We start from the raw sequence: 72,089 nt of genomic DNA, 5'->3' as shown, positions 1-72,089 counted from the left end.
CAGATGTTATGTAACTTGTCTGAATTGCCAGTTTGAAAAGTCAGTATTTGAGTTCATTATGTAGGGGCCCAAGGCAAGAGGTCTTTCTGCCAAGCACTATCTTTCAATGAAGGCTTAGCAATGAATATCCTCAATCATGGGGCATTTATGGATCTTTAAGGTTATCCACATTTTTAATAAGACTCACTGCTAAGCGCAGACTAGTGTACTTACCCCTGAGCACCCCATGGACATCCTTTCTTCCTGCCTTTCCTCAAACATCTCTGGATGCTCTGCTTTTCAATCCAAATCCCATTCCTATTTTAACTGTCATATTAAACTCTTTTTTAGATCTTCCTTGGTTTTTTCCTTCTCCAAACTTACCATAATATGTAATAGACCAAATATTGTTTAGTGAGAAACTGATGAATTCTAGGCTTTGGTTCTTAATTGTGAGAAAAAACTGGGCAAATCATTATGTCCAGATTTTTGAAATGAGGAAAGTGTTTGGATATTTCCCCAAAAATCATCAGCATGAGTACAACTCTGATCTGTATTTTAAAAAGGGAGGTTTTCTGTTCTATCCCTTCCTTCTGAAGTATTTTTTGGATTTCCTTCTAAATATGACATAATATTTCCCCGCAATATGATACAATTCATCAGCTCACATTAAGTAACTCTTCCCTAAATGCTATCACATGAATCACTCTCTTGATCTGTTAGTTTGTGTTAATATATATCTCATGTATTCCTTTCTTTACACCTCCAATGCCATCAGAATGTCTTCAGAACAGTGGCCATACCATTTAATATTTTGTACCCAGAACATCTGGCACAGTGACCGGAAATGCACATGAGTGTTTATTCATCTTGCTCAATGAAGAAAGAAAATAGTGGTGTGCATTGTACAGACTGTGTAGTTAATGTTTTTTGGAGAAGAGCTCAAGCCCATAAAGCTTGATAAATATTTAGGACTAAGATGAAGTGCAAGGGAAAAGGGGAAAAGAGGTGTGTGTGTGTGTGTGTGAGTGTGTGTCTACCTGACGCATGCATCTGAGGAGGTACTCCACCCCCAAATTTTGACCATACTAGAAAAACTGTTAACCCGTGACACTTAAAAATGGTTAAAATGGTAAGTTCTCTGTCATGTATATTTACAACAATAATACTAGAAAACCTTGATATTCAACCTATAACCTCCCACCCACCCACCCACCCATCCACCCATCCGTCCATCCTCCACTTATCCTTGTCCATTGCCTAGTCATCCATTCCTTTGTAATTCAAAGATTCAATTTCACAATCCCTCTTTCCATTTCTATAGAACTATCTTGTATGATTTCTGCATAAACCCACTTTTCAGATGCCAAATTGTCACATATCTGCCTGTATATGCCAGGCTATGCTAGATATAGAGAGGACACAACCTCTCTGTTCCTCTGTTCAACTGTTATAAGAATAATCTTTTTTTCCCTCAAATTTTTTGCCACTCTTGCCCTGCATTCAGGGGTTTATTCTCTCAGCCTTTCCAGTGTGCAGTTTCATGCCTGATAAGTGTCTATACACGTAGGCTCTGCCTATTCATGAAAACTATTATCTGGATTGGCAGCATCACACAGTCTACTGACCGGTCGCTTTATAGCTCTAGTCTGCCCTGTATTCTCAGGATTTGCCCTGATTCCACAGAGTGTGACCTTGGTTTTGCCTGACATACTCAAAACAAGTTAAATCCCATAGAGCAGCCACCTTCCAAGTCCATGTTCTCTCTCATCATTTATCCTATGTTAATACTGTATATTCAACAGTTTCCTAGACTGTGGGAACTTCTTAGATTTCATTTACATTGCAAGTCTTCTTACAAGGCTAATAATGCAGCATATATGGTTCAAACCAACTCAAGTTCACCATGAGGGGAGCAGCTTGTTGGACAAAATAAGAAATAAGGAGCCCTTCATCTCCTTATTTGTCAAATCCTGTTGGAAGAAAACATCTTCTCTGGTACTTATACTAGCAAAAAAAAAAATGAAGCATAAATGAAACTGAGGTCACTTACAAAAGAACATGAACCTTTCTGTGTTTGGAATTTTCTGTGTGAATTAGCTGATAGTTGTTTTAATTCATCCACATATACTCCTTCAGCCCCTGGTGCTCACTTACCACTGCTGAGAGAGATCACAGTGTTTTCAATTCATACTGAAGTTTGGGTGACTGAGCCCAGATCCAAAGAGGCAGAAAGGTTTTACTTCATCTTTACAAAGAGGAAAGTGAGAGCAACATAGAAGTTAGAGTGCCGCTCCTGATGGAAAGCTGGGTTTACAAATCTGCATAAGTTGCAGTATGAGACCACATCTGTCCAAAAACACTCTACAGATCAGCAGGATGTTGAATTTTGGGGGTTATTTTGTCAGGTCATTTGTCCTACTATTTTCTCCACTAGAATGAGTATACGTTTAAACACGGGTTAGCACTTGAAGCTCAGCTCAGTTTTAACACCTCTGTATCTAATGAGTAATGGATATGATGGGGCTGATGATGTGAAGATGATGCCGGACACCCTGCAAGCACCTTACATGTATTAACCTACTTATTTCTCAATTAAGTTTTACCTGATGTAGGTCATTGTCTTCCTTTATCCTTTTACTTTGTAAAAAACAGGTGAGGAACTGACGAAAGGCAGTTAAGCAACTTGCCCAAGGTCACAAAGGCTCCAAGTGCTGGAGATGAATTTGAGCTCCGGGTTTGACATGTGCTGACCACACCCTTTCTAATGGGATGGGTAGAGGGAAATATGCCTTGAAAGTGAGACCTAGAGCAAGAGATTCCTATCACTTTGCTGGGCTCCAATCTATTTCAAGTAAAACTGTTAGTTAATTTCACAAGTTCCCATCACACTGGGACCGATGTGATAATAAGAGGGAACCAGAGAGATCTGGGGTTTCCTCTATTCACTAATCATGGTAGAAGGCGCTGCATGACCCGGGAGGGGATAAGTTGGTGGTCAGAGGCAGGATAAATCCCACGGGTGTCAGGGAGGCTCCTGAACTAGATGAAGGGATGGAAGTAGACAAGTATGTAATAATAACAGCACTTCATTAAATTTTTTTCTTAAATTTTCATTGGTTTCTGCCTGTTTCCTGTATGCTACAGCACCTACATCAGTTTGGTCAGTTTTGAAGGAGAGAGTTGGTGATAGCAGAGAAGAGAACTTTCTATATATATGTGAATGGACCGTAAACAGGAGCAAATATCCATCTATTCTCATGTCCTCTCACCATCTCTCCCCTTACTGTCAGCCTAGCTGATGTACCCTGCATTCATTGTATTCCTAGGACTAATGCAGAGTTTCAACCCACAATGCATGAAATCTCCATTCCCACGGCCTGACATAAGTTACTGAGGCCGGACAGGATGTCTCATGTAGCTGCTTAGAGAAGTGAGCACACAGACCCACTGCATGGAGTGTGTGGAAATCTGCCCCAAATTGGGGAACAGTCTCCAGTACCTAGAATGTCTATGGAAAGTCCCCGGTGGTCTCAGAGATCCAGAAAGATTTCATATGAGGAGAGGGAAGGAAGAGAGTGAGTGAAACCAGAGAATCTGGACATTACCAAGCTCTGACATTTTGTGGCTCAGAAGACTTCCTGCTGCTCTGATATTGAACCTGAGGCTGAGAGGTGTCTGTGTTCATGAGGAATAGTAGTTTGATAACTAAATTACAGGACTTCAGATGGTTGATTTCTCTTGCTAGGTCCCCATGAGAGCAGTGCAAACTATTCCCCAAGAAGCTTCAGTTTGGTCATCCTATGAGCTTTGGCTTGGTGCTGCTTTTCGGTCCCTCTGGCCACCAGGATTCCCAAACCCTCCGCAAAAGGTGTGGGGAGCTTCTCTCTGACAGCCTTAAGCCCAACCACTTGAGCATCCTTTGTTTTAGTTTCCTGTCTGATTCTAAATACTATGCTAGGAGAATCTGTAGGTGACTTGTTCCCAGATATAATCCTTCAGAAGGGCAGATATAGACTGGGCAGCCGTGACTGGCTGCCTGAGCCTGGCAGTTAGGAAATGGAGAAGCCTATGTCCTTAATTCTCTGGAGTCATAAATTGAAGGCTAATTTTAGACTCATACACGAACACATTTTTAAAAACTCAAGGGATTCTGCTTAGTGTGTCCTTTACAACTTTTGTGTTGAAGCTTTGACTTTGATGAAACTCTCAGGTGTCACGTGAGCTTTGAAAGGAGACAGGTGGGTGGCAACCTCCTTGTGCACTTTGTCCCAAGATATTACACTTGGGGAAGCAAAGGAAATCTTGCCATTGACCTTTAACTGACCTTCAGGTTATTTCCCTTTACCCACATGGTTTGAATTCATACACATCACTCAGATGAATATTTTAGTGATCACTGTGTCAACAGAAAGGTTTTCAGGGAAAGCGCTGAATGTGGGTCATGAAAGCCAAGGTGAGAGATGGTGTTAAACTGAGCCATCAGCAGCGACACCCACAGCAGTTTGATTCTGAGGGATTAGAAATGCAAAATACCTGTTATGTTAGACTTACACTATATTGTCTATAGAGAACGGCAAGCATTAGTCAGACTGAATATGACCTAGATGTGCATTAATGCTAAAAACTGGTGTTTACAAAATTTTGGAAGTGAATGAGACCAGAGCAACAGTAAAGTAATAGTCAATCTTATTAATTTCTTAACAAATTCCAGGCACTGTCTTCCATGTTTTAGACATGGTAATTCCCCACAACAGTGTTAGGAGCTGGAACATTTCATTACCGCCATTTCAAAGGAGAGGAGACTGAGGTGCAGTGGAATAGTTAGTCTAGTTTACAAAGTTATTCAGTGGTGGAGTCAGCGTTCAAATTTATATCATAAGATTTCAAAATTTGCTGCTTGTAACTAAGCTAAACAGTCTCAGAAGGAAATTGAGTTTAAGGTTTATGATATACATGTTTACAGTACAAAAGAAGGTGCAGATTCAAGAAAGAAGGGGAGACCGATACAGCAAAGTCAAGCGCTATGATAGAAGGCTGGGCTCCTGCTGTGGGTCTGTCTGTTTGTTCCAATAACAACACTGACTTTTTTAATTTGATAGACTCTAAAAGAGTAATATGAATTAATGGTAAATGGATACTTAAGAACAATACCAAGACACACATGAAGCAAAGACCTCTGTTTCAAGAAAAGTCTGCCCATTATGAACCAGCAGAGAGGATGTCATTAATCCCAGAAGTTGAATAATCATTCATCAAAGCACAGATTTTACAAATGATTGTCTTAGGGATCTTTGCTGATTTCATACCTGACCTTTTGGGCCAAGTGTCTTTTCATTGAGTTGTAAATTCCTGCTCTTATGCTCCAAGATCAGCAATATCATTTGAGCCTCAAAACCCTAGGCCACATCCTGAACCCCAGTAACACCAGAAACCCAGTGCATGTTCTCTTTCTTCCCCTTGAACTTGCTGTGTGACCCCAGGAGTGCTGTGTTATTTCTAGGTATGTTAATTAATAAACTTCTATTTTTCCAAAAGAGGTGTGTGTTGCTGAAGGGTGTCTTGCAATCATAAGAACCACAAGGGCTGGTCCAACCACAACATTGGTTATCGATAAGCTGGGACCAGCACAAAACAGTAGTATATATGCACTGATGGGTAGCACATTATGAACAAGGAATTCAATCTATCCTCCTGAAATCCTAAATCAGGAAAATATAAAAAAGTGTGAAGGAAAGAAAGGAGAAACCAATGAAAAGGGGAGGAGATGGAGGGGAAAACTCTTTGGAACAACTGCTAGATAAATGAGTGAATGGAATAGGGAAACATTGGTGATATTCAATAGTAGGGAAATTGTTAAATAAATGATGACTGCCGTTCTTTGTTCTTGATAAAATACAGTAGAGACTAAATATTTTAAAAATAGGAATGGTTGTTTATGATAAACAAAATTGTTTATGAATTATAATCATAGTTATCTATAAGCAGGTAGCCTAGAGACATTTCTTAATGTAAAATTGGACTGATATAAACTTAAATGTTAACAGTGGTTTTTACTGTGCAGTAGACACATTTTCCTGTGTTTTTTATTGATTTTATTATCATTAATCTACAATTACATGAAGAACATTATGGTTACTAGACTCCCCTCTTCACCAAGTCCCCCCCACCACAAACCCCATTACAGTCACTGTCCATCAGCGTAGTAAGGTGCTGTAGACTCACTACTTGTCTTCTCTGTGTTGCATATCCCTCCCTATGCACCCGCCCCACATTATACATGCTAATAGCAAGTACCCCTTTCTTTTTCACTGCCCTGATCCCTCCCTTCTCACCCCTCCTACCCAGTCCCTTTCCCTTTGGTAACCGTTGGTCCATTCTTGGGTTCTGTGATTCTGCTGCTGTTTTGTTCCTTCAGTTTTTGTTTGTTCTTATACTACACATATGAGTGAAATCATTTGGTATTTGTCTATCTCCACCTGGCTTATTTCACTGAGCATAATACCCTCTAGCTCCATCCATGTTGTTGCAAATGGTAGGGTTTGTTTTCTTCTTATGGCTGAATAATATGCGATTATGTATATGTACCACATCTTCTTTATCCATTCATCTATTGATGGACATTTAGGTTGCTTCCATTTCTTGGCTATTGTAAATAGTGCTGTGATAAACATAGGGGTGCATCTGTCTTTTTCCAACTGGGCTGCTGCATTCTTAGGGTAAATTCCTAGAAGTGGAATTCCTGGGTCAAATGGCATTTCTATTTTGAGCTTTTAGAGGAACCTCCATACTGCTTTCCACAATGGTTGAACTAATTTGCATTTCCACCAGCAGTGTAGGAGGGTTCCCCTTTCCCTGCCACCTTGCCAACATTTGTTGTTTGTCTTTTGTATGGTGGCGATCCTTGCTGGTGTGAGGTGATATCTCATTGTGGTTTTAATTTGCATTTCTCTGATGACTAGCGATGTGGATCATCTTTTCATGTGTGTGTTGGCCATCTGAATTTCTTCTTTGGACACTGCCTGTTCAGCTCCTCTGCCCATTTTTTAATTGGATTATTTGCTTTTTCTTTGTTGAGATTTTGGATATCAACCCTTTAACAGATCTGTCTTTTATGAATATATTCTCCCATACTGTAGGGTACCTTTTTGTTCTATTGATGGTTTCCTTTGCTGTACAGAAGCTTTTCAGCTTGATATAGTCTCACTTGTTCATTTTTGCTTTTGTTTCCCTTACCTGGGCAAATATGTTCATGAAGAAGTCACAAATGTTTATGTCCAAGATATTTTTGCCTATGTTTTTTTCTAAGAGTTTTATGGTTTCATGACTTACATTCAGGTCTTTGATCCATTTTGAATTTACTTTTGTGTATGGGGTTAGACAGTGATCCAGTTTCATTCTCTTACATGTAGCTGTCCAGTTTTGCCAGCACCATTTGTTGAAGAGACTGTCATTTCCCCATTGTATGTCCATGGCTCCTTTATCAAATATTAATTGACCATAAATGTTTGGGTTAATATTTGGCGTCTCTATTCCGTTCCACTGGTCTGTGGCTCTGTTCTTGTACCAATACCAAATGGTCTTGAATACCGTGGCTTTGTAGTAGAGCTTGAAGTTGGGAAGTGAGATCCTCCCCACTTTATTCTTCCTTCTCAGGATTGCTTTGGCTGTTCAGGGTCTTTGGTGTTTTCATATGAATTTTTGAATTATTTGTTCTAGTTCATTGAAGAATGTTGTTGGTAATTTGATAGGGATTGCATCAAATCTGTATATTGCTTTGGGCAGGATGGCCATTTTGACGATATTAATTCTTCCTAGCCAAGAACATGTGGTGAGTTTCCATTTGTTAGTGTTCTCTTTAATTTCTCTTAAGAGTGTCTTATAGTTTTCAGGGCATAGGTCTTTCACTTACTTGGTTAGGTTTATTCCTAGGAATTTTATTCTTTTTAATGCAATTATGAATGGAATTGTTTTCCTGATTTCTCTTTGTATTAGTTCATTGTTAGTGTATAGGAAAGCCACAGATTTCTGTGTGTTAATTTTGAACGCTGCAACTTTGCTCTATTCCAATATTAGTTCTAGTAGTTTTCGAGTAGAGACTTTAGGGTTTTTTATGTACAATATCATGTCATCGGCAAATAGTGACAGTTTAACTTCTTCTTTACCAATCTGGATTCCTTGTATATCTTTGTTTTGTCTAATTGTTGTGGCTAGGACCGCCAGTACAATGTTGAATAACAGTGGGGAGAGTGGGCATCCCTGTCTTGTTCCCAATCTCGGAGGAAAAGCTTTCAGCTTCTCACTGTTCAGTATGATGTTGGCTGTGGGTTTATCATATATGGCCTTTATTATGTTGAGGTATCTGCCTACTATACCCATTCTGTTGACAGTTTTTATAATGAATAGATGTTGAATTTTGTTGAATGATTTTTCAGCGTCTATGGAGATGATCATTTTGTTTTTGTCCCTCTTTTTGTTAATGCGGTGGATGATGTTGATGAATTTTCAGATGTTCTACCATCCTTGCATCCCTGGGATGAATCCTACTTGGTCATGGTGTATGATCCTTTTGAAGTATTTTTGAATTCGGTTTGCTAATATTTTGTTGAATATTTTTTCATCTACGTTCATCAGTTATATTGGTCTGTAATTTTCTTTTTTGGTGGGGTCTTTGCCTGGTTTTGGTATTAGGGTGATGTTGGCTTTATAGAATGAGTTTGGTAGTATTTCCTTCTCTTCTATTTTTTGAAAAACTTTGTGGAGTATGGGTATTATTTCTTCTCTGTATGTTGTCTGATAAAATTAGAAGGTATAGCCATCTGGCCCGGGTTTTTTTTTCTTGGGTAGTTTTTTAATTACCGCTTCAATTTCTTTGCTGATAATTGGTTTGTTTAGATTTTGTGTTTCTTCCTTGGTCAGTCTTGGAAGGTTGTATTTTTCTAGGAAGTTGTCCATTTCTTGTATGTTTTCCAGCTTCTTAGCATGTAGATTTTCAAAGTATTCTCTAATAATTCTTTGTATTTCTGTTGGGTCTGTCATGATATTTCCTTTCCCGTTTCTGATTCTGTTGATATGTGTTGCTTCTCTTTTTCTCTTAGTAAGTCTGGCTAGAGGCTATCTATTTTGTTTATTTCCTCAAAGATCTGGCTCTTGGTTTCATTGATTTTTTTCTATTGTTTTATTCTTCTCAATTTCATTTATTTCCTCTCTGAGCTTTATTATGTCCCTCCTTCTGCTGACTTTAGGCCTCATTTGTTCTTCTTTTTCCAGTTTTGATAATGTGACATTACATTATTCATTTGGGTTTATTCTTCTTTCTTTAAACATGACTGGATTGCTATATAGTTTCCTCTTAAGACTGCTTTCAGTGCGTCCCACAGAATTTGGGGCTTGTGTTTTTGTTGTCATTTATTTCCACATATTGCTGGATCTCCATTTTAATTTGGTCATTGATCCATTGACTACTGAGAAGTGTGTTGTTAAGCCTCCATGTTTTTGTGAGCGTTTTTGCTTTCTTTGCACAATTTATTTCTAGTTTCATACCTTTGTGGACTGAAAAGTTGGTTGGTAGAGTTTCAATCTTTTTGAATTTACTGTGGCTCTTTTTGTGACCTAGTGTGTGGTCTATTCTGGAGAATGTTCCATGTGCACTTGAGAAGAATGTGTATCTTGTTGTTTTTGGATGTAGAGTTCTATAGATGTCTATTAGGTCCAACTGTTCTAGTGTGTTTTTCAGTGCCTCTGTGTCCTTACTTATTTTCTGTCTGGTGGATCTGTCCTTTGGAATGAATGGTGTGCTGAAGTCTCCTAAAATGAATGCATTGCAATCTATTTCCTCCTTTAGTTCTGTTAGTATTTGTTTCACATATGCTGGTGCTCCTGTGTTGGTGCATATATATTTATAATGGTTATATCCTCTTGTTGGCTGACCCCTTTATCATTATGTAATGTCTTTGTTTATCTCTTGTTACTTTCTTTGTGTTGAAGTCTATTTTGTCTGATACTAGTACTGCAACACCTGCTTTTTTCTCCCTATTGTTTGCATGAAATACTTTTTCCATCCCTTGACTTTTAGTCTGTGCATGTCTTTGGGTTTGAGTTGAGTCTGTTGTAAGCAGCATATAGATGGGTCTTGTTTTTTTATCCAGTCAGTGACTCTTATGTATTTTGATTGGTGCCTTCAGTCCATTTACATTTAGGGTGATTATCGATAGGTATGTACTTATTGCCTTTTCAGGCTTTAGATTCATGTTTACCAGGGTTCCAGGTTGCTTTCATTACTGCCTGAGAGTCTAACTTAACTCACTTAGTATGCTGTTACAAAGATATTCTAAAGGTTCTTTTCTATTTCTTCTCCTTTTTCTTTCACCTTCATTCTTTATATATTAGGTATCACATTCTGTCCTTTTTGTCTATCCCTTGATTGACTTTGAGGATACTTAATTTTATTTTGTATTTGCTTCGTAATTAGCAATTCTACTTTCTTTACTGGTTTTATTACCCCCGGTGACAGCTATTTGACCTTAGAAACACTTCCTTCTATAGCAGTCCCTCCATAATAGACTGTAGAGATGGTTTGTGGGAGGTAAATTCTCTCAGCTTTTGCTTATCTGGAAATTGTTTGATCCCTCCTTCAAATTTAAATGATAATCTTGCCAGATAAAGTAATCTTGATTCCAGGCCCTTGTGCTTCATGGCATTAAATACATCATGCCACTCCCTTCTGGCTTGTAAGGTTTCTGCTGAGAAGTCTGATGTTAGCCTGATGGGCTCTCCTTTGTATGTTATCTTATTTCTGTTTCTGGCTGCTTTTAGCAGTCTGTCCTTATCCTTGATCTTTCCCAGTTTAATTACTATGTATCTTGCTGGGAGATCTGTGGATCTCCATGTCCTGAGAGACTATGTACTTCCCCAGATTGGGGAAGTTTTCAGCAACTACCTCCTCAAAGACACTTTCTATCCCTTTTTCTCTCTCTTCTTCTTCTGGTGTCCCTATAATGGGAATATTGTTACGCTTGGATTGGTCACACAGTTTTCTAAATATTCTTTCATTCATAGAGATCCATTTTGCTCTCTGTGCCTCAGCTTCTTTGTATTCCTCTTCTCTAGTTTCCATTTCATTTACTGTCTCCTCCATCATATCCGACTTCCTTTAATACCCTCCATCGTGCTCTTCAATGATTGGATGTCCAACCTGAATTCATTCCTGAGTTCTTGGATGTCTTTCCGTACCTCCATTAGAATGTTGATGATTTTTATTTTGAACTCCCTTTCAAGAAGAGTCCCATGGTTCATATCATTTAAATCTTTCTCAGGAGTTGTATTAGTAATTTTACTCTGGACCAGGTTCCTTTGGTGTTTCATGTTTGTATATGGTGCCCTCTTGTGTCCAGAAACTGTACTCTCTGGAGCTGCTCAGCCCCTGAAGCAATGTTGGGGGTCTCAGGGAAGCGGTACTGGTGCCTGGGGGGAGGAAAGAGCCGTTTCCTCCCTCCCGGCTGCTGTGCCTGTCTCCACGGACTGAGCCAGTGGCCCGGGCACACAGGTATAAGTTTTTGTCCCAGAGCAGCCAGATATGGATCCGTTCTTTCCACAAGTGGCCAGTTTCCCAATCTCCCCAGGATCTCTGCCTGTATTAACTTTCCAACCCAATAGTCATGAGAGTCTCATGAAAGCACCATGAAATGTAGGTTTGGGTTCCCAGAGCAGTTCTCCGGAGCTAGGTATTCAGCAGTCCCAAGTCTTCCACTCCCTCCCTGCTCCATTTCTCTTCCTCCTGCCAGTGAGCTGGGGTGGGGGAAGGGCTTGGGTACTGCGGAGCCACAGCTCTGGTACATTACCCCGTTCGGTGGTGTCTGCTCTTTTCCCCAAGTGTGTGCAGTCTGACGCCGTCCTCTTTGCTGTTGCTCTCTCGGAATTAGTTGTGCCAACTATATTTTCTAATTGGATCCAGTTTTAGGAGGAAGCTTCTGTCTTTCTTCTCATGCCACCATCTTTAATCCAGTCCCAGGTTTCTTATATCTTTATGATGCATGAAGTCCTTTATACCTGCCATATATCCCTGTTGATCACTGATAACATATCTTTTTCTGAAGCTGAATTTGTCTAGTATTAATATAAGCATTCCAACATTTTTAGTTTGAGTTTGCAATGTTAATTCTTCTACATCCTTTACTTTTCATCTATATGATAGCATATTTTTTAACTTAAGACTTTAAATAGAAAAGGTTTAGGTTCACAACAAAATTGAGATGAAGGTACAGAGATTTCCCCTATACACCCTGCTCTACACACAGAGGCGGCCTCCCCCATTATCCATAACCCCCCAACAGACAGGTACATTTGATACATAATGAATCTACAAGGACACATTGTGATCACCCAGAGTCCATACTTTTTAACAAATTTTTAAAACCTTTTGTAATGACAAAATTTAAAAATAAAAATTCTTCAAATATAGGGCAGATAGTTCTTGTGCACTGTTCACTTAGCTTTCCTAAATGATATTATTCTATACAGTCAGAGCACAGTTATGAAATGCAGGAGAGTGATGGTGCTGCAAAACTACTAAGCTTATTACGATTTCACCATTTTTCACATGTACTATATTTTTGGAGTATAGTTGATTTCTAACTACAACCACTATGCTCTTAGTAAGAATGGCTAAAACTAATAAAAAATACAACGCTAGTATGGACAAGTTGCAGAGTTACTGAATCCCTCATACTTTTCTGATGGGAATGTAAATGGTAGAGCCATTCTGAAAAACAGCTCAGAAATGTTTTTATTTAGTTAAACCTGCATTTACCACATGCCACAGCTAATCCCCTTTTGGGTATGAATGCTCATAAAGTGAAAACTTAAGTTCACACAAAAACCTGTACATGAATGTTCATAGCTGTTTTAATTGTAATAGCCAGTAAAGTAAATAACCCAAATGTTCTTGGCCTGGAATAGATAAATGGACCATGGAAGGGCCTTATGATGGAATACTACTCAGCAAGGAAAAGAAACAGTCCCCTCTCTTCCTTGTTATTGCTCTCATGGTCGTCTGGCTACATTATGAGTGTCTAAGATTCCTTTTTGCATTTAATATTAAGTTACTGTCTTACTGTCAAGTTGCCAGACAATCTTCCTGCATTAAACAAATTCTCCACCATCCTCTGACTATGGCAGGCTACTGGAATATTGGAGATATTTTCCAAAGGTCCTTCTCAAAGCTGCTTTCACCCCCTTGTTCTTCAAGCTGTAGATGAGGGGATTCACTAAGGAATGACTACACTGTACTGTACAGAGAACACTAACTCCAGGGGTGAACCTGAGGTTGGTGTGTAATAGTGAAGGAAAACTGAGCCATAAAACAGGAGGACAGCAGTGAGGTGGGAGGAGCAGGTGGAGAAGGCCTTGCTTCTACCTGAGGAGGAGCTGATGCTCAGGATGGTGGAAAAAATAGGAGTATAGGGAAAGAGAGTTAGGACACAGGTTTCAAGCCCTTGCAGGAGGCTGGAGCAGAGCAGAATAGTAAAGTTGGTGGAGACATCAGAGCAGGACAGAAGGAAGAGAGAGGGCAGCTCACAGCTGTAGTGGGGGATGGACTGATCCTTACAGAAGTCTGAGCTCATCACTGGAAGGATGTTGATAAATGTGTCCAGAAATCCCAGGCCCCAGGATCTCCATACTGGCCCATTACAGAGCTTATTGGTTATCTTCTGGCCATAGAGCAGAGGGTGGCAGATGGCAACGTAGCGGTCATAGGCCATCACTGAGAGCAGGCAGGCTTCATTACCCCCTGAGTCAAACACAAAGAAGACTTGAGCCAGGCAGCCCTGGACAGAGATTGTTTTCCCCTGAGACAGGAGGTTCTCCAGCAGCTTGGGCACTGTGGCCAAAAAGAAACAAAGGTCCAGGGAAGAGAGGTGACTCAGGAAGAAGTACATGGGGGTGTGGAGGCGGGAATCAGTCCTGATCACCAGCAGCAGCGTCAGGATCCCCAGCATGGTCTGGAGGTAAATCATTAGGAACAGCGTAAAGTGCAGAGGCTGTACACGGGGGTCTGAGACAGCCCCAGGAGGATGAACTCTGTGATGGCGCTGTGTTTTCCCAGAGCCCTTCAGTTCCTTTGGTCCTTTGGAATAAGAATAGGAAGTGGGCAGAACCTTCAGTGTCCCTGCCAAAGTCTCAAGATGACTCCATCTTCTCCCTATACAATGTTTCATTTTATCAACATTTTAAAGCTCCTACCTGGTTTCGTCCAGGCATTTTTCTCCCCCACCCCACCCACCATCCACCTCACATTTCCTAAACCTGTATAATCGGTTGTAGTAAATTTGACTTCTTGTCCTTATTCTGCTCTAAAAGACATGTCAGTCTACTCCACCGTCTTCCTCTGGGCCTGCTGCTGTCAGCTCCAGCATCTCTCATGCACTCCAGTGTGCTTCTGAGAGTGACTGCCCCTCACCCCTTCTCTGTTCCCGTTATTCCTCATTCTTCGGTTACTTATTCAACACCCCTCCATAATTAATTAATGCTTACTAAGAGATAATTGTGTTTGCTTAGATTCTATCCTTACTTGGCAATTATAGATACTGCCTATTTACCTTCTAGGAATCAGATTGAGTGGCCAGTATGTGCTAATTATGTGTGTGGAGAGGTGGACAGGAATTCAGTAACAATGAAAGAGAATGTCTGTTTTACAGGTGAGAATATTGGAGGTCCATAAAAAATATGCAATTTCCCATGTTAGTTTGGATTGTATTTGTGAGATGTCTCAATGCTCTGAGTCTCTGCCCAAGGAATAAATTGAGACGTTCCTGCTGGATATTCGAGTGGCCCCATCATCTAAGATTAACTTCTCTTTCCTGTCAGATTGCCCACCGCTCTCCGAATGGCCTCACTGCCATCCCAAATGGGGTTCATCCAGAATAACTGCCGTTGACAATGGCTAAAGTTCTGCCACTGGAGGTTTATCCTATTACTGTAAGTGTGTAGGTACAGAAAAGTTGGAACAACTCTGGGAGACACAGTACATGAATCTGGGTTCACAGGTAACTGCTTCATGTGCAGAAGACGTATACCTTCCCAAGACATCAGTCACGTTATGTTTCCTTTTTGGAAAATAAGAAATATGACAAGTGATTGCTCCTTGGTCCACTCCACTCAGTAAGTGCTAATGTGTGCTTAAGTGAGTGTAATGATAGCTGAGGAAAGTCTGAAGGCTAAGGAGGATGAGAACACCACAGCTCCCAGGAAGGACTGGACAGATTGACCAGAATGGGGGCTTCCAGAGAGACAGTGTGCATATCTCTGTTCATAGGGGCAGGGATTCATAAAGAGGAGAAATAGGAGGGAGCTGGTGCTAATACAGCAGGGAAGAGAAAGTTTCATGCAGTATATTTCCCACCTCCCAAAACTGCTGTGGCTCTTACCCACTCTCCTGGTCCCTCACCTCCTCCCTCAGCAGATTCCATAGTTGAAGTTGGCAGTGGTGGTTTTCAAAAACAATAAATTTTGGGTCTTACAAAAGAGTATAAGCATGTGCCACCAAGAATCCATTATCTGCTCTGGCATGTTCTCCCCTCTTCTACTATGAACGGAAGTTGAGGTGAGGGATTTCACTCTCCCTAATCCTCCAGTGCCTCAGACCAGGCAGCTTTTGTGCACAGAAAGCAAAGTGTCTCTTTTGCCAATGGTCAGTGTCACTCAGGAAGGGACATGCTCTTCTTGGGCAGCTGAGCACAGAATCCCGCCAAGTGGAAAGGCAGCCATGTGCTGAGGCAGAGAGAGATGGGCATCAGGAGGCAGGGAGGGAAGGAGGTTCCAGGGGAAAGGACATACCTTAGAGAGCCAGGAGGAGACCTGAAGAGGAGGGAGGAACAGAGCCGGAAGAAGCTGGGAACAAGGGAGAAAAACCTTCAGAGAAATATCTGACCCACCGAGTTGCCTGTTTTATATGGTACAGAACACATGTTTCTTTCTCCTGCCCCGAATGGACTTGTCTCAGGCCAGTAATTCTTCACAAATAAGAGACCCATTCTTCTGAGAAGAGTACAGAGTATTTTCTTCCTCACAGAAAGCTACAAACTCTGGGTATACTCAGCGGAAAAACTCCCTCATGCTCATCCTCGCAATACCTCTCCACAGGCCAGTCTCCACCCTGGAAGTGCAGAATTCCTCTCACCTGATCCTAGGCCCTGCCTTGCAGACGTCTCTGCATTTAATTCTCACTGTGAATCTAAACACAGTACTACAGCTCTCTGCAAATGGGTGACTTGGGATCTGGTCTTCTGGGATGGCATCTCTATTTAGGATGCCATGTGTTGGCCAGGGGAGCCTGGCAGTTTCAGAAACACCTGGCCAGTGACCTCTATTCCCTGAAGTCACAGCCTGAAGCCATATTTTAACTCATTGCCTGAGTAAAGTTAACTTTCTAAGCCACAGGGAATTCTTTGGCCTGGGCATCTTATGGAGCTTCTGGGTTGACAAACAGTTGTAACCCCGGTAAGTGCTCCGGAGGGCCTGTGCCCTCAGGAGAGGAGGACGGGTCGGGAGAATTTCCCTGTGATACAATTTCATAGTTAGTAGCCAGACGCCACATGTGTGAATTCCCTAGGAGCTGGCTGTGCACCCTCCTCGCATCCATATTATTGTCCTGTGCTCACACAAGCTGCAGTTCTGAATATAAACAGCCTGATGATGAAATGATGGGAGTAACTGAAAACACAAAGGTTTGTGTATAGATATGTTATGGGAGACATCTGTGAACCCCCAACCTATAGTCCGGTGCTTCAAAGGGCTTGTGTGAAGACCACCCTTAAAGCTAACACAACTTTTCAGGAAACAGCTTCATCTCCAGGAATGAATTATCAACTAAAAATTGCATCTACATGGGCAGCATAAATTATATTTTTAGATTTTTTTTTTGACTTAACTGTTTTGGCCAAAATGTCAAAACGTATTTTATATGATCCAAATATGATAATTAACATAGATAGGACTAGGTGGTTGCATTGCTTAGGATAGCAATGGAAGATTAATTTTAAGAATTTTATCTAAAGAAGCATATATTTCCTTCCCAATATATTCTTAGTACTGAGAAATATGTTAGAGATTCTCAGTAAAATAGGGTATCCTTGCACCTGGGAAATTTACATCTAGGCAGGGGCTTTCCCACATCACTAAAACATTATTCTTCAGGAGAATAAATTCTGTCCCATTAATCTGTTTTAATTTCTGACTTTATTACACAGTATTGACTGAATGGATTAGTTCAAAAATTTTTCTATAGGTGATCTTTTAAAAACTGCTACCTTGCTATCAATTTATATTATATGGTGAATATTAAGCTTTGAAAATGGGTACCACCACTGTATTCTACAATGCAAATGGGCTCTTCGGTCTAATGACTTTGAAAACTATTAAATGATGGAACTTGGTGATAGGATTGGCCTAGTTGGGCTGAGCCTGGTGAGTGAAGCACTGGTTCATAAGGACCTGTGAATGATGTTCTGGAAAACTGATCCAATCACCTTCTGAGATGAGCCCGTCCCACCTCCTGTTCAGGTCATTCAAGTAAATATTGTGGACTAAGACGAAAGGAATGACTGTACTAACTTACATATTGATTTAGGACAGAGCTAGGAATGCAGTTTCATAGATGATTTTTCTAATTCTCATTATGCTCCTTATAAGCAAGGAGGCAGATACAATATCGAGGTGACTCTAAGTATTTTGATTTATAAATTTCTAATACATTTACATTATAAAGCTAGTTGTAAAAAATGTGTGATGCTTTATTGTTACTGGCAAATACCATATTGATTGACAATAGAGGAAAGAGGGAAATAGTAAATATTTGAAACAGAGTAAAGAGACATTTATAAGATATATATAGATCAATACAGAAACACTTTTTCAGTATATATGTATTTCCTTCCTCACACAAAAGATTATCTTCATCACAATTAACATTAAATTTTTACTGGAGCAAAAAGATTAAGAATCTGAACTTGTGATATCTCCCTTAGATAGTAGGTTTTTTTACAAAACTGTTTGATTCAGGGATTTGAGTTAACTCCCAGTTGGAACAGAGTCTTCAAGTATGCTAATGAGAATTTAGTTGGGTGTCATAAGTAAGTATTTGGGACTAAAGGTTTTATATTATAATAAAATGTTAAAATACTGCATTAAGAGAAGTGAATCTGAACTATACATGGTGTAACATTTTGCTCTAATGGCACTTCTTTTTAAATGCATTTATTAATTGTTATGCAATTGGTTTTAAAATTAGAGAATTTAACTTTAATTTAGAAACATAAAGATGTTTTTTATGGTTCATATATGTGAAAGCAATTTTCTCTCTCCTGTGATACCAGGATATTGTCCCGGGCATCTACATAGCAAAGGGCATTTTAAGTGCCCTAAATGAACTCTACAAACATAATTATGACAATGATTATGGCAGAGTCCCTGGCCTACAGAGGTTTTGACAGCTCAGTGAGGATCATGTGTGTGACAGGGCAGGAGTGGAGAAGCGTGCTCTGTACTGAAATGGCAGTGTGCCAAAGGCAGTGCTGATGTAGACAGAGACACTGCTTATCCAGCCTGTTGAACATGAATGGCCACGTGGGCAAGTTTAACAAAGTTTAAATAGATGATGAATAGCATGATTCATGAGTTTAGTGATTTAAAACTGAAATCAACTAGGGATGAGACTCTAGGTAGATAGAAGTTGATTGTCTGTGGTTTTATATGTCATGCTAAATAAAGTAACTTGGAATTTTATTTCTCCAGCACAGGGCATAAGGTTTTAAACTTTGAAGAACATGGCCGTGTAAAAACTTTTCTAGGTAACATTGTACTACAGGCATAGAAAATGAATTTGAGGGGAGCAGAACTGTGGGAGGAGATCAATTAGGAGGATGCCTGTAATTTAACTCTGAAATAATGAAGGTCTGAGTTAGGGCTGTGTAAAAGGAAAAGAAGACTAAGGAGCCGAGTTCTACACATTTTTGGATGCTTATGGTAAATGACAGACGGGAGTCAGCGTTCTATCCCAGTTTTAAACTGCAGGAATCTGATGGATTCCTAGAGCCACTGTGTGTTACAAAATTGTTTCCAGTAAAGTGGTGACTTGAAATCAGGACCCTACTGCTACATAATTTCCAAATCTGCTCAATCAAATACAAAACTGAAAAAGAAGATCTTAAAGGAATTGTGTTAAAAACAAAGTTCAACCAAGTACATTTAAAGATCTAATTGGCTTTATTGTGTTCTTCATGAATGGACCAGCATTCCATCCACCAAACAGAGATAAGCTCTGAGGAGCTGAACAAAATGGAAGATTTTTATAGGAAGGTGGATGGGGCGAGACATTATTTGCAAAATAAAAGGTTCCAGGCAAGGTGTCCTTCCCTTAGAGGAAATCATGTAGAGAGAGATTTCCTCGACTTTGTGGGACTGGGGAATGGAGAGGCTCATGTGACACATTACCTCTTTGGTGCCAACCAGAAATTTTCTGAGAAAAAATCAAAGCTCTTAAAGGAATTGGTAAGGAAAGTAGAAGAAATAATCTGAGTCCACAGTTAATGTAAAAGTTCCCTCATGGGGATAAGTGTGCACAAGCATCTGATATTCTAGGCAGTCTATGGCCATGGACCAAATCTGGCTCACTGCCTGTGTTCCATGAATAAAGTTTTCTGGGACTGCAGCCAAGCTCATTCATTTACTTACAGTCTGTGCCGCCTTGGTGGAAAAACGGCAGAGCTGGGTAGTTACAACAGGATCTGAATGGATCTCAAAGTCTAAATATTTACTATCTGGCCCTTTACAGCAGAAGTTTGCCAATCTCTGGCCGTGAGCTGCATTGGCCAATGTGGTAGCCACTAGCCTCATGTGTTCATTTAATAGAAAATATTTAAAATGAAATAAAATGTAAGGTTCAAGTCCTCATTTGAGTTAGATACATTTAAAGTGCTCAATAGTTTCACACAACTGGTAGGACTTGACTGGACAGGCCTCAGGTAGAACATCTCCATGATTAGAGAAAGATCTCCTGGATGACACTGGTCCAAAACGTAGATTGTCAAGTAGCACTGGGCACAGAATCTTGGGTCCACACAGGGAGATGGGTGCCTTCTCCTCCCCTTTCTTGATGCCCCTTGCCCAACATGTTCCTGGTGCCCTCAAACTACCTTCAACAGAATTCCTTTTGCACCACCTCTTCGAATTTTCAGAAGCTGAACAAATCATCTAAGAACAATTCAACAGGGGATATTTTCTTAAAGAAGAAAGTTTCTCTTAATGATCAGTTCCATTAGTGACATCGATTTCCACAGCATACACACAGCCTCGGTTATGGGCACAGACCTATGAATGTGCATGAACTTCTAGAATCCAAGCAATATGTTGGGGCTTTTCAAAGTGGACATCCCCTTCCTCATCTATTCATTTTCAGCTTTTTGTTTTCTCCAAGTGTTATCCATTGTCTTAGGCAGCTGTGATGTTTCAGATTTGCCTCTAACTTTTATCAACAGGGATTCCTGAGGAAAATACTGTTCACACATGGCCACCAAGCCTTTCAAGTGGGATCTTGCAGGCAATCACCACACAGGTAAAATAATGACTGTTTTCCTAAAGTGAACTGTCATTACTGTTTATTACATTACATTGATTCATCTTTCTAAGTTTTTCAGGAAAAGCTTTAAATGAAAAAAGTTAATATATCATACAGAGTCTGTATACCATTTACCCAGCTTTCTCTCATGTAGACATATAACCATGGTACATTTCTCAAGAAGTTAATATTAGAAAAATATTATGACTTGAACTATAGTCTTTATTCAGAATCGCAAGTTTTTTCCACTAACATCGTTTATTGTTCCAGTAAACAATCCAGGATACCATATTGTACTGAGCCATCATGTCTCTTTAGCCTTCTCCAATCATGAGTGCTTCTCAGTCTTTCCTTGTTTTTCATGGCTTTGATAGTTTCCAAGAGTACTGTTTGGGCATTTTGAGAATGTCCCTCAATTGTGATTTGTCCAGTGTTTTCTTGTGATTAAATTGAGGAGATGGGTTTGGTAAGAAAACCACAGAAGTGTAATACCCTTCAATCTCATCATGCAGGGAGTTATGATAAAAGCATGTTATCACTGATAATGTTATTGATCACTGGATAAAAGTGGTACCTGCCAGTTTTGTCTCCTGTAAAGTCATTGTTTTCCCCTTTCCATTCTCTGTTCTTTGTAAGTGAGTCACTAAGTCCCTCCCATGCTTAAAGGAAGAGAATTAATTATCATCTCCTGGAAGTAAGATTATTTACATCTATTATTTGAAATTGTGCACAAATATGTCCCCACAATCTTTCTTAAAAAACACAGGTGCTGTAAAGTGCTGTTCCAGGTAAATTTTATAAACAAGAATTGCGTATTGTATATCACTAACTTCTGTTTCAGGATATCTAAGACATCTGTGAAATTCAAGGTATTACTATTTTTAGGGCTGAGATGAACTCCACATACCATAAATTAGCCATTTTAAAGTGAACAACTCAGTGGCATTTAGTACATTCACGTTGCTGTGTAGTCACCACCTCCATCTAGAGCCAAATATTTTCATCACCTCAAAGGGAACCGCATGCACAGTAAGTAGTGGCTCTCGTCTCATGTGAGTGATGTGGTGCCTGAGACCAGCACATCATGGGTCCCCAGAACAGCAGCCAGTTGTGTGACAGCTGAAAGATGAGAAACGAGGATGATTTCAGGTTTCAGTCATGAGGAGGTCAAAACCAGATTATCTGTCTAGAGTACATAGATTGCACTCTGCCAGGGAAAGAATACTGAAAAAATAGGCCAATAGGATAATATCTAAATCTGAATGAAGATCAGGGAGAAATGAAGTGTCTAGAGCCACAGAGCCTCCTTGCAGCCTCTCACACGGGAGATCTGCCCCCACACTGCACTTCCAGAGCAGGCCTTGGAAATTTTATGTGTCTGAACTCTGCCTCACTATGTTCATTATGTCTCTGTAGAAATTTTGGCTTTTAATACCTGTCTACAATAGCTACACAGTTGGAATTCCTTTTGACCATTTATTTGTGTCTTCCTCAATTTCTTTACAGTGTCTTATAGTTTTCAGTGTACAAGTCTTAAATGTGATGTTAACTGTAGGCTTATCATATGTAGGCTTTATTATGTTGAGGTGCATTCTTTCTGTACTTATTTAGATTTGTCAAGAAAGGACATTGAACATTGTCAAAATCTTATCCCATATCCATTAAGATGATCACATGATTTCTATCTTCTGTGTTAATATGGTAAATATCATGTGTTTTGAGTCATCCTTGCATCATGGAATAAATCCCAATTGATCATGTTTTACTATCCCTTTAATGTGCTCTTGATTTTGGTTTGATAGTATTCAATTGTGTGGTTTTGTGTCTTTATTCATCAGGGATATTAGCTTGTAGTTTTCTTATGTTGTAGTGTCTTTGTCTGGTTTTGGTATCAGGTTAATGATGGCCTTGTAAAATGTTCCCTCTTTGTCAATTTTTTGAGAGAGCTTGAGAAGGACTGGTGTTAATTCTTCTTTAAATATTTGATAGAATTCACCAGCAAAGATATCAGGTCATGAACTTTCTTTGTTGGGAGGTTTGATTATTGAATCAGCCTCTTTACTTGTAGAAGTCTGTTTAGATTTTGTACTTTTGTAGATTCAGTCTTGTTAGGTTGCATATTTCCATCAATTTATCCATTTCTTCTAGATAATGTAATTTTTTGGTATATTATGGGCTCATATTGTATTTTCTCTCCCTCAGCTTTAGAATGAGCTGATTCTCCATGCAGCACTGGGCTTTATTTGAAAATGGTATTAGAAACCAAGCTCTGGGAGCTGAATGTGCTCCTGGCTCCTGGGGTGTTGTTACTTTCAGGCCCTCGGCTGACAGAGCAAGGAAATGCTGGTGTATACAAACTGTGTATTTGATATATTCTGTAAATATTTCTGTATATACACTGAAGGAGAAGAATATTTTCATTTTTACCTCCTTGGATGTCACAAAAGAGTCACAGACACCACTTTGGGATTATGAATGATGCTTTTATGATTTTCAAAGTTTTCATATTTCCCAAATAAAAGTGCATTATTTTATAATTGGAGAAACAATAATGTTCAATGTTTTAAAGAATTGGCAAATTAAAAGAAAATGGAATTCTTTATTAAAATTGTAGAGGAGTAATTGCTATGTTCATAAAGCATATAAAATTCCACATATGGTGCCTGGCTCATAGTAACAGCTCAGTAAATATTAATTTCCTCATCTGTTTTGCTAATGGCTAAGATCAGAGTAATGCTAAAATATACTGGAGTGGCTTTTCTCCCCTGTGCCACTAGGTGAAGGTGCCAGGAGAGGCCCAGAGTATAGAAAGTGTCTGTGGGTGTGGCTTTGCCTTAATAGGACAGTACCTCTCTCAGCAATACTTAGCTCCTTCTGTCTTTTCTACAAGACCCTCTCCAGTGCAGACTCACCCCCAGCTCTCTGTTCAACCATAAATCTGAAGTTTATGTCTCCTTTTTATCAGTGGACATTGATTTTTTATATATAGCATAGCTTCACTTTTAAATATTAGATCAAGATAAGAATTGAGTTCTAGACAATTTTCTAGTGCTAACTGCATTGGGAATGTTTCATAACTAAAAGGTACTGTAAGTTTATACCAAATTAGTAATGCACTAAAAATTGGTGCTAAAATCTGTATCAAAGTAATAATTATCAGACTTATTGCTTTGTCTGTAAATGAAGTAAATGTGAACCAAAGTAAACAAGTAGCTCTTGTTTTTTTTTTAGCATTTCAAAGGAAACATGCTCTTGTAAGATATTTTGTTATATTTATTGTGAAGTAAGAAGCTCTTCCCTATTCTATTATTCAACCATTTGATGAGATTCCACCTCATTTCCTAGTCATCTTCTGCTTGCTCTCTGCTCTGTGAGATGTTGTAGTCCTTTTTGCAAAATTCTTTTCAGAGCAGCTTTTACGTCCTTGTTCTTTAAGCTGTAGACAAGAGGATTCACGAGGGGGCTGACCACACAGTACTGTATGGAAAAAACCAACTCCAGCAGGGATCTTAAGGTTGGCATGAGATAGCGGAGGAAAGAAGATCCATAGAAGAAGCTCACTGCAGTGAGGTGGGAGGAGCAGGTGGAGAAGGCCTTGCTTCTGCCCATGGTGGACCTGATGCTCAGGATGGCTGTGACAATGTGGACATATGAGAAGAAGACCAGGAGTAAGGTCCCTGAGGTGTGTACAGTAGTAGAGCACACAACACTGCAAAGTTGTTGGAGACATCAGAGAAAGACAGAGAGAATAGAGGTGGCAGCTAACAGCTGAAGTGAGGCATCACATGAGCCTCACAGAAATCCAAATCCCAAGCCATGAGGATGTTCACGAGACCATCCAGAAAGCCCAGGCCCCATGAGAACCATACCAGACCACTACCCAACGGTTTCCTCTTCACCTGGCCATAGAGCAGCGGGTGGCAGATGGCATTGTAGCGGTCATAAGCCATGGCAGAGAGCACAAAGACTTCAGTCCCTGCAATGGAAAATAAAATAAAATCCTGAGCGAGGCAGCCCTCTACTGAGATTGTTTTCTTCTGAGACAGGAGGTTCTCCAACATCTTGGGCACAGTGACTGAAGTTAAACAAAGATCCAGAAAAGAGAGATGACTCAGGAAGAAGTACATGGGTGAGTGGAGGTGCGAATCAGTCCTGATGACCAGCATCATCATCAGGTTCCCCATTATGGTCAGGAGGTAAATATTCAGGAACAGGGCAAAGAGCAGGACCTGGATGTGGGGGTCAGCAGGCAGCCCAAGGAGGAGGAATCCCGTGATGGTGCTGTCGTTCCCTAAGACCATGCTGGGAGATATTTTACTGGAATGAAAGCAGACAGATGCATGGGTGTTCACCTCCACCTCATGGCACCTCAGACTTTCCATTTCACTCAGTGTATGCATACATCTCTCCTCAGCCTGCTCATCTTTTACATTAATTTTGTAAAAACTCTACTTTTCCTGCTTCCCTAGAATTCGTTCATCACTTAAATTTCTAACTTCACAGCTCCACAACCCTGTGCCCATCTATGCTCTTTCCACTTCTGACCCCTCTACCTTAAATATCTTTGGAGAACTTCATAGAATTTTTTAGTCTAGTCCATGACTAATTCATTTCATTACCTTGAACTTTCCCACTCATCAAATTAAATTTAGGTATATAAACAATCAAACATTTGGCTTTTTCTCTGCTTGAAGATCACAACAAAACGGTGTGAGTTGCATTATTCAAATTTGAGAATGAGGAAATTGACACTGAAATGTTGTCCTAACTTGTTGGTGTTGAGAGAGTAAGTAGATTAGCTTTACATTTGTCCCAGGTCTGTGAAGCTACCATGACTGTAATTTTTAAGCCCTGACTGGCTGATGTCCATTTTCTTTACACATCTGCATCTCTCCATTCTTTGTTCTCATTTATCCTTTATTCTATAAAATGTTTTGGACATTCACTTGGACAGCTTTCCTGATCTGGCTTTTAGTATGATGTGTTAATAGTAGTTCTTTTTTCTCCAAACATTCTTATGGAGAATAGATTTGGTATTTGGTCATGCATATTACCTTGAGTCTTGAATACATAGCATATGGGAGGCATCAACGGGTCCTTAATATCTGCTGAATGTACAAAGAATAAAAGAATGAAGCAAATATGACATGTTATGTATTTTTTTTAGTGGCATATTCCCTGGTTGAACTGTAGTTTCAGAAATATGGAAAACTTAAGGTAGACTGGGAAGTGGAGGAGGAAGGAAAGGCTAGGAGGGATTAAGGGGTTTACTTTGTAGTGACTGTGAAGGCAGACGGCTCATCTTCTGTTGTAATAATTGGCAGCTAAGGATTCCTTCCCCTCAGTGAGCAGCTAACACCTACTGGCTCATTTCTGGCCACATTTGGAGGGCTGCTTAAAACCATGACACTTACTCATTTATCCATTGGATAATTTCTCCATGAAATCATCCCTTTATTTAGTTACATAATATTTCATTTATCTCCTCCATAGCCACTCATCTCCTTCCATGTTTCCATTCATTCATTTATCAATCACATCATTACTTTTCACTTATCTAAATATTCAAAGTATTATAGGTCTACTTTGTGCAAGATCCTCTACTTAACCAGACTGTGTAAGTAACCTTACTTAGACTTTGTTGAACTGTTGTGTGAACACGCTTATTTGTCCTGTTTTTTTCAGCTGTATTTTTTCAGCATCCAGGGCTGAAATCTCATATAGGATAAATTTTTTTGTACCCATCTTGAAATTTCAGATTCTATTCCTTCATGAGTTCTCCTTCTTGGTAACTGCTTATGGTCATCCTGAATTGTCAGCTAGAAACTCTGAATTTCCAAGCTTTCCACTGGGAGATTTCACCAATTTCATGTTGTTCTTGCCCAGAGAAGTCACCATAACAAATTCCATTCCTGCTGGGCCAGCCAAGGCCTGCTTTGCCTAACTTTCCTTTCTCTTCTTCTTTCTTACTTAGACAAGTTCCCATACTCTCACCCCTAAACAGACCCCCTATTCAAATTACCTCTCTACCTGGTGAGTACTTCACAGCCCAATGTGCTGGCCCAAAAAAATATGGTTCTGCATCAAAGACAAATGACCAGATGGAAAAGTCAATTTTCTCATCTTTTGGTTTGTAAAATCATGTCTAAATAAACTATTTCTTTTTATTCTTCAGTAGTAAAAAGTCAATCCCATTCATTCAATTTAACTGGAAAATTTCTCAAAATTTGCAATTGATTGCCTGATTTTGGTCAGACATTTGCTCTGTATTTACTCTCTGGTTTTCCCACATTTAATGTCACCTGGCTACAACACATTTTTGTTCCCAGTATTTAGCTGAGAAAACTCCAGCATATCCAAAGAATTTTGAAGAAACTGTGGGTTAGAGATCCAGTGTCAAAAACCTCTGTTCTGTGCTGACTCCACACAAACTGTCAGCAAGACAGGTGAAAGCCCATGTTATGAGATTTCCATGGTTTACTCCCCCTGGCTCCCAACATACATCCTCTGACTTAGTCCACCTGAAAATGGGGCTTCACTTCATCCTTGCAGTGGAAAGTGAGCACTAATTTCAAATTCTCTTCACTTACCTGAAGAGAGGAAATACAGTGGCTTGTAGTCAATTGGAGTTGAATGCCTGCTTTGAAATTCAGAAAGAGTTGAAGCGAGAGAAGTTTGGGTGCTTGTACAGAGAAAAGCAGAAGGTAAGAAGGTAGAGCCCGTGGCGGTTGTCTCAACAAAATACTTATTTCCCAGTTTGCCTGGGTAGCTGTGCTTGAGCTCCTCTCAGGTAGGTCACCTCAAGTTTTTTGCATATGTTAATTCCAGATACCAACCTAAAGAGAAGTGGAGCAACACATTGCATTTTCTGGGTGATTGAAAAAATAATCACAATAATTATCACCTTCCATCCTTTCACTTTTGGCTCAAGTTTATACTACAGTTTAATAAGAACTCATTTTACCTAAATTTACATTTGCCAAAAAGTAAATTCTGAGAGATAAAGATTATTAATGCCATTGTATATTATTAACTTGTTTGGATCCAATAAACTTATATCATTTCCAAGAAAAAGTCTCACAATTTATCTACTCAGTGCAATTCCACAGAAAATAGCTGTTAATTATGTAAGTACTGGATAAACAGATTAATGAAGACAGGATGAGAGGGAGAGGTAGTGCTGGAAGGCAGACATGGTCTGGGCAGATATTATTAGGAATGTGAGAAACTCAGAAGTGCATTAACTCCTTTGATTTCTGAAGGCCACCTGAAATGGGAAGGGCCACAGGGCTTGTGGTTTGAGTGCATGGAAGGCAAACTTCACACACCTCAGTATTTCCCTTTGAATCTCTTGTTTTTTCTCTTCTCCCTTAATGACTAATATTTGTGAACACCAGACTTGATAGGGTGGTTAATAACAGACAAGTAAGTATTTTCAGTACCTGTGTTTATGATCTATTTATGTGTTTAGGGAAGGAAGGGGACCTCAGGCCACTCAAGTATATCTTCTAGATGTGCTTCTGCCACTGCTTCCCCGGCTGGGAACCTCTTGGCTTCTGCTGTCAGTTTCCCAGATCATTGCAGTTTCCACACCCAGTGCACATCCAACACTGAAGAGCATAGAGAGAGTTTATTTAGTAGGTGCTGAAAACAACTGAGGACAAGGGCCTCCAAGGACAGAAACATCCATAAAGTTTGTCTGGATGTCTGGAACTCAGTCTGCAGCACAAGGAAAGGATGGTGAGAGAACTCAAGAAAGGAGGTGCCTGAGAAGTGAGACCCCGAAGGCCGTGTGGGTGGAAGTAAGCAGAAATTGGATGTCTCCATGTGGGAATGAGGGGAACCTTTAAAAAAATCTTGGAGGGCTGAGATTTTCTGGCACAAATTTAATCCTTTGGCTCAAGTCTTACCATGATATGAGAGGTCATCTTTCATCAGGTGGTCACAATGTGCAGTAGAAGCAATATTTCTGTAGCCTAATTTCAGGAAGCATCCATGTTAAGTTTTCCTGTTTACAAGTTTCAGTGAGGAAGGACAAATGACCATCTCAGATGGATAAGCCTAAGGACACTTTTCCTCTGACAAGAGCACAAGAGGCTATACTTGCTTTACCTGCATCTGTGACTCTATTTATGGGCAAAGAATATCAGTGAAGCATGTGACCTTCAGATACAATCTAGCTTAAGGGACCCAGATAGTTTGATGGAGCTGGTGTAACTTAGCAGGTCCAAAAAGCTGTATTCCCTCAGGTCATAGTCTAAGACAAACCTTAAGCTCATTAACAGGAAGAGAGAAGCTCATAGAAGTCTCAGGGGATTTCATGATATAGGCTATAGAACTGCAGGTTGACGCTTTTCTGTAAACCCTGGAGTCTTATGGGCTTTGAAAGTAGACCAGCTGGGAAAGCTTTCCTTTTGGCCGCTTACTGGGGAGATACCTTGTTGGAAATGATGAAGGAAGGTGTATAGTGAGACTTAACTCACCTGACGGCTTGCTTCCCCATCGCAGAGGGAACTGTATCTCTAAACAGAATTGGGATGAACATTTTGATGATTAATATATTTTAAAAATCAGAAACAGTTACTTATGCATCTATCCACTTTGCCTTGGCTGCCCCTGTGAAACCTCGTGCTGTCCTAGTGCGGCAAAGAGCAGCTTGTGGCACAATCACAGGTTCCAGCCTCTCATTCTCATGGAAGCAGCCTCATCTCCGGGGCTGAGTTGCTGGGCCACAGTGAGAAGGTACTGAGCTTATGTGAAAGTTTCCCTTAAAACCTTTATATTTTTATTTGAAAATTTTAAATTGATATATAATTGACATGCGCCTTTGTGGAACTGTATTGAGTTCACATTTGTAACATGATGAATTGATACATTTGTGTATTGCAGGATGCCTGCCATTACAGCGTTAGCTAACAACTCTATCATGGCACATAATTATAATTTCTTTTTTTGTGGTGGCAAATATCAAGATACAGTCTCAGCAAGTTTGATGTTTGTCTATAATCATTCTACTGTATTTTAGATCTCCAGGAATTATCCATTAAGTGGAATTTGAGAGAAAACTTCCATTCTTCACTGTAGCCCCAAGGAGTCATTGTTTTTTGGCCAGACCAGATACACACTAAACTTAAGTTAACCAGTAATTTGCATTTCCCAGCTGGTCTGGATTTCTCACTGTGTTCTCCTTCTCTCTTACTCTTGTTTTTCACCAATCCTCCCCTTTTCCTCCATAAACTATGTCTTCTGCTCTAGTTCTTAGCATCTAGCTCAGATAGCAAAATGCTTTTCTACTAAATTGTCTGCCTCATGAAGTAGTCTCGATATTTCCTTGTGTCACTTTCTATTAGATTTTAGAAACTTGCTTCTGGTGAATGCATGGCGGATCCTCCTGTATTTGGGTTGTCTTATTTCCCTTTGGATGCTCCCACCTTTCTTAGGCCTGGGTCTCTCAAAGCCCAAATACTTGATAATACTGTGCATCCTTTCCCCCAGTTGTTGAATCTTCCCCAGATTTAAGATGCAACATGTTTGCTTTATGCTCCCTTCTGTGATGGTTAGGTGACTTGATGCCATGTAGTTCAATGAACTGCATAGCAGAGGGACACAGGTTAGAAAAAGCAAATAACCCAATTGACAAATGGGCAGAGGATATGAAGAGACAGATCTCCCAAGAAGAAATTCAGATGGCCAACAGACACATGAAAAGATACTTCACATCACTAATCAGTATGGAAATGGAAATTAAGACCACAATGAGATATCACCTCACACCAGTAAGGATGGACAGCATTGAAAAGACTATAAGGACAACAAATGCTGGCAAGGATGCAGAGAGAAAGGGGAGCCCTCCTGCACTGCTGGTGGGAATTTAAGCTAGTTCAACCATTGTGGAAAGCAATATGGAGGTTCCTCAAAAAACTAAAAATAGAAATACCATTTTACCCTGGAATCCCACTCCTTGGAATATACCCAAAGAGTACAACTTCTCAGATTCAAAAATACACATGCTCGCCTATGTTTATCGCAGCACTTTTTACAATAGCCAAGATAGTGAAGCAACCTAACTGTCCATCAGTAGATGAATGGATAAAGAAGAGGTGGTACATATATACAATGGAATACAATTCAGCCATATGAAAGAAACAAAGCCTACCATTTACAACAACATGGATGGAGCTGGAGGACATTACGCTCAGTGAAATAAGCCAGGTGGAGAAAGACAAATGCTAAATGATTTCCCTCATTTGTGGAGTATAACAATGAAGCAAAACTGAAGGAACAAAATGGCAGCAGACTCAGAGACTCCATGAATGAACTAGTGGTTACCAAACGGGGGTGTGTGGGAGGGCAGGTGGGGATGGAGGGAGAAGGGGACCAAGGGGTATTATGCTTAGTACATATGGTGTGGGGGATCATGGGGAGAACTGTGTATCACTGAGAAGGGACTTATTAGATCTCTGGCAACTTGCTGCACTGATGGACAGTGACTGTGTTGGGGTATGGGTGGGGACTTGATAATATGGGTAAATGCAGTAACCACATTTTTTTTCCATGTGAAACTTTAATAAGAGTGTATATCAATCATAACTTAATAAAAAATTTAAAAAATTAAAAGGGAAACAGTTGGAGGGAGGGCTTGCACTTCCAGATGTCAAAACTTACTGCAAAGCTATGTTAATAGAAAACAATGTAGTAATGACATAAGGATAAACATATAGACGACAGAATAAAGCTGAAAGTCCAGAAATAAACCCATACAACTATGGCTAATCACTGGTACTTAGACCGTTCAATAAAGGAAGAAGTGTCTCTACAAAAAATGGAGCTGAGGCAAGTGGAAGTCCATGTGCAAAAGAGTGATTTTGACCCCCAATCTCATACCATATTGAAAATTAACTCCAAAAAATCAACAACCTAAATATGGAAGCTAAAAGCATAAAACTCTTAGAAGAATTATAATTTATCACATTCTTGGATTTGGCAATGGTTTCTTTGATATGTCACCATGAACATGAATGCCAGAAGAAAAGTAGATAACATTGATATCACCAAAGTTAAAAAGTTTTGTGCATCAAAGAACACTATCAAAATGAAAAGACAATCTACAGAATATTTGCAAATTGTATGTCTGATAAGCATCTGCTATCCAGAAATAATTTTGACAGTTCAACAAGAAAATGCAAAGTATCCAATTAGGAAAAGAGCAAAAGTCACCGACATTTTCCAAAGAGGATATACAAGATTGCCAAAAAGAACATTAAAAGATAGTCAATATCCAGAGTCATTTGGAAAATGTAAACCAAAAACCATAATGAGGTACAGCTTTACATCCACTGAGGTGGCTGTAAGAGTAATTAACTGAAACCCAATAAGTAAAAAGGTTTGACTTGAATGTGGAGAAATTGGAATCCTTGTACACTGCTGTTAGAAATGCAAAATGATACAGCCATTGTTGAATACAGTTTGATGATCTTGAAAAAGTTAATCAGAATTACCATAGCCCTGCAGTCCACTCCTGGGTATATAACAAAAGTATTGAAAACAGGTACTCCAACAAGTATATATACACCCATGCACATAGCAGTATTATTCAAAACAACTTTAAGGTGGAAACAGCCCAAATGTCCATCAACAGATAAATGGATTAACAAATTGTATTACTCATAGTGGAATATTATTCAGTCATAAAAGGGAATGAAGTATTGATACATGCTTCAATGAGGATGAAACTCCAAAACATTAGGCTAAGTGAAAGAAGACAGACAGGGAAGTCAGGTATTGTATGATTCCACTTATTTGAAGTATCCAGGATAGATAATACAGATAAAATCCATAGAGACAAACAGAAATTGGTGGTTGCCAGGGTCAGGGGTAGTAGGGAGTGAAAATGCTCAGTGGTCTTAGGTGTTACTTTGAAGTGATGGTAATGTTTTGAAACTGACAGAAATGGTTATTGAACAACATTAGTAATAAAAGCTATCCAGTTAAAAATACTTTTGCCTTATGTAAATTTTGCTTCCGTAAAACAGTTATTAAAAACAGCAACAAAAGTGAAAACTCTATGGACCAACTCAATTACAGAATGCAGGATCCCAACTAATTTAGCCTTCATATGTGCCTTCACTCATTCTTTAGAATCCTTTCTTCCTGTGGTAATGATCTACTTCAACCCTTAACCTTGGGTCAACATCAGTGTGATAACTCTTTGGTGGATATTCTATTTCTGAGATTTCTGGAAAAATTAACACATATTTCCAAATTGGATGATGATCTAATTTAGTCTCTTTCTCTTAGCTGAAATAGTGCTCAAGTATTTTCTGTATACATCGTATATTGTGGTGGACTGCCTAGACTGAATGTTCCAATTTTGTCTTCTTTTCTGCATCCTTCAGAATTTTACCCCTATTCAAGACGTACCCCAGGTGAATAACTGCTTAATGGTATTACGTTTGCCTTTCTTTAACTTTTTCACGTGGTAATTTCACATACATTGCCTATTTTATCTTTGGGACAAGATTAAAAGATGTAGACATGAGCATGTGTTCAAGAACCAGTACGGGAGTGTGTCTGTATGTGTTCATTTCTTTGTCTCTGCATGTGACGAGGTGGTGGAAGAAATGAGGGAGGAACTTGCTGAACAGATTTTACAGAAGAGAAAATTGAGTATGCGATGTTATGTAACTTGTCTGAATTGCCAGTTTGAAAAGGCAGTATTTGAGTTCATTATGTAGGGGCCCAAGGCAAGAGGTCTTTCTGCCAAGCACTATCTTTCAATGAAGGCTTACCAATGAATATCCTCAATCATGGGGCATTTATGGATCTTTAAGGTTATCCACATTTTTAAAAATACTCACTGCTAAGGGCAGACTAGTGTACTTACCTCCGAGCACCCCATGGACATCCTTTCTTCCTGTCTTTGCTCAAATATCTCTGGATGCTCTGCTTTTCAACCCAAATCCCATTCATATTTTAACTGTCATCTTAAACTCTTTTTTAGATCTTCCTTGGTAATTTCCTTCTCCAAACTTACCATAATATGTAATAGGCCAAATATTGTTTATTGAGAACCTGATAACTTCTAGGCTTTGGTTTTTAATTCTTAGAAAAAAACTGGGCAAATCTTTATGTCCAGATTTTAAAATAAGGAAATTATTTTGATATTTTCCCCAAAATCATCAGCATGAGTACAATTCTGATCTCTATTTTGAAAAAGCAAGTTTTCTGTCTTATCCCTTCCTTCTGAATAATTTTTTGGATTTCTTCCTAAGTATGACATGATTTCTCCCCACAGTATGATACAATTCATCAGCTCACATTATTTAACTCTTCCCTAAATGCCATCTCATGAATCACTCTCTTGATCTGGTAGTTAGTGTTAATACATATCTCATGTATTTCTTTCTTTTCCCCTCCAATGACATCAGAATGTCTTCAGAACAGTGGCTGTGCCATTTAATATTTTGTACCCAGAACATCTTGCACAGTGACGGGAAATGCACATGAGTGTTTATTCATCTTGCACAATGAAGAAAGCAAATAGTGGTGTGCATTGTACAGACTGTGTAGTTAATTTTCTTTGGAGAAGAGCTCAAGCCCATAAAGCTTGATAAATATTTAGGACTAAGATGAAGTGCAAGGGAAAAGGGGAAAAGAGGTGTGTGTGTGTGTGTGTGTGTGTGTGCGTGTGTGTGTGTGTGTGTGTGTGTGTGTGCGTGTGTCTACCTGATTCATGCATCTGAGGAGGTACTCCACCCCCAAATTTTGACCATACTAGAAAAACTGTTAACCCATGACAGATAAAAATGGTTAAAATGGTAAGTTTTCTTTCACGTATATTTACAGCAACAATACTAGAAAACCATGACATTCAACCTATAACCTCCCACCCACCCACCAATCCACCCATCCATCCATCCTCCAGTTATCCTTGTCCATATCCTAGTCATCCATTCCTTTGTAATTCAAAGATTCAATTTCACAATCCCCCTTTCCATTTCTACAGAACTATCTTCTATGATTTCTCCATAAACCCATTTTTTCAGATGCCAAATTGTCACATAACTGCCTGTATATTCCAGGCTATGCTAGGTATCGAGAGGACACACCTCTCTGTTCCTCTGTTCAACTGTTATATGAGAAATAATTTTTCCCCTCAGATTTTTTGCCACTCCTGCCCTGCATTCGGGGATTTATTCTCTCAGCCTTTTCAGTGCCCAGTTTCACACCTGGTATGTGTCTATATACGTAGGCTCTGCCTATTCAGAAAAACTATTACCTGGATTGGTAACTTCACTCAGTCTTCTGACTGGTCCCTTTATTGCTCTAATTTGCCCAGGCTTTGCTGTGATGCCACAGAGGGTGACCTTGGTTTTGTCTGACACACTCACAACAAGTTAAATCCCATAGAGCAGCCACCTTCCAAGTCCATGTTCTCTCTGGTCATTTATCCTCTGTTAATACAGTATATTCAACAGTTTCCAAGACTGTTGGAACTTCTTAGATTTCATTTACATCGCAAGTCTTCTTACAAGGCTAATAATGCAGCATATATGGTTCAAACCAACTCAAGTTCACCATGAGTGGACAGCTTGTTGGACAAAATAAGAAATAAGGAGCCCTTCATCTCCTTATTTGTCAAATCCTGTTGGAAGAAAACATCTTGTCTGGTACTTATTCTAGAAAAAAAAATGAAGCATAAATGAAACTGAGGCCACTTACATAAGAACATGAACATTTCTGTGTTTGGAATTTTCTGTGTGAATTAGCAGATAGTTGTTTTAATTCATCCACATTTAACTCCTTCAGTCCCTGGTGCTCACTTACCCCTGCAGAGAGAGATCTCAGTGTTTTCAATTCATACTGAATGTTGGGTGACTGAGCCCAGATCCAAATCACCTTACATGTATTAACCTACTTATTTCTCAAGTAAGTCTTACCTGACGGCGGTCATTGTCTTCCTTTATCCTTTTCCTTTATAAAAAACAGGTGAAGAACTGAGGAAAGGAAGTTAGGCAACTTCCCCAAGGTCACAAATGCTCCAAGTCTTGGAGATGAACTTGAGCTCCGGGTTTGACAGGTGCTGACCACACCCTTTCTAAGGGGACGGATAGAGGGAAATATGCCTTGAGAGTGAGACCTAGAGCAAGAGATTCCTATCACTTTGTTGGGCTCCAATCTATTTCAAGTAAAACTGTTAGTTAATTTCACAAGTTCCCATCACACTGGGACCGATGGGATAATGAAAGGGAACCAGAGAGATCTGGGGTTTCTTCTATTCACTGATCATGGTAGAAGGCGCTGCATGACCCAGGAGGGGATAAGTGGGTGGTCAGAGGCAGGATTAATCCCACTGGTGTCAGGGAGGCTCCAGAACTAGATGAAGGGATTGAAGTAGACAAGTATGTAATAATAACAGCAGTACATTTAATTTTTTTCTTAAATTTTCGTTGGCTTCTGCCTGTCTCCTGTGTGCTACAGCACTTACATCAGTTTGGTCAGTTTTGAAGGAGAGAGTTGGTGATAGCAGAGAAGCGAACTTTCTATATACATGTGAATGGACCGTAAACAGGAGCAAATAACCATCTATTCTCATGTCCTCTCACCATTTCTCCCTTGTCAGCCTAGCTGATGTTACCCTGCTTTCACTGTATTCCTAGGACTAATGCAGAATTTCAACCCACAATGCATGAAATCTCCATGCCCACCGCCTGACGTAAGTCACTGAGGCCAGACAGGAATTCCCATGTAGCTGCTTAGAGAGGTGAGCACACAGACCCACTGCATGGAGTGTGTGGAAGTCTGCCCCAAATTGGGGAACAGTCTCCAGCTCCTAGAATGTCTTTGGAAAGACCCAGGTGGTCTCAGAGATCCAGAAAGAGGTCATATTAGGAGAGGGAAGGAAGAGAGAGAGGGAAACCAGAGTATCTGGACATTACCAAGCTCTGACATTTTGTGGCTCAGAAGACTTGCTGCTGTTCTGATCTTGAACCTGAGGCTGAGAGGTGTCTGTGTTCATGAGGACCAATAGTTTGATAACTAAATTACAGGACTTCAGATGATTGATTTCTCTTGCTAGGTCCCAAGAGAGCGGTGCAAACTATTCCCCAAGAAGCTTCAGGACTCTCATCCTATGAGCTCTGGCTTGGTGCTGCTTTTCTGTCCTGCTGGTCACCAGGAGAGTTTTTGTCATGAATGAATGTTGAATTTTGTCAAATGCTTTTTCAGCATCTATGGAGACGATCATGTGGTTTTTGTCCCACGTGGTTATGGTGTATGATCCTTTTGATATGTTTTTGAATTCATTTTGCTTATATTTTATTGAGTATTTTTGCATCTACATTCATCAGGGATATTGGTCTGTAATATTCTTTTTTGGTGGGGTCTTTGCCTGCTTTTGGTATTAGGGTGATGTTGGCTTCATAGAGAGAGTTTGGGAGTATTCTCTCCTCTTTGATTTTTTGGAAAACTTTAAGGAGAATGGGTATTATGTCTTCTCTGTATGTCTGATAAAATTCCGAGGTAAATCTGTCTGGCCTGGGGGTTTTGTTCTTGGGTAGTTTTTTGATTACCGCTTCAATTTCTTTGCTGGTAATTGGTTTGTTTAACTATTGTGTTTCTTCCTTGGTCAGTCTTGGAAGGTTGTATTTTTCTAGGAAGTTGTCCATTTCTTGTAGGTTTTCCAGCTTCTTAGCATATACGTTTTCATAGTAGTCTTTAATAATTCTTTGTATTTCTGTGGAGTCTGTCATGATTTTTCCATTCTCGTTTCTGATTCTGTTGATGTGTGTTAATTCTCTTTTTCTCGTAATAAGTTTGGCTAGAGTCTTATCTATTTTGTTTATTTTCTCAAAGAACCAGCTCTTGGTTTCATTGATTTTTTCTATTGTTTTATTGTTCTCAATTTTGTTTATTTCTTCTCTGATCTTTATTATGTCCTTCCTTCTGCTGACTTTAAGCCTCATTTGTTCTTCTTTTTCCCGTTTCGATAATTGTGATGTTAGACTATTGATTTGGGATTGTTTTTCCTTCTTTAAGTGTGCCTGGATTGCTATATACTTTCCTCTTAAGACTGCTTTCACTGCGTCCCACAGATGTTGGGGCTTTGTGTTGTTGTCATTTGTTTCCATATATTCCTTGATCTCTATTTTAATTTGTTTGTTGATCCATTGATTATTTAGGAGCATGTTGTTAAGCCTCCATGTGTTTGTGAGCCTTTTTTTTTCTTTGTACAATTTCTAGTTTTATACCTTTGTGGTCTGAAAAGTTAGTTGGTAGAATTTCAATCTTTTGGAATTTACTGATGTTCTTTTTGTGACCTAGTATGTGGTCTATTCTGGAGAATGTTCCATGTGCACTTGAGAAGAATGTGTATCCTGTTGGTTTTGGATGTAAAGACCTATAGATGTCTGTTAGGTACATCTGTTCTAGTGTGTTATTCAGTGCCTCTGTGTCCTTACTTATTTTCTGTCCAGTGGATCTGTCCTTTGGAGTGAGTGGCATGTTGAAGTCTCCTAAAATGAATGCATTGCATTCTATTTCCTCCTTTAGTTCTGTTAGTATTTGTTTCACATGTGCTGTTGCTCCTGTGTTGGTTGCATATATATTTATAATGGTTATATCCTTTTGTTGGACTGAGCCCTTTATCATTATGTAATGTCCTTCTTTATCTCTTGTTACTTTCTTTGTGTTGAAGTGTATTTTGTCTGATACTGTACTGCGACCCCTGCTTTCTTCTCTCTGTTCTTTGCATGAAATATGTTTATCCATCCCTTGACTTTTAGTCTGTGCATGTCTTTGGGTTTGGGGTGATTTTCTTGTAAGCAGCATATAGATGGGTCTTGCTTTTTTATCCAATCTATTCCAATGCGTCTTTTGATTGATGCATTCAGTCTATTTACATTTAGGGTGACTTTTGAAAGATATGTACTTATTGCCATTGCAGGCTTTAGATTTGTGATTACCAAAGGTTCAGTGTTAGGTTCTTTAATATCTTATTGCCTAACTTAGCTTGCTTATTGAGCCATTATATACACTGTCTGGAGATTCTTTTCTTCTCTCCCTTCTTATTCCTCCTCCTCCATTCTTTATATGTTGGTTGTTTTATTTTGTGCTCTTTTGTGTTTCCTTTAACTGCTTTTTGTGGGTAGTTGATTTTATTTTTTGCCTTTACTTAGTATTTTTTTTTCTGCTTTCTATGTTATGATTTTATTTTCTCTGGTGACATCTGTTTAGTCTTAGGAGTGCTCCTGTCTAGAATAGTCTCTCTAAAATACCCTGTAGAGGTGGTTTGTGGGAGGCAAATTCCCTCAACTTTTGCTTGTGTGGGAATTGTTTAATCTCTTCTTCACATTTAAATGATAATCATGCTGGATATAGTATTCTTGGTTCAAGGCACTTTTCTTTCATTGCATTAAATATATCATTCCATTCTCTTCTGGCCTGTAAGATTTCTGTTGAGAAGTCTGATGATAGCCTGGTGGGTTTTCCTTCATAGGTGACCTTTTTCATCTCTATAGCGGCCTTTAAAACTCTGTCCTTGTCCTTGATCTTTGCCATTTTAATTATTTTGTGTCTTGGTGTTGTCCTCCTTGGATCCTTTCTGTTGGGAGTTCTGTACACTTCAATGGTCTGATCGATTATTTCCTCCCCCAGTTTGGGGAAGTTTCCAGCAATTATTTCTTCAAATACTCTTTCTATTCCTTTTTCTCTTCTTCTGGTACCCTTATAATGCGGATATTGTTCCTTTTGGATTGGTCACACAGTTCTCTTAATATTGTTTCATTCCTGGAGATCCTTTTATCTCTCTCTGTGTCAGCTTCTATGTGTTCCTCTTCTCTGGTTTCTATTCCATTGATGGCCTCTTGCATCTTATCCATTCTGCTTGTAAGTGCTTCCAAAGATTGTTTCACTTCTGTAATATCCATCCGGATGTCTGTAATCTCCCTCCAGACTTCATCTGTTAGCTCTTGTATATTCCTCTGCATCTATGTCAGCATGTTTATGATTTTTATTTTGAATACTTTTTCGGGAAGACTGGTTAGGTCTGTCTCCATCTCAGGTGTTGACTCTGTGATCTTTGTCTGCCTCAGATTTTGCCTTTTCATGGCGATAGAGATAGTTTGCAGTGCTGGCACGAGTGACGGCTGGGAGAACGTCCCTTCTTGTCCTTCTTGTTGGTTTGTGCCTTTCTCTCCTGGGAGTACAGTGACCTCTAGTGGCTTGTGCTGGGAAGCTGCATGCAGACAGGGTTTCTGATACTTGCCCAGCTGCTATGAAGTTTATCTCCGCTGTTGCTGTGGGTGTGGCCTGCCTCGGGCTGCTCCTCTATATGGAGGAGACGCGTTGGAGGGTAAACAGCCGGGAGGCTGTTTATCTCCGTGAGGGGCCTCTGAGCTGCCCTGTATCCAGGGGGTTAGGGTGCCTGGAGGTCCCCCGATTCCCTGCTGCTGGGCTAGGTGTCCCAGGGCACTTCCGTCCAGCTGTGGGGTCCCTGTCCCTTTAAGACTTCCAAAAAGTACTTCCTTTTCTTTGTCCCTGGGTTGCCGGCCACGGGGACCATATCAAAGGTCTTACTGTCCTGTTTCCCTGGTTGTCAGCACCCCATGCATGCACTGTGTCTGTGCTCTGGTGTGGAATGCTAGGGCTGGGTGTTTATCAGTCCTGGGCTCCTTCACCCTCCCCACTCTGACTCCTCTCCTCCCGCTAGGGAGGTGAGGTGAGGGGTGCTCGGGTCCTGCCAGGCCAGGGCTTGTATCTTACCCACTTCGTGAGGCACTGGGTTCTCGCATGTGTGGATGTAGTCTGGCTTTTGTTCTGCATTTTCTGGTCTCTCTTTTAGGAAGAGTTGTCTGTTGTATTTTCAAAAGTATGTGTGGTTCTGGGAGGAGATTTCTGCTGCTCTACTCACGCCGCCAACTTGGCTCCATTCTTATGGCTAATTTTAATAAATAAATGGAAATTTGTTTTATATCAAGACCATGATAACTTAAGCAAATGATTTCCCAAGTGACATCTCAATGAGTAAGGACTCAAATGTCAACAGAGCCATTATGTAGAATGAATCTACACAGATACCAAGGGAGTCAAATTATTTAGAAAAATGATTAAGTTCATTACTTTTTTTTCTTTTACCTTATTTTGTAAATAAAGTGAGTCAGCAACTCACTTCCAAGTAAATTTCCATTGCTTCATGGAGACCATCTTAATACTATTGGACCCACATTGTCTCCAGTCAACTCTCTCTAGAATAACAAAGTTTCACACATAACGCTTCTTGCCATTGTGTTAACCCAGTAGTTCTAAAGGCCACATCCAAGCTAGCTCCACAAATTTAAACTTAGTAACTTTCTTGAGTGCAGTTGCAAGAGTTGTTTAGTACAAGATTAATTTCAAAGTCTGACTCCTGGGAATAACAGAATTGTCATTCCCCTGAACTTCTAAACCAGGGAGTTAATGCTCAGGCTGTCTAAACACAGCTGTTTTTAGGATTAGTTAGACCATATAATCCTATGAGTGGCTGAGTCATGTTATAAAGAATCATGTGGAAATAAAAATTATGATATGCTTGGATGAAAACACTTGAGATCATTTGAAAGAAGGAACTTTCCTGTGGCTATTTCAAATTGTTACTGCAGAATCCAGCAATACATTTAGTTATCAATAGAATTTTATGAAATTAACTATGTTTCAGTTCATTCACCTTCTTAGAAACTGGACTTAAATCACACTTCCGGGCCTTTCTGGGCATCAGAATGCCCTGTTGGAAAGAATCTGCAGGTGATGAGGATTTGGGTTGTGGGAAAGGCTTTGAAGCTGGGATCATGGATGAAGAACTGGATGTAGATAAATAAGGGCTCAGGAGTCACCCTTGCTGGGTAATGAAATCTGGGCTGGATGTTGCATTATCAGGTACCAAGCAACTCAGGATTAGCTGAAACCAAGAATCAAGCTGGGCACCACGAATTCTCAAAGTTATCAAAGAACAGGTGATAGGCTGTCAGGACAGATTGAAATCTATAGGTAAGATTATTCAACTGTTATAAACTAGATATTGAGTCTTAGAAAAGACTAGAAATCAAGTACAGAACATAATCTGGGCACTAAGAAGGGACTTGGGACTTGGACCCTGAGAAAACATTTAGGGATCAAGATCAGAGAGATTCACAACTTCACTGAGTGTTTTAAGCAGCTTTCTAGACTGGGGGAGAAAGGTGAGATTACTTCCTTTGGAGCAAGTGTCAGCAGCAACTGAAGATTTCAACTGAAGGCAGGGCATAAGCTGTCACAGGACTGTGAGGCTGAATCCCTGGTCTTCTTTTTCCCTCACCTTGTTCTAGCCTGTCTGAGGCAGTTGACCAGAGCATGTTGCTCTGGAGAGGAGCTTCCACCCTGGCTGCTCGTCTGAGCACCAGCATGATTCTTGTTCACATTTCCTGCTTGCTTCCTTGTCTGGAGTTCTCTGCCCAACTCAGATATGCCCCCATCCCAGAAAATAGTGTGAGGGAAAGGGTAAAAGGTACACCCACAGCCCCTCCATACTTCCTGCCTCCTTTGCTGCTCTTCCTTTGGAAATCAGTCACATGCACTCCTCTCCCCTTGTGAGTGTGAAAGGCTGTAACTTTGGGAGAGAACCACTCCAATGCGATTTCTAAATGCCAATCATCAGCTTACTTTGGTGATCTCTACATGATCTTCTTATGCCTCCTTCAGGAAACAGCAAGTGCTGTAACTGTCACAGCAAATACTGTAATTTCTGACAGTGCATTACCCTGCAAGAGAATTGATATCTTATCTGACTTCTGCTTGAAATTGTAACCTAAAGTAATAATGGTGGTGAAAATAATAATAATAATCTGAGCTTTTTGTGTAGTTATTTTTCTAAATAATTTCTACATATTACATTTTATCCTTGCAAAAACCTTATGAGGTTGGTGCTATTATCACCTCATTTTACAGACAGGAAAAGTCAGATATAGAATAGTTAAGTCACTTGAACAAAATCTTACAGCTAACAAGCATTGGAGCTAGGATTTGAACTGAGTGACTACACTATATGGCTTATTCACACTCTAGGGTTAACTGTAAAGAACTCTCCCATTTCCTAATTCTTTACCTTTGAGTGCCTGTTCCCTCAATCTACAGGTCTCTCTGGACAAAGCTTACACTTAAAATCTTTGATCAAGCACCTCAATATTAACTCATTAATGACTCTTCCATAGAACTTCCATTGCATTTGTGACAATGATTTCTAATTGCCTGTCTTTTATTCACTGAATTGAATCCTTTAAAATGAGAGACCGTGCCTTGTTCCTGTTATATTTAAAGTGACTGACATAAAAGATGGTCTAGTGTAGAAGTTATAATTTCATTTGCTGATTAGCTGTGATAATAAAAGAGAATCGATGCAAAGTGCAAACTCACTGGCTAATGGAAGCAACTTCACTGCCATGACTTTTCACATAATCTTTAGGATACAGCCTTTATAAATGGCCTTGGGGACCCACAGCACCACCACTGAATTCCTCCTCCTCTGGCCTCTTCTGATCCCCCTTGCAGGCTGTGCTCTTTGGACTCTTCCTGCAGCTATACCTCCTGATGATGACGGGGAACCTGACGCTGCTGCTGGTCATCAGGGCTGATTCCCACTTCCACACACCCATGTGTTTCTTCCTGAGACACCTCTCCTTCCTGGATCTTGGTTTATGTTCAGTCATCGTGCCCAAGATTGAGAATTTCCTATCTGAGGTAAAAACCAACTCAGTAAGGGGCTGCCTGGCTCAAGGCTTCTTTGTGTTTATCACCGCAGGGACTGAAGCCTGCCTGCTCTCAGTGATGGCCTGCGACCACTGTGCCGCCATCTGCCTCCCTCTGCTCTACAGCCAGGTGATGAGGAAACAGCTGTGTGTCCAGCTTGTGTGGGGCTCACGGGCCTTGGGTTTTTTGAATGTTCTTATCAACATCCTCCTAGCTGCCAACTTGGACTTCTGTGAGAACCATGCCATCTGCCACTACAGCTGTGAGGTGCCCTCTCTCCCCCCTGTCCTGCTCTGAGGTCTCCACCAACCTCATGGTCCTGTTTTTCTCCAGTCTGCTACATGGGCTTGGCACCCTCCTCCCAATAGCCTTCTCCTATGTCCGCATTGCCTCCACCATCCTGAGCATCAGCTCCACCTCAGGCAGAAGCAAGACCTTCTCCAGCTGCTCCTCCCACCTCACGGCAGTGAGCTTTCTTTAAGGATCCGATTTTCTCTGCTATCTCATGCCAACCTCAGGATCCCCCATGGAGTTGATCTCCTTGCAGTACAGTGTGGTCACTCCCATGCCGAATCCCTCATCTACAGCCGAGAGAACAAGGAGGTGAAGGCAGCTGTGAGAAGAACACTGGGAAAGTATTTGTCATGTTCCCATTGAAAAAACAAAGATAGAAAGTAACATAGAATCAGGATAATATGTAGCCAAACATGGGAATTGGCACCACAAAAACTTCCTATGTCTAACAATGTCAGACGCTACAAGGTAAATTGTATGAATAAGAAATGAACATACATACATTAGAGGTGTATTAATTTAGTCAAAATAGACGGTAAACAATGGGTTAAACATTTCAGTCCAGAAAATGTGGTTATGAATGTGTTGGTGCGTTACTCTCTTTACACCCAAAAGAATCATTACGATCTCCTTACAAGGTAGAATAGTTACATCTTGAATCATTATTTGCTACTGAATTTAGGGAAAGGCACTGAAAGCTATTAGCTTCGCTGTTAAAAGAATATGCAGATCATTGGGTTAAAACGCATAGACTTGGGCTCATGGAGAATAATGAACATCAGTTGGAGAGGCCCTTGAAGATAGATGAAAGCTGCTGAAAGTTCGGAAAGAAACAAGTTCCCATATTAGGACAGAGGTCAGACTCAAATAAACCTTCGAAGAACATTGCTGTTTCTTGCCGGCACTGGCCAATTGGGAATTCAACTCTCAATCTGCAGAGGAACCTTGCTCATCCCCTTTTCTGGGCTCTACCTGGGCCACTTGTCCCTGAAGAGGGGAACACTCTTGGGAAGACGGAACAAGGCAAAGCAGACTTACTGGTACAATGCAGGGCTGCTGGCTGACCTGAGCTAGGACAGGCTCAGGGTGGTCACGGGACCAGCGCCTGCCTGTTCTGCAGCTCAAGGCCAGTCTTCCTCCTCAGAGGAAAGACCTGGGATAAAAGGGATCTACAACAACTTCTTTAAAATATGGTGAAACAGCACGGGTTCTAGGCAGAGTTTTGAAAGTGAACTACGGAGAAGGTCTCTACCTTCTTGTTGTGCACCTGGTTCCTCTTCATCTCTGCTCTCTGCAGTCCCTTCCTAGTATATCACCAGCTGCCCACTTTGTTAGTATGTTACACAAAAGGAAACATTGAAATTCCACTTTCCTAATAGCAAATTTCTATCATGATCTATTCTTTCAGTCATAACACAAAATTTGGACAGACATATTTCATTCCCTGTAATATTTTGATATCTATTTCTTCTTTGCATACTTGGATAATTCCAATAATTATTAACCAATTAACCAATTGATTGTCAACCAAAGGCATTTCTCCTATAGATTATATTCTAAAAAGTGTTTAGCAGCAAGTAGATGTTGTTATATGATATATTAAGTGTGTTTTTAGAAACTTTGTTGCTTTTAAGCTTTTTGTATTCACATTTGATTCTACTTTTTGGCCTAGCAGTGTGTCAATCATAGCACCTACCATATACTCATTTCTAAGTAGTGAGATATTCCTCTGTTGCCAGGGGACTTAGACTATATATGTCAAATTATTTGATATTGCCCTTTACTTAATGTTTAGTGTATTTAAAATATAGTAATTTGATGGTCTAATACTAATATGCCTCTTTAAAAAAATTTTTTTTTAAGTCTACAAATAGAAGAAAGATTTTCATTCTACTGTACTGTCAGTCATCTGTCTGACTCAGGCAGGGGAAGGATATGTGAGGAAGAATTTTGTGCCAAATAAAACTCCACTTTCCCAGGTTGAAGACATCATAGGCTCCTTTATTCCTGTCTTCCCTGCCTAGATTTTCTGTAGATGGGGAAATGGGTGTGGTGTGGTGGTTGATGAGGGCATATCTGTACTGACACCTTAAAAGATTTTGGCCCCAGTTGCTACCAACCTCCTTTAAAATAAACACCCCTCTCTGTGAGCTCTATGATCCATCTCGGCACAGCAGGATAAGTCCAAATCAACAACTTCTACAATAGTGTACATTTTATGTCTAGTATCAATCATACAACATGCACAATAGTGTATCTAGATTTCCCTACTAAATATTATATCATAAGAATTTTTCCATGTTAATGCAAATGCATTGCAAACCTTTGTTTTATTTATTTAAAAGTCCTTTCAGCATCTTCCCCAAAGTTTACTGAGTTTAAGTTTTACTGCTATTAGACATGTTTACTTGTTAAACTTTTATATTTGATTTCTTCAGGTCACTTAGAATAGAATTTGAGTTAGGCTTTCCTCCTCATAAATATCATTGTATTAAACTACTTTGTACAGAACATTTCTGTGATGATATTTAAAATACTTAAAATTATTTCTTAGCTGTAGTTATTAGTTTTTTGGATAAAAATATTAATGAGTCTCTTGTTGCACATTAACAGATAGCTTTCCAAAAGCATTGACTAGTTTACTCAACTAGTAAAGTTTACTAGTAAATTAGTAAAACTAGTAAAGTTTCTGATGCTGGAAAGGATGCACATGTCTGTTTCTCCTCTGCATTCTAACCATTGTCTTAAAAATATATACTGGTTTGAAAAGCAAGAGATGGTATGAATTTTTATAAATTCATATATCTTTGGTTATTAGTGGCAATGAAGCATTGTCTATGTTTATTAATTATAGTTATTCTTCTGGAAATACTTTTTCATTGTTTTACCCACTCCAAGATATGGTAGTTATTGATTTTTCTTATCAGTTTGAATGCTGTGGTAAATGTGCTCCACCTGACCTGTCTTGGTTAATACCAATTTTTATTTTATTGGAATGACTGTGCTTTAGATTATTTTTCTTTTCAACATAATTGTTAAATTAAAAGACATATACTTTGTAAGAGAAACTGCTATTTCCTTTTTTTTAATTGAAACATAATTGACATACAACACTGTATTAGTTTTATATATACAGCATAATGATTTCAGTGTGTCTGTTAACATTTTTTTTTTGGCTTTATATGTTTTGTCAACAAATCTCTTTTACACAGCAAATTTACAGGACGTGATTTTGCCTGAAAAGTCCCAGAGAGAAGATGCACCCCTTAGACTGTCAATTACAGATTATTCCTTTCCTGCTTGGGTAATCAGGCAGATACCCCTTTGACCACACTTTCTATTTTCAACTTCCGCTAAACTCAGAAAAGAGTTTAGAAAAGATGACTATAAGTCATTGCATCACTGAGATGTTTGAAAGCTACACGTAAGACATCCCACTGGTCCTTATAATATTGAAAACAGTGCTTGAAAGTTATGTCCCACTTCAGATTGTGACTATATAGTATGAAAGCTGTTGCCCTCACCATGCCCTGGGCTGCCAAGGCCGTTAATCAAACTAACCAGCTGCCTGAACAAAGCTGATCTGTGAGCTGCTCAAACACAAATGATCGTATGTGTCACTAAGACAGGATATTACAAGAAAATACCTCTTTATGTTTCTAAATTAAAGTTAAATTCTCTAATTTTAATGTTAATTGCATAGCATTTAATTTCAAAACATTTCAAAACAAGTGTTATTAATGCATAGTGTTGCACCATCTATAATCCAGTTTGAATTCTTTTAATACAGTATTTTAAGACTTTATTATAATATAAAACTTTAGTCTCAAATATTTACTTTTGACCCCTGACTAAATTTTCTTTAGCGTAATTATAAGCCATGAAGATGTTGTGCCCATTGGGAGTTTATTCAAATCCCTGAATCAAACAGTTTTATAAAAACCTACTATCTAAGGGAGAGATCACAAGATGAGATTCTTTCTTTTGGCTCTATTAAAAATTTAATATCTTAATTGTGATGAAGATAATCTTTTGTGGGAGGAAAATAACATGTATGTGCTGAAATATTATACGTTTGTGTATATATCAATATCAATCAATCAGTATGATATTTGCCAACAATAATAAAACATCACATTTTTGACAACCAGCTTTATAATGTAAATGTATTAGGGATTTGTACATCTGTATACTTGGAAGCAGCTAGTTACTGTAGCTGGCTTTTTGTACATACAGAACATAATGAGAATTAGAAAAATCATATAAGTAGCTATGGGCCTAGCTCTGTCATAAATTACTTTACAAGTTAGGATCTATCATTTCTGCTATCTAGGCCCAAGATAGTTACTTGAATGATGTCAATGGGAATAGGGATGGGCTCATCTCTGAAGGCGATTCTATCAGGTTTCCAAACATCCCTCACAGGTCTTTCTGAGACAGTGGGTCACTAACCCGGCTCAGCCTGACTAGGCCAATCCTGTCACCAAGTTCAATCATTTTAAGGTTTCTAAAGTCATTAGATAGAAGAGCCCATTTGCATAGCAGCCAACAGTGGTAGTACCCATCTTCAAAGCTTAATATTCATCATACAATGTAAATTGATTGCAAAGTAGCATTTTTTAAAAGACCACCTATAGAAAAATGTTTGTACTAATCCATTCAGACTATCCTGTGAGATAAAGTAAGACTTTAAACAGATGAATGGGGCAGAACTTATTCTCCTAAAGAATAACATTTTAGTGATGTGGGGAATTCCCCTTCCTAGATTGTAAGTTTTCCAGGCAGAAGAATATGTTATCTTACTGAGAATCTCCAATTTATTTTTCAGTATTAAGAATATATTGGGATGGAAATATATGTTTCTTTAGATAACATTTTAAAAATTAATCTTCCATTGCTTTCCTAAGCAATGAAACCACCTGGTCCTATGTGGTTAATTATTATATTTGGATCATATAAAATACATCTGACATTTCTGCCATCAAAATAGTCATGTTGAAAAAAATCTGAAAACATAATTGATACTGCCATGCAGGTGTATATTTTAGTTGATAATTAATTCCTGGAGATAAAGCTATCCCCTGAAAATGTATGTTTGCTTAAAGACTGGTCTTCACATGAGCCCTTTTTGGTACTAGAGTATAGGTTGAGGGTTCATAGACTTCCCCCAAAAAATATCAAAGTACAAATTTTTGTATTTTCAGTTGCTTCAGTCATTTCATCATCAGGTTGTTTATATTGAGAAATGCAGCTAGTGTGACTACAGGACAATAGTATGGATGCAAGGAGGGTGCACAGCCAGCTCCTAGGGAATTCACACATGAGGAATCCAGCTACTAAGTATGAAATCTTTTTTTTAAATTAAGGTATCATTGATATACAATCTTATGCTCAGATTTCACATAAGCAACATTGTGGTTACTACATTGCCCCTATTATAAAGTCCCCACCACATAGCTCATTACAGTCACTGTCCATCAGCATAGTAAGATGCTATAGAGTCACTACTTGTCTTCTCTGTATTATACTTCCTTCCCCATGCCCTCCCTACAGTATGTGTGCTAATCATAATGCCCCTTAATCCCCTTATCCCTCCCTTCCCACCCAGTTCCCACAGTTTCTTTCTCTTTGGTAACTGTTAGCCATTCTTGGGTTCTGTGAGTCTGCTGCTGTTTCGTTCCTTCAGTTTTTGCTTTGTTGTTATCTAAGTATGAAGTCTTGTATTGCAGGGAAATATTTCCAGCCCTGCCTCCTCTCTGAAGGGCAGCAGGCCCTCAGGCACATTTACTCAAGGTTAAAAATGTGATGTCAACCTAGAAGGTCCAAAAGTCCCACATGCCAAAGAATTCCCTGTGGCTTAGAAAGTTAACTTTACGCAGGCAACAAGTTAAAATCTGGCTTCAGGCTGTAACTTCAGGGAATAGAAGCCATTGGACAGATGTTTCTTAAACTGCCAGGCTCCAGTGGCCAACACATGGCATCCTAAACAGAGATGCCATCCCAGAAGACCAGATCCCAAATCACCCATTTGCAGAGAGCTGTAGTACTGTGTTTAGATTCACAGCAAGACATAAAGGAAGAGATGTCATTGAGGCAGGGCCTAGGATCAAGTGATAGGAATTCTGCACTTCTATTGTTGAGATCGCCCTGTGGAGAGGAAATGCGAGGATAAGGATGAGGGAGATTTCCCTTTAGTATATCCAGAGTTTGGCCATGGTGTTTTTGCCTACTTGAGGTATTCTATGAAAAAGAAAATATTCTGTGCTGTTTTTAGAAGAAACAGTTCTCTTATGTGTGAAGAATTACTGGCTCAAGACAGGTTCTTCCATGGCAGCGGCGAGAAACGGATGTGTTCTTTACCAGAAAAACAGGGAACTCGGTGGGTCAGGTATTTCTCTGCAGATATTCTCCTCCCTTGTTCCCAGCTTCTTCTGGCTCTGTTCCTCTCTCCTCGTTAGGTCTCCTGCTGACTCTCTAAGGTATGTCTTTCCACTGACAATGTTCTTTCCTCCATTCCCTCTGCTGCCCATCTCTCTCTGCCTCAGTGCACTGCTACCTTCCATTCAGGAGGGATTCTGTGCTCAGCTGCCCAGGAAGAGCACGTCTCTTTCCTGAGTGCTACTGAGCATTGGCAATGGAGACTCTTTGCTTTCTGTGCCAAAGCTGCCTGGCCTGGGGCCCTGGATGTCTAGGGAGAATGAAATCCCTCAGGTTAAACTTCCTTTCTGAGGAGAAAAGGGGAGAACAAGTCAGAGCCAATTGTGGGTTCTTGGTGGCCCACATTTATCCTCTTTTGTGAGACCCAGAATCTAACGTTATTGAAAATCACCACTGCCAACCTAAGCCATGAACTCTGCTGAGGGAGGTGGTGGAGGGACCAGGAAAGAGGACAAGAGCCACCACAGGTTTGGGGGGGGTGGGAAATCAACTCAAGAAACTTCTTCTCAACTCGATTAGCACCAGCTTCCTCCCATTTCTCCTGTTTATGGGTCCCTCCCCCAATGAACAGAGGTATATACACTGCTTCTCTGGAAGCTCAAATTCTGGTCAGTTTGTCCAGTCGTTCAACCTGGGAGCAGAGGTGTTCTCACCCTCCTCAGCCTGCAGACCAAAGCCAGCTGTCAATTCATTCATGTAAGCACTCATTAACACTTTCTGGGTCATTAACAATTTCTGAGCAGAGTGGACCGAGGAGCAAGCTCTTGTTATATTTCTTATTTTACAAAAATGAAACCTCACTTGCTTGATGACTTGAGAAAGGTTCACATCCTCTGTTAATGAGGTAGTTAAATTTTAACCCAGATTCATGTGTTGTGTGTCCCAGAGTTTTTCCAATGCTTCTGTAGCTACACACTTCAATGACTAGAATGAACCTCTAGTGGCTGAATTTTAGCCATTGCCAATGGCGATTATTCTGGATGAGCCCCATTTTGAATGGCACTGAGGCCATTGGGGGAGGGATGGGCAATCTGACAGGAAAGAGAAGTTAATCTTAGATGATGGAGTCTCTTAAATGTTAAAATCTTAGATGGTGGAGTCTCTTAAATGTCAAGTAGAAAGTATAAAAGTATTCCATGGGCAGAGACTGAGAGTGCTGAGACATCTCACAAAAACAAACCCAACTAAGGTGGGAAATTGGATTTTTTTCAGGGACCTCCAATATTATCACCTGTAAAACAGACATTCTCTTTCATTGCTACCAATTTCCTGTCCACCTCTTCACACACATATTTGCACACACTGGCCTCTCAATCTGATTCCTAGAATTAAAACAGACAGTATATATAACTGCAATAAAAATGATAAAATATAAGCAAATACAATTTGCTCTTTGTAAGCACTAATTTATTATGGAGAGGTGTTGAATAAATAATCGAAGATAAGGTTTAGAGATAGCAGAGAAGGGGTGAGGGGCAGCCACTCTCAGAAGCACATTGGAGTGCATGAGAGATGCTGGAGCTGAGGGCAGCAGGCCCAGTTGAGGAAGATGGAGCAGACTGTCATGGCTTTTAGAGCAGAATAAAGGCAAGAAGTCAAATTTAGCATGACTGATATAGAGGTTCAGGACCTGTGATGTGGATGGTGGGTGGTTGGGGGAGAAAAATGCATGGAGGAAACCAGTCAGGAGCTTTAAAATGTTGATAAAATGAAACATTGTATACGAAGAGGATGGGGACGTCTTGGGACTTTGGCAGGAGCACTGAAGGCTCTGCCCACTTCCTCTTCTTATTCCAAGGGAACAAAGGAACCGAATGTCCTTGGGGAACAACAGTGCCGTCACTGAGTTCATCCTCTTGGGGCTGTCTGCAGACCCCCACATCCAGGCCCTGCTCTTTGTGCTGTTCCTAGTGATTTACCTCCAGACCCTGCTGGGGAACCTGACGCTGCTGCTGTTGATCAGGGCTGATTCCAGCCTCCACACGCCCATGTACTTCTTCCTGAGTCACCTGGCTTCCCTGAATCTTTGTTTCTCTTCAGCTACAGTGCCCAAGCTGCTGGAGAACCTCCTGTCTCAGAATAAAACCATCTCTGTCCAGGGCTGCCTGGCTCAAGTCTTCTTTTTGTTTGAGTCGGGGAGCACGGAAGCCTTCCTGCTCTCAGTGATGGCCTATGACCGCTACGTTGCCATCTGCCACCCTCTGCTCTATGGCCAGAAGATATCCAACAAGCTCTGTAATGGGCTAGTGTGGGGCTCCTGGGGCCTGGGATTTCTGGACGCACTCATCAACATCCTACCAGCTATGAGCTTGGATTTCTGTAAGGATCAGTCCATCCCCCACTACAGCTGTGAGCTGCCCTCTCTCTTCCCTCTGTCCTGCTCTGATGTCTCCACCAACTTTACTATTTTGCTTTGCTCCAGTCTCCTGAATGGGCTTGTAACCTGTGTCCTAATTGTCTTTTCCTATACTCTTATTGTCTCCACCATCCTGAGCATCAGCTCCTCCTCATGTAGAAGCAAGGCCTTCTCCACCTGCTCCTCCCACCTCACTGCTGTCCTCCTGTTTTATGGCTCAGCTTTCCTTCGCTATTTCACACCAACCTCAGGTTCACCCCTGGAGTTAGTGTTCTCTGTTCTGTATGGTGTGGTCACTCCCTTAGTGAATCCCCTCATCTACAGCTTGAAAAACAATGAGGTGAAAGCAGCTGTGAGAAGAACGTTAATAAAATGTCTCCAATATTCTGGTAGCTGAACATAATTAGAGGATGGTGGAGAATTAGTTTACAGCAAGATGTTCTGGTAACTTGACAATAAGTGTACTTTCTGATTGCTTCTGATATTGTATCCAAGAAAGGAATCTTAGAAATTCATAGTGCTACCCAGATGGTGATGAGAGCAATATCAAGAATGAAAGAGAGGAATGCTTCTTTTCCTTTCTGAGCAGTGTTTCATCATAACACTGGTCCATGTTTATTTTTCTATTCAGGTTAGGAACATTTAGGTTATTTACAGTTACTGGTTATTACAAATAAAACTTCTATGAATATTCATGTACAGGATTTTGTGTGAATATGTTTTCACTTCTTTAGAGTATATACCTAGGAGGGGATTTGCTGTGGCCTGTTGTAAATATAAGTTTAACTTAGTACAATTGTTTTTCCAATCTGTTTTCCGGAATGTGTGTACCATTTTACATTCTCACCAGAAATATATGAAGGATTCGGTTACTCTGCATCATTGTCCCTATTGGTATTATATTTTTAAAATTAATTTTAGCCATTCTTAATTAAGTGTGCCGTGGTTGTAGTTAGAAATAAACTATACCCCAAAAATAGAATACATGTGAAAGCTGATGAAATAAGAATAATATTAATAGTTTTGATTCACTGTCACTTTCCTGTCCTTAATAAATCCTCTCTGACGTTGTAAAAAAATATCATTTAAGAAAGCTAGGTGAATGGTGCACAGGTGTTTCTGTATTATTTTTGCAAAGTTTTTGATTTCTAAATATCTTTTTCAGAATAAAACATTTAAAAATATGTTAAAAACAATGGACTCTGGGTGACTATTATGTATCCTTTACGTTCATCATGTAACAAATGTGCTTGTCTGTTGGCATCTGTAGATAACGGGAGAGGCTCTGTCTGTGTGGAGGCAGGGTGTACATGGGAGATCTCTGTACCTTTCTCTGAATTTTCCTTTGAGTATAAAATGTTTTCTGAAAAAGTCGTAAAATGGTATCATATAGAGTAAAAATAAAGGATGAAAAGAATTAACAATGCATCTCAAACTAAAAGTTTGAACGAGTATATTAATATTAGACAAATTCAGCTTCAGAAGAAGATATATTATCAGTGATCTACAGGGAGATAACATAGATATAGAGGAATTATTATATCACAAAGACACAAGAATCCTAAACATAGAAAAATCACAAACGAGTGGTGCTTATTTTATAAAACTTGCTAAAATATGCCAAAACAGGAAGAAATAAATTGGCTAATATTTTCTCAAAGAATCAAAACTGGAAAATAGATTAAATATAAAATAAAATGTTGTGATAAGCCTGTTCTTGTTTGTATTACATGAAATTGAATGTAGCCAGTCTGCCTATTTCAGAACCAGATACACCAATGTTTTCCATCCCCATATCCCAGAGATGCAGAAGCCATGTAGGAAGAGGTTCTGATGGCTTCTGCTGAGACCAGATGCACATGTCCACCAGCTCATCGTGGGTATAGGGCCAGAGCATGGAGTGCTCCTCAACCTGGGGGAAGGAGCTACACCTCCCCCTGAAGAGACCACGGTTGTTGAATGTTTATTTGATTAACTACACCTGGGTGGGTCTTTAATATAGGAGAGGCTGGTGCCTCCTTGTCAACAGTTTTCTCCTGGCCCCACCCCCTCATACTCACCCCCCATCTTTCCTACCATGTCTGGGGCTTAAGGCACCTCTCCTTCCTTCACCTCCCCTTTGGCCTCCTCAATGCAGATTCTCTTGCTGCCTCCTCCCTCACTGCTGATGTATCTTCCTGTAGTGCAACATGACTTCTGAATAACTGTCTCTCTTAAGGGTACCCAGCTCCTCCAAGCAGCCCCCAAGTTTGTCTCTCTCCTTGATATCCCTTTCCACTACCTTGAGATACAAACATCCCCCAATCCCAGCTGCTACATGGCCGCTCAGAACTTCTAAGCAATCTTCTATCTCACTGAGGGCTAATTACACAGCTTCTGGTGTCTCCACACTTCCCCAATTCTGGGAAAGAGCCCACTCATCTAGGAGGTGTGTTATCCTAGACCAGTTTTCAACAAGGGGCTCTCCAAGTTGAAGCCCCACAGATAAGAGGCCCTTGGGTAAAGCTGCACCCCCTACCACAGCAGCCACTGGGGCCTCCCACCATCCACAGAGGGGTTTCTGGGTGTCTCTACACCATCTCTAGGGGCAGCCTGCCCAAGCATTGCACCCATGAAGACTGGTATAGGCCTCAGAGGTCCTGCCGGCTAGTTTCTGGTATAACTCGGGGGAAAAATATGTTCCCAGCCTGGGACAAATTACCTTTGAAACCAAAATCAGTCAAAGGGAGATATAAAGTGGGAGAAACCAATTTATTGTTTACAAGTAGTTGTCCACTTCTGTTTGCCTGTGTCTCTTGCCACCTGCTGCAAAACGGCCCCACCTAACCTCTCCAGTCCAGATATGCTCTCACTCCCCCTTGTAATTACCTATTGATATAGACAAGGACTACTTCTCTCCACCCCTTTGAAACACCTATTGATATGGAGATGCACTAAGGCCAGGTGAGAGATTCTGGAAATACTGTATTTTTACCCACACCAAAAAACTTAGAAAAATGAATCAATGTAATTTAATATAACACTTAGTAAGCAGCAGCAGAAGTCGTCTTTTAGATGCTGAAAAATCCTTGACCTTCAAAACCAATTCATGATTTAAAAAATAAAACATACGTTCAGTAAACTAGTCATAGAAAACAACCCCGCTATTTCATGAAGGGTATTTGTAAGAAAACTTTGGTTAATATAATAGTTGATTGTGAAGCATTGAAAAAAGAGCAAGAGAAGAATTGTACCACTGCCAGTTCCATTCAACATTGTCCTGGCATCTATATTTAGTTCAATAAAGAAAGAAAAAAAAAGTTGAGAGCATTAAACTGGAAAAGAAAAAAGTAAAAACTGGTTTTAATTTACTGAAGACTTTATTGAGCATCCAGAAAATCCAAAGAAGTTTACAATCTATTAGAACTACTTAGTAAATGTACCAAGGTCAAGGAATTCAAAGGCAATATACACAAAATACTTGAGGAGGAAAGCCTGTTAAAATGGTGGAGTAAGGACCTCCTAAAATTAACTTTCATAACAACAAAGAGGATAGGCAAAACTTGTCAAAATCAGCTCTTTCAAAACCCTGGAAATTAACCAAAGGTTTGAAGCTATTCTTGTAATATTTAATGAAGAAAATTGGCTGAATCTTGGTAAGAACAGAGACATTTGTGGTGTTTTGATTTGCCCTATTCTCATCTAACCCTTTGCAGCTCTGCAGTAGATGTGAAAAGTGACATCCCTTATTATGGTAAAATTCAGCAGGCCAGCAACCTGTGGAGTTGGAGGAATGGGGTTGGCTCTCCTTCAGAGACCCACCCAGACCCCCACTGTGGTCAACAGTCATTATTTTAGCTCTCTTGTGATTCCCTGAAAGACCCCACTTGCAATGCTTTGTGGCCGAGTGTGAACAGTATATTCCTTGGGAATGTCTGTTGATGAAAGTCAGAGGCAATTAGGAAACATCACAGCTGCCTAAGGCAATGGATAACAGTTGGGAAAAACAATAGGCTAATCAAAAGCTTAAAAGGAGGAGTTGGGGAATGAGATATGCAGAGTGGGCTTTGAAAAGCACCAATGTTGCTTGGAATATAGAAGTTCACATACATTCATAGGTCTGTGCATATAGCCGAGCCTGTGTATATGCTGTGGAAATGATTATCTCAGTAAAGGAGGTGATTAAAACTTTCTTCTTTAAGAAAATGTCCTCTTGTTGAATTGTTCCTAGATGATTTGTTCAGCTTCTGAAAATTCAAGGAGGTGGTGGGAAGGGAATTCTGTAGAAAGTGGTTTGAGGGCACTGGGTAGGAAAAGGGTACAAGAAAGGGGAGGAGGAAGGAACCTGTGTGTCTCCCAATGTGGACCCAAGGTTCTGTGCCCAGTGCTACTCGTCCATCTGTGTTTTTGACCAGTGTTATCCAGTAGAACTTCCTGTAATCATGGAAATGTTCTACATGTGGCCTTTACAGTAAAGTCACCACCAGTTGTGTGGAGCCTCTTGAGTACTTGAAATATATCTAATTCAAATGAGGAGTTGAAACTTTCATTTTATTTAATTTCAATTATTTTTCATTGAAATGAACACATGATGCTAGTGGCTACCATGTTGGGCAATGCAGCTCAAGACCAGAGGTTGGCAAATTTCTTCTGTAAAGGGCCAGATAGTAAATATTTTAGACTTTGAGATCTATACAGGTCCTGTTGTCACTACTCAGCTCTAGCCATTTTTCTGCAAAGGCAACCACAGACAGTAGGTAAATGAATGAGCTTGGTAGCATTCTTACACAACTTTATTCACAAAGCACAGGCAGTGAGCCAGATTTGGCCCATGGCCAGTTTGCCAGCCTTTGCCCTAACCATTTGTAGGTAGAATTGTAATATTTCCAGAATATCTTGCCTGGATTAGTGCATCTGTGTATCAACAGGTGTTCCTCAGGGGTGGAGAATTGTTTATGTCCATATCAATGGATAATTACTTCGGCAACGGAGGGTAGGGGTAGGTCTTACTTGCTTTCGATGGAGCAGGAAAGAGATAGCCCTGGACTGCAGTTTATAACCAATAAATGGTTTTTAAACTTTATTTCTCCCTTTGACTGATTTTGGTTTTAGAGGTATTTTGCCCCAGGATTTCCTCTCTCCAGAGTTACACTATTCAGGTCCAAAGTGCCCTAGGATATCAGATGCCTTGTGTACACTTATTCCACTGGTCAGATCCTCTCACAAACTGTGTCCTCATAGTATTTCTTCTGCTTTCCTTATCAATTCATTTAAGATCTTTGTTTGAATTTTTTTCAGGTAATTTCTGGTCGACACCAATGAGGTAATCTGTCACATGGCCCTTTACATTCCCCACCTCCAGAAAGACAAGGAAACCTCTTTCTTTACATGGTTTCCTTTAAGGGAAGGTGACCTTGCCTGTAACCTTTCTTTTTCTTTTGTTAATAATGTCTTGCCCCATCCTCCTTCCTATAGAAATCTTCCATTTTGTTCAGCTCATCAGCGCTTACCTCTATTCGCTGGATGGGACATGCCCATTCATGAATTGCTTAATAGCAATTAAATCTTTAAATGTACTTGATTGAACTTTGTTTTTAACACAATTCCTTTAAAGGGTTTTTCAGTTTTGTATTTGATTAAGCAGATTTAGAAATTATGGAGCAGTAGTGTTTTGAGATATCAAGTTCACTACTTTGCTGGAAATAATCTTTGTGATACACAATGGCACTAGCCTCCATCAGATCTCTTCAGTTTAAAACTGTAACTGACTTCTGTCGCTCATTTGTCATAAGCATCCCAAAATGGATAGAACTGTTAGGCAGAAAAATAGACATGACTGGGTGGTGAGAGAATAAAGCAAGCAGAGCCCACTAAAAGGGACTGAAAGAATAACCAGATAAACCAGAGATCCAGATAAGATCCACAGAGTTAATTACTTAATTTGTTGAAGTTTCAAAGGCCAGGAGTGACTTGGAGTGTCCAGATAATCCCCAGATAAAGAAAAGTATCACAGCTCAGTGCATATCTTCTTTGTACCAACAAGATCATGCCATTGAAAAATCCACATAGCCTGCAAAAAGTCCCATTTTATTCTTTAACTTCTTCTGTATGCAGTTTTTCCTCTTTTTCTAGCCCCTTAATCAAGTAACTTTGTAACCAGGGCAGGAGACAGACCTCAGAAGTGTAAATAAGCCTATGGAGACAAAGAATGCTTAAGTCCACACCAACACAGTCAGTTAAATAACCTTATTCTTAAGACAAAACTTCAAAGGATTATAAATACCTGTATAAGCCATCCCTTCTGCAGACTCCTACCCAAAAAGGCCCTCTGAAACCTCAGACCCTAAGGATCTCAGTCACCTCTCCTCTCTGAGGTTGCCAGCACTCCCCTTTCTTCATGTGTGTTAACTCTCCCTGTTCTACTCCAGATAAACAGGGAGGGGCTGCTGGGAGCTCTGATTTGGGCTTGGAAGTTCCCACCACCTGGGTGACCCAGACAAGACTGAAGCTGTAAAATCATGCTCTTTCATAGCCTGCCTGAAAATCTCCTTTCTTTGTCTTTGGGAAGTTTTCAGAACATAATCTCACTTCATCTAGGGCTCTGTGGCTATAGCAAATGCTGGTGTGGTAGGACTCAGTTCCCATGCTGTGCAGATTCAGGTGGGCACTGGATGCTAGATGACCCTGGATTTAGGAGTTGGCAAGGGATTTGCCCAATGCAGAGCAGGAGTTCAATGAGCTTCCCTTTCTTGCCTTTGTCTACCTTGACTCTAGGCTGCTCCTCCCTTGGTGTGTATTCAAATAAAACTTTCTCTCTTCTTCACTACTCCCTATCTACCTTTAAATTCTTTGTTGCAGTGGGGAGAAGAAACTCAATCCATAACAGAAATCAACTCCTTAGTTTTATCTTCCTTTCACACAGCCCTAGTTCAGACCTTCATTATTTCAGAATTAAGTTATAGGCATCTTCCTAGTCAATATCCTTGCCCACAGGTCGCTCTGCTCAAATCTGTCTTCTATGCCTGTGATACAATGTTATCTAGAAAAATGCCCATGTTCTTCAAGCTTCAAATCCTTATTCTTTACTTATTCTGGTGCTTACCAGAAATTTCCTGAAAAAAAAAAACCAAAGATCTGAAATTGATAAGGAAAGTAAGTTACTTAGCATGACATATAGAACCACAGAAAAGCAAACTCAATGTATGTCTAGAGCCTCATCTCTAATTGATTTCAGTTTCAAATTACTAAATTCAGGAATCATGATTCTTCATCTATTTAAACTTTGTTAAAGTTGCGCATGTGGCTGCTCATCTTCAACATGTTGGTTAAGCAGTGTCTTGTCTGCATCAATACTGCCATTTGCGCACTGCCCTTTCAGTATGTAGCATGCTTCTTCACTCCTGCCCTGCCACACATATGATCCTCATTGTACTGTTATAATCTCTGTAGGCCAGGGACTCTGCCATAATCATTGTCATAATTGTGTTTGTAGCTCATTCTGGGCACTCAAAATGCCCTTTGCTGTATAGATGCCCAGGAAGGTATCCTGGCACCAGAGGACTTAAGAAAAGTAATTTCTTTCACATACATGAGTCAGAAAATACCTCTTTATGTTTCTAAATTAAAGTTAAGTTCTCTAATTTTAAAGCCAATTGGGTAGCTATTAATAAATGCCCATAAAAACAAGTGCTATTAAGGTAAAACGCTACACCATCTACAACCCAGATTTAATTCTCTTAATACCATATTTAACATTCTATTTTAATATAAAACTGTAGTCTCTAATATTTACTTATGACACTTGACTAAGTTCTTATTAGCATATTTTTAAGCCATGAAGACAGTGTGTTCATTGGGAGCTTATTCAAGTCCCCAAATCAGTTTTATAAACCCTACTATTTTAGGGAGATGTCACAAGCTCAGATTCTTATTCTTTTGGATCCAGTAAAAATTTAATATCTTAATTGTGATGAAAATACCTTTTGCATGAGGAAGATAACATATGTGCTGAAAAATTGTGTGTTTATATGTGTATATCTATATCTATATGTATCATTATCTTTTGCATGTTTTCTCTTTTTTCTGTTTCAAATATTTACATACTATTTCCAATTCTTCTATTGTCACTCAGCATGATATTTGCCAACAATAAAACATCTTAAGTTGAAACTAGCTTCATAATGTAAGTGTATTAGAGAATTATACATCTAAATACTTGTTTTTACATGCACGTTTTTACGTACTGTACCTGGCTCTTTACACATAAGGAACATAATGAGAATTAGAAAAATCATGTAAGAAAATGTGGTCCTAGCTCTGTCATAAATTATAAGTTAGGACCAGTCATTTCTTCTATCTAGACCCAAGATATATACTTGAGTGACCGGAACAGGAAGTTTGAAGGGCTCACTCAGAAGGAGATTGTGTCAGTTTTCCAAACATCCCTTACAGGTCCTTATGAGCCAGTGTGTCACTCACCCGGCTCAGCTGGATGAGGCCAATCCTGTCACCAAGTTCAATCATTTAAAGTTTTCAAAATCATTAGATAGGAGATCCCATTTGCAGAGCAGCCTACAAAGGTAGTACCCATCTTCAAAGCTGAATATGCACCATATAATATAAATTGATAGCAAGATAGCATTTTTTTAAGGGACCACCTTTAGAAAAATGTTTGAAATAATCCATTCACTCAATACAGTGAGATAAAGTCAGACATTAAACTGATGAATGGGACAGAATTTATTCTTCTGAAGAATAACATTTTAGTGATCTGGGTCAATAAATTTAGTGATCTGTTTAGACTGTAAATTTTCCAGGTACAAGCATATGTTATCTCACTGAGAATCTCCAATTTATTTTACAGGACTAAGAATATATTGGGAAGGAAACATATGCTTTTTTAGTTAACATTAAAAAAAATTTTCCCATTGTTTTCTTAAGTAATGCAGCCACTTAGTCCTGTGTTTGTTAATTATTTGAATCGTAACAACACATTTTGACATTTCTTTCATCAAATAGACATGTCAAAAAAAATCTACAAATGTAATTTATGCTGCCCATGAAGATGCATTTTTTTTAGATGGTAATTCATTCCAGAAGATAAGGCTTTTCCTGGAAAGGTGTGTTAGCTTAAAGGCTGGTTTCCCACCTGCCTTTTTCAGCGCCAGAGGGTAGGTTGAGGGTTCACAGACTTCTCCCATAAAATCTCTAAACACAGATTTCTGTGTTATCCATTGCTTCAGTCATTTGCATCAAGCAGTTTATATTCAGAAATGCAGCTCCTGTGACCACAGGACGATAATATGGATGCAAGGAGGGTGCACAGCCAGCTCCTAGGGAATTCACACATGGGGCATCCAGCTACTAAGTATGAGAACTTGTATCCCAGGGAAATTCTTCCAGCCCCGCCTCCTTTCTGAAAGGCAATGGTCCTAGGAACGTTTACTCAAGGTTAAAACTGTGATGTCAACCCAGAAGCTCCAAAAGTCCCCCATGCCAAAGAACTCCATGTGGGTGAGAAAGTTAATTTTACACAGGCATTGAATTGGATCTGACTTCAGGCTGTGACTCCAGGGAACAAACCTCATTGGCAAGATGTCTCTGAAATGCCAGGCTCCAGTGGCGAACACTTGGCCTCCTAAACAGAGATGCCATCCCAAAAGACTAGATCCTAAAGTACCCATTTGCAGAGAGCTGTAGTACTGTATTTAGATTCACAGTGAGAACTAAATGCAGAGACGTCTGCAAGGCAGGACCTAGGATCAGGTGAGAGGAATCTGCACTCCCAGGGTGGACACTGGCCTGTGGAGAGGTATTGGGGGGATGAGGATGAGGGAGATTTTTTTCCCGAGTATATCCAGAGTTTGGCCACGGTGTTTTCTTGCACATTTGTGGTGTTCTATGAGAAAGAAAATAATCTGTTCTGTTTTTAGAAGAACTGGTTCCCTTATGTGTATATAATTAGTGGATTGAGACAAGCTCAGCTGGGGCAGGATAGAGAAACGGATGTCTTCTGTACTAGAAAAAATAGGCAACTCGGTGGGTCCGATATTTCTCTGAAGGTTTTTCCTTCCATGTTCCCAGCTTTTACTGGCTCTGTTCTTCTCTCCTCTTCAGGTCTCCTCCTCATCTCTAAAGGTATGTACTTTCACCCAGAATCTCCTTCCCTCCGTGCCTCCTGATGCTCATCTCTCTCTGCCTCAGCGCACTGCTGCCTTGGATCAGGTGGGATTCTGTGCTCAGCTGCCCAGGAAGCGCGCGTCTCCTTCCTGAGTGACATTGAGCATTGGCAACAGAGACTCTTTGTTTTCTGTGCAAAAGCTGTCTGGCCTGATGCCCTGGATGATTAGGCAGAGTGAAATTCCTTTGGCTTTAAATTCCATTCTTAGTAGAAGAGCGGAGAACATGTAAACACCATTAGTGGGTACTTGGTGGCCTACGTGTATCCTCTTTTCTGAGACCCAGAATCTAATGTTATTGAAAACCACTACTGCCAACCTCAACCATGGACTCTGCTGAGGGAGGTGGTGAGGGAACAGGAAAGAGGGTAAGAGCCACTGCAGGTTTGTGGGGTGGGAAATCGACTGCATGAAACTTTGTCTTTCCTACTCTATTAGCACCAGCTTCCTCGCATTTCTCGTCTTTATGGATCCCTGCCCCCATGAACATAGGAATGTACACTGCACCCCTGGAAGCCCCCATTCTGGTCAATCTGTCCAGTCCTTCCTGGGAGAAGAGATGTTCTCACTTTCCTTAGCCTCCAGACCTCAGTCTCCTATTAATTCACTCACTCAATCCCTAATTAACACTTTCTGAGTCACTAGCACTTTTTGAGATAAGTGGATGAAGTTGCAAACACTTGTTATATTTCCTTTTTCCAAAAAGGAAACCTCTCTGCCTAATGCTTTGGGAAACATATACATCTTCTACGCATGAAGGAGTTACCTGTGAACCCAGATTCATGTGCTGTGTCTCCAAGTGTTGTTCCAATTTTTCTGTAGGGCCACACTTATTTTAATAGAAGGAACATCTAGTGGCTGAATTTTAGCCACTGCGCAATTGTTCTGGGTGAGCCTCATTTGGGATGGCGGACAGGCCATTGGGGGAGTGGCGGGAGTTCTGAAAGGAGGAAGAAGTTAATCTTAGATGATGGAGGCTCTTAAAAATCAAGCAGCAAGTTCAAAATTATTCCATGGGCAGGGACTGAGAGGTATTTTGACATCCATGGGCAGGGACTGAGGGCATAGAGACATCACATAAATGCAAAACCAACTAAGGTGTGAAGTTAGATTTCCTACAGGCACCTCCAATATTCTCACCTTTAAAATAGACAATCTCTTTGCAGTTGAATTCCTGTGCACTTATCCACACATACTATTGCGCACACTGGCATCTCAATCTGATTCTGAGAATTAAAACTGACAATATATATAACTGCCAATATAATTTCAAAAATGATGAAATCTAAGCAAACACAATTTGCTCTTCACAGTAATTAGATATGGAGAGACATTGAATAAATAATGGAATGAGGGATAACAGCAGAGAAGGTGTGAGGGCAGCCACTCTCAGAAGTACACTAGAGTGTGTGAAAGATGATGGAGCTGAGGGCAGCAGGCCCAGTTGAAGAAGGTGGAGAAGATGGGCATAGCTTTTAGAGCAGATAATGAGAAGAGCTCAAATATAGGAGGACTGATAAGAGGGGTTCATGACCTGTGAGGAGGGATGGTTGGAGGAGAAAAAATACCTGCGGGAGCAAGTGAGGATTTTAAAATCTTAAAACAAAGCATTGTATAGGGAGAGGATGGGCATGTCTTGGAACTTTGGCAGGGGCACTGAAGGCTCTGCCCACTTCCTGTTCTTATTCCAAGGGAACAAAGGAACCTAATGGCTCTGGGGAACCACAGCACCGTCACCGAGTTCATCCTCCTGGGGCTGTCTGCAGACCACCACGTCCAGCCCCTGCTCTTTGTGCTGTTCCTAATGATTTACCTCCAGACCCTGCTGGGGAACCTGACGCTGCTGCTGGTGATCAGGGCTGATTCCCGCCTCCACACACCCATGTACTTCTTCCTGAGTCACCTCTCTTACCTGGACCTTTGTTTCTCTTTGGTTACAGTGCCCAAGCTGCTGGAGAACCTCCTGTCTCAGAGGAAAACCATCTCTGTCCAGGGCTGCCTGGCTCAAGTCTTCTTTGTGTTTGACTCTGGGGGCACTGAAGCCTGCCTGCTCTCAGTGATGGCCTATGACACTACGTTGCCATCTGCCACCCTCTGCTCTATGGCCAGAAGATATCCAACAAGCTCTGTAATGGGCTAGTGTGGGGCTCCTGGGGCCTGGGATTTCTGGACGCACTCATCAACATCCTTCCAGCTATGAGCTTGGATTTCTGTAAGGATCAGTCCATCCCCCACTACAGCTGTGAGCTGCCCTCTCTCTTCCCTCTGTCCTGCTCTGATGTTTTCACCAACTTTACTATTCTGCTCTGCTCCAGCCTCCTGCATGGGCTTGTAACCTGTGTCCTAATTGTCTGTTCCTATACTCCTATTGTCTCCACCATCCTGAGCATCAGCTCCTCCTCAGGTAGAAGCAAGGCCTTCTCCACATGCTCCTCCCACCTCACTGCTGTCCTCCTGTTTTATGGCTCAGCTTTCCTTCGCTATTTCACACCAACCTCAGGTTCACCCCTGGAGTTAGTGTTCTCTGTTCTGTATGGTGTGGTCACTCCCTTAGTGAATCCCCTCATCTACAGCTTGAAGAACAAAGAGGTGAAAGCAGCTGTGAGAAGGACCTTTAGAGAATATCGCCAATATTTCAGGAGCTGACCATAGTCAGAGGATGGCAGAGAATTAGTTTACTACAGCATGATTTTCTGGTAACTTGACAGTAAGTGTTCTTCCTAGTTGCTTTAGACATTGGATGCAGAACTGAATCTTAGAAATTCGTAGAGCTACTCAGGTATTGATGTGAGCAATATGAAGAATGAGAGAGAGGAATGCTTCTTTTCCTTATTGAGTTGTGTTCCATCTTAACGCTTTTCTGTGTTTTGCCTATATACTACCAGGTTGGGAACATTATCAGGTTATTTACAGTTACTAGCTATTACAATTAAAACTGTTACAAACGTACATGTGCAGGTTTTTGTATGAACATAAGTTTTCACTTCATGAGAGCATACACGCAGGAGAGGATTTGCTGTGGCATGCTGTAAATGCTAGTTTAACTTTATAAAAATGTTTTTTCCAATCTGTTTTCCAGAATGTCTGTACCATTTTACATTCCTGCCTGAAATATATGAGGGATTCATTTACTCTGCAACATTGACCATACTGGTATTGTACTTTTCATTAATTTTAGCCATTCCTTATATTGTAGTGGTTGTAGTTAAAAATAAACTCACCTCAAGAGAAGACTACATGTAAAAAGTAGTAAAATCAGAATGAGCTTAATGGTTTTGTGTCACTGTCACTCTCCTAGCTTTAATAACTGTGCTCTGACTGTGTAGAACAGTATCATTTAGGAGACCTAGGTGAATAGTACACAGGTACTTTCTGTACTATTTTTGCAAAATTTTTTGATTTAGAAATAGTTTTCAGAACATTTTTCCAAAATGTCTAAAAATATGTTTAAAGCTATGGACCCTGGTTGAGTATAAAGTGTCATTAGAGGTTCATCCTATAACAAATGTACCATCTATTGGGGCTGTAGGTAACGCAAGAGGCCGTGTCTGTGTGGATGCAGGGTATATGTGGGAAATATCTGTCCCTCTCTCAATGCTGCTGTGAAACTAATACATTTTTTTCTGAAAAACTCTCTACAAAAAAATATGTTATCACATAGAGGAAAAAGAAAGGATGAAAAGAATTAACAATGCAACTCACTAAAACAAAGTTGGATTGAGTATATGAGTATTAGAGAAATTCGGTTTTAGAAGAAGATATATTATTAGTGATCATCAGGGAGATAGTGTAAGTATAAAGGACTCACTACATCATAAAGACAGAATCCTAAACATAGAAAAATCACAAATGAATAGTGCTAATTTTATAAAACTTCCTGAAACAAGCCAATAAAAGGAATAGATAAATTGGGTAAAATCTTCTCAAAGAATCAAAACTGGAGAATAGATTAAAAATAAACAAAATGTTGAAGTAAGACTGTACATATATATCTTATGTGAAATTCTAAAGTTTGGCAATTATACATATTAACAAAGTGTTTTGAAAGAAGAATTGATATTGACAAAAAGTCAACCATAATTATGATTGATAAAAATCGTCCATAATGATGATGACTTTCAGACAAATATCTTGTAGGAGAAAAGTCTGAGTTTTGCAGAAGGTAGTTTGAAGGTAATGGGTAGGCACAGGAAGAGGAACAGAGTGGGGTGTGGATAGGCGCCCAGGGACTCTGCACACCTGGCCCTTGAGATCTGCTCCAGCACCCGGAGTCCACGTTACACTGAGTTCTGGTGATGAGCGGGGCTGGACACCAGGGGCAGCCGGAGCCGTCTGGGAGGCTGAGACTCCAGCTGCTTGAGGCAGACAGGCATACTCTGCTGGTCCTGATGGCACCCGAAACCCAGGCAGCAGTTTGAGAGACTTGGCAGCAGAGGGAAGGGTGCCAGAAGGGCGAGCGTTGGGTGGAGCTCCCTCCTCAGGAGAAAGGGCAGGTGGATGATACCTCCCCCGCCCTCCCGTGGCCAAAAGGTCGGGCACCCTCTTGAGGACCCAGGTGCTCCCTCCCACCCACTGGTAGTTCAGCCCCGAGTTGCTTCCCTGGCACTGCTGTCACGGCAGCTTACCCCGCACAGCAGCGTCAGACTTTGCTTTCTGGTCGGCAGAGGAAGGCTCTCCCAGCCTTCTTAGCCCTGTCTCAACGCAACACCGGACACACCTGCAGGAGGCAGCTTGGAGAGCTCCTTCCTCCATGGGGGTGGCCAAGCCGGTGCCGCGCACCTTGCTGCCACTAGTGGGCGCCCATGTGACTTGCTGCAGCAGCCTCAGACCACTTTTTGCCTTGTGAGTACCAGCTTGTTCTGCATCTGTGCCAAGTTCCTTTGTTATTCCTGAATAAACTCGTCTTGCTAGTGAAAGGACTGGCCATTTTATTTTGAAGGTGGACAGTATACTCATTTCTCTTCATATATATATAGGAATGTAATTCAAAACAAATACGCTGTGGCAAAACACAGGCAGGCATTAAGATTTAGAAAAAAAGGAAAATCAGCTCTTTTTAAGTTTTAGAAAGAAATTTGTGGAGGGTTGTCTTGAACAGAAAGGTCTCTTGGAGAAGAGCAAGAGTTTGAGGCCATGGAGATGCCTCATCATACATTTAGACGTGATTTGGTAGACAGTGCCAAAAATTTTACAGAAGTGGTTGAACCAATTTACCATCCCAACGCCAATGTGTGTGAGTTCAATTATATTGTTCCCTATCAAGACTTGAAGACTTTGACTCATTAAAATTTTAAGCATTTAGGATGGTTTCATTTATATAAAATTCAAGAACAGCAAAAGGGGTAGTTTCCCATCTTTCGGTTCTGTTTGTGTTGTCTAAGACTATGTACCTAGAACTGAGTAAAGCCAGATTAGAAATGCCTGGGGGTTCTTAGCGGTTGTGGGGAGGCAGGGGCGGGTGGGCGCGTGAGCTTCCCCCTGACATCGCTCCTTCCCAAACCAAGGTTAAGGCTGGACCGACCCTTGTGGGGGGCAAGATGCCCTTCAGCAACAACCATCAGGAAACTTTGAAAAAATAAACCTTTTTATTACTTCCAAGACTAGAAATTACACAGCACCCTGGGGCCACACATGAATGTGTGGTTAAGGTGTGGTCTCTTTAACTGGGATCGAGGGTGGGGAGCCTAGGGTTTCCAGGGTTTACTCTTTATTGGTGAATTTAGAACAGAACAGCGGGAATTTAAAGGAGGGAAGAGGAAAAAAATAAACAAGTCCCAAAAGGTCGGTTACTGAAATCAACCAAGATCTCTAAAAACCGGGAGCCTCATTGTGGGGTGGAGGCCTGCCTCTTTCTGTAGTTGAGTGGCTGGCAAGGTGGGTCTTGGAGATTTCAGTCTTTAAAGTGGATGCCTCTTCATGATGGGCGCCTTGGCAATCAAAGCTTAAGTCAGGCAATTCAGACAAAATGAAAAAAAAGAATGCCCCAACTGCCAGGCTTACACAGCAACCAGGCTGAGGAGGAAATCAGTGAATGAGGACAGCAGAGCACATGGACTGAAGGAACCTGACTCACTGGGGTTTCTCCTGAGCTGCTCAGCCGACTCTGCAAACATCTACCTCCAGCCTAGGCTGATTTTTCTTTTGATTTCTGTTAATGTTTACCACATTTTCTGTCACTTGAACATGAATGCACGCTTAATAAGTATATCCTATATTAATTTTTAAGTATCTTTTATGTCATCTACTTCATTTTTGCTGTTTTTTTTATATGGGCTCTAGGTATTCATTATTCATTGTTAGGTTGAATCCTGAGGATTTGATATTGCTCTTGCAAAAGCAGGAAATTACATATTTTTTGTTTGTTCAAATAGTGTTTATTCAATTTTTGTTATATAGAAACTATTTATTTTATGAATATTGTAAGATTGGATATCATAAAAGTCTCTTGTAGTACTAATCATTTTTCATTTCAGATTGAATATTCAGACTTTGCTGTTAGATAATTACATCATTGCCAATATTTGTAGTGTTAAAAAGAAAGACACAGGCCCACCATGATGTCACTCCTGCTAGGCCAGGTCACCAAATTGGGGCTTAATACTGTCGAGAAGGCAGAAACAAGAAAACTAATTGGATATTTTCAGTTTAATTCTTAGAGAAACTGCAGGCCTTGAGAGGAGCTGGAAACCACCTGGACCAGACCCTGAGAACATCCATGGGGCTCGAGTTCTGCTAACCAAGAGATGGAAATTCTTGCACGTGCATCCTGCCCACATCCCTGGAGAAATGTGCTTGGCTAAAGATCACCGCAAACCTTTTTTTTGGGGCTGTAGTCTCTCTGAATCAGCCCTTCGCTACTTCTGTAGTGAAGTCTTCTATTTAATCTTGCTGTCATCAGTCTGGACTCCTGCATTTCTTTGGCTTTCTTGACCTAACAAATAAAGTAATGGCAGTTTCAACCTTCTCCCATAAATGTAGTCAGTCAGGAATTTTCTGATCAACATTGATAAAATAATCTGTCATATGTGTCCTCTCCATCCCCAAAGGAAGATGAGCACATCCACCTAATGGGACCTTTATCGTTGCATCCTCACACAGATAGCTTTGGAATGGGTGTGGCATGATCTTTTAGGACACTAACTAGATGTGTCCAAGCCACACTGCTTGATGTATTGATAAATGTAACCTCTTTTCAGCATGTATCCTCCGGTCTAGAAAGTATTTAAGGTTTCCCAAATGAAGGGGCTTTGGAGCATTTCGCCAAAACTCCTCCCAGGTAAGTTCACTGGCTGTAACCCTAAGTAAGACTACAAATAAACTCTATGTTTCTTAAGTATAAGAGTTGTGCTGATATCAGTCGACAGTAGATTTTTCTTTCCACAACCAAAATTTAAATTTCATATCTTACCCTCATCTTACTGTATTGGGGAGAAATTATGTAGTTCTGTTAAGTAAGCTGGGTGATGGTATTTGTCTGTGGCTATTTACTTTAACTGCAATTCCTCCAATCTGATTTTATCATGAAGCATGTTTCTGAATATTGATTAATGTTAAATATTTTTTATGAAATACAGGCAGACTTTCTGAAGCTTTTATTATTAAAGTGGTCCGGTAGACATTTTTGTGAATTTTATTCTATGTTTTTGAGAAATCAGATCATCTGTGTATCTCACCTTTTCACCATAATTTTTTTGTTGTCTCATCAATGTACTTACTGAGGAATGTCTCCACATTCTTTTCCAATCAACAGAATGGAGGTCTAAAATAAATACCTTGACATTTATAGAAGCAAGAACAAAGACTGGGGTGCTCAGGGAAGCTCGGGATCTTTCGTGCACCCTACTTGACACTGTGGAGTAGGAGGGTGAGTGAACATAAGAGGAAATTAAATCTTGCAATTTTATTGAGCAAATGCATCTTAGTTTACCACCTAATGTATTGCAAATATTTCTCCAATTATCTTCTCACAGCTGTCTTTACCGCCTTGTTCTTTAGGCTGTAGGTGAGGGGATTCAGCATGGGTGTGACCACACTGTACTGCAGAGAAGAGAGCAAATCCAGGGAGGAACCAGAGGGAGGCAGGAGGTAACAAATCAAACCTGAGCCAAAGAACAGGATCATTGCAATGAGGTGGGAGGAGCATGTGGAGAAGGCCTTGCTTCTGCCTGTGGTGGAGCTGATGCTCAGGAAGTTGCGTATTATATGGGCATAGGAAAAGAAGATTGGGAGGAAGTTTCTAAGCCCAAGTAGTAGAGTAGAGAAGGACAAGATGCTGACATTCATAGATACATCAGAGCAAGACAGAGGGACGAGGGAGGACAGCTCACAGGTGTAGTGGTGGATGGTGTGGGCATCACAGAAGTCGAGGTCAACACCCAAGAGCACTATGACAAGTGCATTGAGAGAGGCCAGGCTCCAGGAGCCCCACACCACCCTCACACAGAGCTGGTTGCTCATCACTTGGCCGTAGAGCAGAGATTGCAGATGGTGGCATAGCAGTCATAGGCCATCACTGAGAGCAGGCAGGCTTCATTTCCTGCAGTGAGAAACACACAGAAGACCTGGGCCAGGCAGCCCTCCACTGATACGTTTTCTTCTCTGACAGCATGTCCTTCAGCAGCTTTGGCACAGTGACAGAGGAGAAGCAGAGGTCCAGGAATGACAGATTGCTCAGGAAGAAGTACATGGGCGTGTGGAGGCGGGAATCGGCCCTGAGCAGCAGCAGCAGCGTCAGGTTCCCGCTCAGGGTCAGGAGGTAAATCCCCAGGAAGAGCACAAAGAGCAGGGCCTGGACGTGGGGGTGGTCATACTGCCCCGTGAGAACAAACTCGGAGATGGTACTGTGGTTCCTCAAGGCCATTCGTGATGATGTTTCCCTGGAATAAGATAGAAACAGGATGAGATAACCTGTCTCCTTCAGAGCATCACCCCTCTTCTCACACATCCCCCACCCTGTCTGGAGGCTGTGCTGAGACACTCAAAGTCACTCTCACTGAATCTGAGGAAGATGTTTTATTATGGTTTGTCAGTTGCTATCTTGGATTACAGTCTTCACAAGCTTATGGATTCCCATTCCTTTTCTACAGAAATGTCACTGGGGAAATAAATTCATCTGGCTCACCTATACATTCATGGTAGTTCATTTTCATCTGGATTTTACTATAGTTTTTTCTTTTTTTTTTATAATTATTTTTTATTGAAGGGTAGTTGATGCACAGTATTACGTTACATTAGTTTCAAGTGTACAACACAGTGATAAAACATTTATATACATAATTCTAGGTTCCAGCTATCACCCTACCAAGCTGTTACAATATCTTGACTATATTCCTTATGCTATACATTACATCCCAGTTACTTATTTATTTTACCATTGGAAGTCTGTCCTTTTTTTTTTTTTTTTTTGTGAGGGCATCTCTCATATTTATTGATCAAATGGTTGTTAACGACAATAAAATTCTGTATAGGGGAGTCAATGCTCAATGCACAATCATTAATC

The 72,089-nt window shown here is 40.3% G+C and overlaps 2 protein-coding genes and 3 pseudogenes across 2 annotated transcripts; 2 read left to right on the top strand and 3 right to left on the bottom strand.

Annotated features, from left to right (window-relative positions):
- Nucleotides 1-13,244: 13,244 nt before the first annotated feature.
- On the bottom strand, nt 13,245-13,976 carry LOC118914831 (olfactory receptor 8S1-like). The gene has a single exon (XM_036890069.2). The coding sequence runs from the start codon at nt 13,974-13,976 to the stop codon at nt 13,245-13,247; it is 732 nt and encodes a 243-aa protein (XP_036745964.2).
- A 9,959-nt stretch (nt 13,977-23,935) lies between these two features.
- LOC130679236 (olfactory receptor 8S1-like) lies at nt 23,936-24,891 on the bottom strand (annotated as a pseudogene).
- A 27,000-nt stretch (nt 24,892-51,891) lies between these two features.
- LOC130679235 (olfactory receptor 8S1-like) lies at nt 51,892-52,830 on the top strand. The gene has a single exon (XM_057487863.1). It carries the CDS (start codon nt 51,892-51,894, stop codon nt 52,828-52,830), a length of 939 nt encoding a protein of 312 aa, XP_057343846.1.
- Nucleotides 52,831-64,298: 11,468 nt separating this feature from the next.
- LOC118907729 (olfactory receptor 8S1-like) lies at nt 64,299-65,236 on the top strand (annotated as a pseudogene).
- A 5,277-nt stretch (nt 65,237-70,513) lies between these two features.
- LOC118917469 (olfactory receptor 8S1-like) lies at nt 70,514-71,450 on the bottom strand (annotated as a pseudogene).
- Nucleotides 71,451-72,089: the final 639 nt, after the last annotated feature.

Source organism: Manis pentadactyla, chromosome 10, assembly GCF_030020395.1.
Source record: "Manis pentadactyla isolate mManPen7 chromosome 10, mManPen7.hap1, whole genome shotgun sequence".
NCBI classification, from domain to species: Eukaryota; Metazoa; Chordata; class Mammalia; order Pholidota; family Manidae; genus Manis; species Manis pentadactyla.
This window is presented reverse-complemented; position numbering and strand designations above follow the sequence as displayed.

Excerpts from the sequence above, each read along its gene's own strand:
- LOC118914831 (XM_036890069.2), bottom strand. The coding sequence starts at position 13,976 with ATGCTGGGGATCCTGACGCTGCTGCTGGTGATCAGGACTGATTCCCGC.
- LOC130679235 (XM_057487863.1), top strand. The coding sequence starts at position 51,892 with ATGTCCTTGGGGAACAACAGTGCCGTCACTGAGTTCATCCTCTTGGGG.